The 72,089-nt window shown below is 38.2% G+C and overlaps 4 protein-coding genes and 2 pseudogenes across 4 annotated transcripts; 4 read left to right on the top strand and 2 right to left on the bottom strand.

Annotated features, from left to right (window-relative positions):
• The first annotated feature begins 5,206 nt into the window (after positions 1–5,206).
• Positions 5,207–6,363, top strand: LOC113562999 (histone-lysine N-methyltransferase SETMAR-like). Its single transcript, XM_026973965.1, has one exon. It carries the CDS (start codon positions 5,344–5,346, stop codon positions 6,361–6,363), a length of 1,020 nt encoding a protein of 339 aa, XP_026829766.1. The 5' UTR covers positions 5,207–5,343.
• Positions 6,364–7,357: 994 nt separating this feature from the next.
• Positions 7,358–8,771, bottom strand: LOC113562265. The gene is made up of 2 exons (XM_026971089.1): positions 7,881–8,771; positions 7,358–7,810 (listed from the first exon to the last, which is right to left on the bottom strand). The coding sequence occupies exons 1-2, from the start codon at positions 8,187–8,189 to the stop codon at positions 7,358–7,360; spliced, it is 762 nt and encodes a 253-aa protein (XP_026826890.1). The 5' UTR covers positions 8,190–8,771.
• A 44-nt stretch (positions 8,772–8,815) lies between these two features.
• LOC113562315 lies at positions 8,816–10,004 on the top strand. Its single transcript, XM_026971366.1, has 2 exons — positions 8,816–9,481; positions 9,552–10,004. The coding sequence occupies exons 1-2, from the start codon at positions 9,173–9,175 to the stop codon at positions 10,002–10,004; spliced, it is 762 nt and encodes a 253-aa protein (XP_026827167.1). The 5' UTR covers positions 8,816–9,172.
• Positions 10,005–28,302: 18,298 nt separating this feature from the next.
• On the top strand, positions 28,303–30,938 carry LOC113561897. Its single transcript, XM_026969465.1, has 3 exons — positions 28,303–28,362; positions 28,937–29,392; positions 30,687–30,938. The coding sequence occupies exons 1-3, from the start codon at positions 28,303–28,305 to the stop codon at positions 30,936–30,938; spliced, it is 768 nt and encodes a 255-aa protein (XP_026825266.1).
• A 6,830-nt stretch (positions 30,939–37,768) lies between these two features.
• On the top strand, positions 37,769–38,666 carry LOC109610967 (annotated as a pseudogene).
• A 3,814-nt stretch (positions 38,667–42,480) lies between these two features.
• On the bottom strand, positions 42,481–43,532 carry LOC113561898 (annotated as a pseudogene).
• Between the last annotated feature and the right edge of the window lie 28,557 nt (positions 43,533–72,089).

The following is a 72,089-nucleotide window of genomic DNA, read 5'->3' on the forward strand; positions in this document are numbered from 1 at the left end:
CTCGCTCATCTTCATTTAACATTTTAAGATGTCTAAATGGTGGCCACAGAAACGTTGCAATTTTGTGATACATGTGAATGAAATATTTTTTGTTTGTAAAATCTAATGCCCTGCATCGCAAATCTTTTATTTCGTCTTTTTCATTGGCTATCTCTGTTTCTAGATGTTCTAACAATTTTAATTTCCATGGCAAAACAAGATGTAGTGTTGGGACATCTTCAGCCTCCATTTCCTTGCTTGCTTCTTTGAATGGCTGAAATGAGAAGTAATGTAAAAAATATTTATTGAGCACAATTACAATTTGAAATAAAAATGTAACAAAATATACTATTCAGTTTTATAATGTAAACATTAAATAATGTAAACATTAAACATTAATCATTAAATAGTTTTTTAAAAATATTACAACACTTATTTTTCAATATTTTTATATGAAAATGATATATATTTTCTCTACTGAAATGATTATATTTAAATTTAGAGAATGTTTTAAGGTTTTCTACAGTAAAGTAAAAGAAATTTACAGAAATTACCCACCTGGAGAAATTCGATAAGTTGTTTGAGTAATGTAAAATCAATCATCTGCAGTCTCTCAAGTTCTATTTTCTTCTCAAGCAGATTATAAATTTCGTCGTATTGATTTATTATAGATTCAATCATAAGCAATCGAGTGTTCCATCGGGTATCGTTGCATTGCACTAATGTCTTAGATAGTCTGCTTACAAACCCATTCCTTTTCATAAATGTAACCAAAGATTTACATTCAGTAAGTACTATGTTGATTTCTGGACATTTGCTCTCAATGTAAGAAGATTCGAACGTGTTTCTTAATATAGTATTAAGAACATGGCATACACAATTTAGTCGTATGTTCTCTCTAAAAGCCGAAACTATGTTGGCTCCTTGATCAGTCACATAAATTAATTTCTTTTGATCATCCAGTGGGATATCAAATGTAGAGAGACGAAGAGATAACTCATTTTTTATATTAATACCTGTATGGGACGCAATAGTATGGAGGAATGAGTAGAATGTAAGAATGAGTGAGTTAAGGTATTACTGTAAACCAAGTCCCTTTCTTGACTAAAGCTGAAAGTAATAAATATTGTTATGTCCGGGTTGGCCACCCGGCATAACGAAGAGCCGGTCAGCTGTCGATCAGCTGAGCGTCGTCGGATCGGCCGTCGGAAGAAGACGCGAGCCTCCTGGCGACCCGTCGCCAGGAGAATAAACAAACAGTGACAGAAGAGAGAATCGGAAGTGACTTTGACATCGACGGACGCGTGCTGTATCCCGCTGCTCTAATTATAATAAATCGTTTCCTTTGTAAAAGAGTGATCTTCTTTGTGCGCGAGTGTGTGAGCGAGTGCGGTTCGCGAGCGTGTGCGTCGAGCGGAATCCGCCGCCCGGACGTAACAATATTATTATATTAATACCTGTATGTGGCTCCTTTGGAAATAATGCTGTAGAAAGCACTCTGCAAACTATTTTCCAATTTTGGAAATAACTAACTGTTAATGTCATGTAGTGATTTTTTTTTCATATCGTCTGTCCACATATCTGTAGTTGCACTACACTGTTCTCACTGAATAGCTTCAAGTACCTCTGGCAATATTTCGGTACATATTTCCTCGTGTTTATTACGCATATTTCGAGACACGGTCGAAGGATGAGGTAACAATTCTTTTGCAGACATTTTCCCTTGAATTGCAGCACAATTTATTAGAACTTGAGCGAGTGCTATAAAACCGTCTCCAGGTATGGTTTTAAAAGAACGCAAATCACGGCCACAAAACTCTACACACTTTTGTAGCACTAGTTCCTTAATTTTGTTTGGAATAATTGCATTTTGCAAATTTTCTTGCTCGTTCTTAGCGACGCAGTTGTGACGTGAAATGTGCGATGACCCTGATTTATAACTATTGTAGCAATAAACTTTACCACAATCATTGCACTGTACACAATCCATCTGTTTATCTTCATTATCAACAATTAAACGAAATTTTTTCCAAATTCCACTTGATAATGAACTGCATGGCGCGATAGTTTTATATTCTCGGTAAATATGCATAAAAGGTCAAACCTCTCCGATGACATTGACCTTGACATATGTTATAGAGGTCATCCTCCTGAGTGACCTTCTCAAGGTTATAGGTGGCGGTCATTGTTTATTAAAAAGTTATTAACCAAAGAAATTTGAATAATTATTCGCATAAGGGGACAGTGCCGATACCTTGATCATGACATATGTTATAGAGATCACTTCCCTCAGTAACGTTCTACAAGTTTTAGCCATCGCTCGTTGTTTATTAAACAGTTAAAGAGTATATTTGATGGAATTTTAGCTTTAGATCAGAAATAGGTTTAGGTTAGGTTATATTTTCCGAAACTGGAGCCCCGGACATATACGCTCGTTTTCAGCCCGCTTCGCGGGAGGGCGGAGAGGAGCGGCTTTGCCCCTCCCCCCGCCGAGGCCAGTGTAACAGATTTCACCGTACAGATTTTGATCACCTGGTACACGGCACGGATCCCGGCTGGGGGGAAGGGTGAAAACCCCTTTACAAATGTTATCAAGGTCATTACCATCACTGAAAATGTTATTAACAAAAAACTTTTGCTTCATCTTGTAAAATACATGCGTGGATACAGTGGGTTCCGCCCCCCCTGCGGAGGGGCACCACTTCCGAAAAAAATAACCTAACTCAAACCTATTTCTGCTTTCAAATGTTTTAGCTGTCGCTCACATTTTTGTTTTAAAGCAGAAATAGGTTTGGGTTAGGTTAGGTTATTTTTTCCGGAAGTGGAGCCCCCCCGCTTGTATATATAAGCCAAATACCACTTACTCACTCACTCACTCACTCACTCACTCATCAACGTGCAGCCCGAACCACTGCACCTATCGACTTGAAATTTTAAGGGTATATTCCTACTCTACTATCACGTAGGTGCTCACTAAGGGTGGGTTTTCCGAAATTCCACCCCTAACGGGTGAGAAGGGGTAAAATGTGTTTTTATTTAATTCTACACATAATATCGCGGGCGAAGCCGCGGACGGGGGATGCTAGTATATATATATATAGATTAGTTCTTGTAAAGTGTGATTTTTTTAAATTTTCGGGTAAGTGGAGCAATAATATATAATTTGTATAAATTTTCGTGTTTGTATAATTGCATACTTTACATCGTAAAGTAATGTTTAATTGGTGCTCAATTACACTCTTTATATTATCTATTTTATTAATAAGATGTATAATAAATTCACTAACATCCTGTTGAATTTTTTCGAGATATTAATGTCCTGCTAATTGCCGTATTGCCATTATATTAATAGTTTTATCGTTTGATACGTAACAATCAATAAATTTTCTTATAATATTCGTATGCTCAAGGCGAAACAAAAATTTTCTGAGAATAGTAGAATGAAGTATACATTGACTTGAAACATTAGCATAGCAAGATATATTATCAACATTTGGAAGTCCTCTTATATGCCATAAAGAATAATCATTAATATCCTTATCATCAATTTGACATTCCAAGACATTTTTTGATATTGCCCAAATTCTATCATGAACCTTCTGAACACGTTGTTTCAAAATATTAATATGAACAAGATCTGGCCTGTATTCGTAATCTGTTATATTCTATTATAGCTAACTCATTTGCTTTTATAGAAGAGGGATCAAAATTTATAAGGTGCAATCCACTCAACGTAGTCACTCGTGAAAGAGCGACATATATTTGTCCACAACTGAATATAGAATTTCCAGCTTCCACAATAGCATGCTTTAAACTCAATCCTTGACTTTTATGGATAGTCATACCATAACTTAGACATATAGGAAATTGTTTTCTTATAACAAATGCTCTATCCATTACTTAAAATTTGACACTTACACGTTCTATAATATGCTCTATTCCTGATGACATTCTTATCTTTATTTTTTCTACTTTATTGTCAATTGCGCTACGTATAATTGATGTAATTGTACCAATGGTACCATTCACAAGACCTAAACTAATATCGATATTTCTTCTAATCATTACACACGCTCCTACTTTGACAGTTATGATTCTTGCTAATCCAGCTGTTCGAGAACTATCTTCATCGTCTTTATTTAATATCTTCATAACTTTTTTCTTTAAATATGATGCACATTCTGCCAGATTTTGAGCAACGAGTTCTATCTTATCCGAAGAAATACTATCTAACATTGCAGTATTCAAAATATCACATAATGCACGAGTTGGAAGTAAACAAACTGTATCCATTGGTAAATTTTGTAAGTAATTACATAAATCTTGTAATCGGTCGTCATAATTAGTTTCTCTAAAATTAATTTTTCTCGTTTCTAAAATAGTTACATCCGAATCTGTTACTGTTCCAACTCGAATTCTCGTTAATATATCTCGATAAGAGTCATCACCTTGTTGTCGCACATTAATTTGTAATTCATCATAAGTGAATAAAGACGGATAGCTATTCTTCATACTACTCACTTTTGACACAAAGTGTCTAGAATGTTATTATAAATTACCATATTCTGTTAGGTTACAAAGGTGAAGAAAACTGATTCTACGAGATATCTTTAGGATACAGTTATCGAGAGGTGAAGATATTGGGCCTTAAACGATGAAAGAGAGAAAAGCATTTCTCGTATTACTCGGTCTAGCACCGCCAAGTTTTTTGCACTAACTAAATATTTTTTTTACATTTTGTACTGTAATCTCTTTTATTCTTTTCTATTACGTTTTCTATTCCTTCCATTAGAATTCAAACAAATTAAAATCCAAGTGATAAAGAAAGCTACTACCACTTGGATTGGAAGAGGAAGAGTGACAATAAAAAGATATGTATCACTTTTTATTTTTTAAAAGTAGTACAACAATAATTTTTCAAAACAATATATACATATATTCTCTTTCTAATTGATAAGAATACTACCACTTGAGTTTTTTAAATAGTACAATAATTAATTTTCGATACATTTTCTCTGCACTTGACGCAATTTGAAGATTTCATACATTTTTGTGAAAAAATACTATAATAATATTTAAAGAGAATTAAACAACGCTTGGATTGGAATAGGATGTTGTATACATAATAATAAAATAGTAGATTTTCTGATTTGCATAAATACCCATTTTTATATTGGGTCATTAAGTATGAAACTTTACAAATGTTAAAGCGCCATCTTTAACATTTGTTATCTCAAATTTGGCGCCAAATGTCAGTATCAGGTTAGGTTAGTGTGATAGATGTATGTTCGCTCTTAAAATGTCATTATGTGTTTGTTCAATTATCTTCATTAGTTTTATTGGTGGATTCTTTTTTATAGAACTATGGAAAAGTCCAAAATTCGTGTGATTTATGAATATGAGTTCCGCCGTGGAACCACAGTGTCGGAGACAGCTCGTAATATCAACGCTGTATTTGGTGAAGGTTCAACTACTAAAGCAACGGTGGGCAATTGGTTCAAAAACTTCAGAGATGGAGATTTCAGCCTCGCTAATGAGCCACGTGGAAGACCAAAGACGAAGGTGGATAATGATCACTTGAGAGCCGTAGTAGAGTCTGATCCATCTCAAAGTACACGTAAATTGGCATCGATATTCAATGTTTCCATATCCACCATATTGGTTCATTTAGCTGCAATTGGTAAGATAAAGAAGTTGGACAAATGGGTCCCGCACGAATTGACCGATGCGCAGCAGGCGCAACGTCTAGAGGCTTCCCTTTCTTTGCTTTCCCGTCACAAAAATGAATCTTTTTTTAATCGAATTGTGACCTGCGATGAAAAGTGGATACTCTACGACAATCGTAAACGCTCACATCAGTGGTTGAACGCTGATGAACCACCGAGACATCACGCGAAACCCAACATTACACGGAAGAAGCTTATGGTGACTGTTTGGTGGTCCAGGTCAGGTGTTATCTACTACAACTTTATGAAACCTCGTACATCGATAACGGCTGAAGTATATTGCAAGCAACTGAACGAAATGATGCAACAACTTGCTATTAAACAACCGAAATTGGTCAATCGGTCAATGCCAATCCTGTTGCATGATAATGCTCGACCGCACACTGCACGACTGACCGTGGCAAAGCTACAGGAGTTGGAATTGGAAACTCTCCGTCATCCACCATATTCACCAGATCTATCACCTACCGACTATCACTTTTTCCGGAATTTGGACAACTTGTTGGTGGGAAAATTCTTCAATTCTCAACAGGCAGTCGAAACAGCCTTCCGCGACTTCATCGATTCCCGTACTCCTGGCTTCTATAGTAGAAGCATAGACCAACTACCACTAAAATGGCAGAAGTGTGTAGATAACATGGGCGCATACTTCGATTGAAAATAAATCATGTCCATGTGCCAAAAAATGCAAAAGTTTATGTTCTATTTGTAAAGTTTCATACTTTATGACCCAATAGTTGGCGCAATGGTTTGATATCATTACTTTTGTAGAGTTCTTTTTTTCGTCGCGCGCGTATACTTGGCGCCTTTTTTGTACTTTTTTTAAAAAGGTAATTTTGTTGTGATATCATTACTTTTGTAGAGTTCTTTTTTTCTTCGTTTTATTAACGGCATTAATAACATTTATTATCAGCAAAATGATATTTTGCACTAAATTATTAGTTACTTACTTTATTACAGTATAATTTTGCAACTATGCAACACTTCTTTACTCTCACCAACCCTGTATGGGCGCAAAGCGACCTTGTATCCTTGTATATATACGGGCGCAAAGCGATCCTTGTATATACAGGGTGTTTCACACAAGGGTAAAAACCTTTCGCCCACAGGTAGATAACGTCAGATCGAATTAAAATGTCCTATACCATTTTGCGATCTGCGCAATAGTTAACGAGTTATTAAGTATTAAAAATCGCGGTATTAGTCCGGCCTACCGGCGAGTCAGTGCGCGCGAGCCAGAGCGGGGCGGGGTAGGCGGGAATAATAGGATGAGCCGCTCGCGCGAGTCGCGGCGCGACGCGATAGCGGGTATCGGATTACAGCAGCAAGCGAGACAACGCGTGGAAAATAATTCAATATGGTAAATATGGTTAATAACCATATTAATTAACATTATTAATATTAATAAATAAAACTTGCGTGTACATCACAAAAAGAAATATGTAACAACACTTTCTCGGCAACTCGCGCGCGTGAATGAGATGATAAGAAATTATTGTATGATTACTAATTATTTACCATATTGATTAATATTATTCACCATAGTATTATTTAATATTTTCGTGCTACCTTTTCCACACCACTTTGCAGTAGATAGCATGGTGCGTTTTTTTAAAGTGGTTTCCTCAATAGGCCTAATCCACTCTAACTAATTAATGTAAGAATTGTTCGAAGTGCCGTCCTCCTTCTCGTACACAGATTTCGGCTCTTCGAGTAATATTGCGCGTCGCACGGTGCGCCATGTCCGGCGTGATGGTATCGAAGGCCGCAATAATAGCTTCACGAACTTCTTGTTCCGTACCATCACGCCGGTCCTCTATCGCAGTTTTAATGTACCCCCATACAAAATAATCGAGTACATTTAAATCAGGCGACCGTGCCGGCCAGATGATTGGGCCACCTCGACCCATCCACCTGTCCGGAAAACGCGCGTCTAAAAGATTCCGTACTTGCCTGCTAAAATGTGCAGGAGCTCCATCGTGTTGAAAAATCAACTCCGCCCGTACGTCGAGAGGGACATCTTCAAGAAGAGCTGGAAGTTGATTTGCGAGGAACTCTGCGTATAATTGCCCGGTTAGCCTGGGCGGAAGGAAGTACGGACCAATCTGAGAATTATCAAGAAACGTTAGTAGATAAGTGCGGAAGAAAATTAGCTGAAATACAAGGTGCACTCACCACTTGATCTCCAATCATGCCGGCCCAAACATTTATGGCCCAACGGCGCTGAAATGCGCCTTGTCGAACAGCGTGCGGATTTTTTTCTTCCCAACGTACGAAGTTGTGAGAGTTAAACACCCCGTTCGGTGTGAAGGTGGCCTCGTCCGTCCACAGGATGCGGTCGGGGAAAGAAATATTCCACCGACACTGCGCGAGGAACCCTACATGCATTTTATTGAGAATTAACACGAATGCACAACAATTACTGTAAATGTTAAATAAGAGTAATGAAAATACCTTCACAGAAGAAGATGCGCGGTTGTGCATCTCCGGGAAGAAGTTGCTGCACACGTTGATAGTGGTAAGGTCTTAGACCACTACGCCGTAATGTACGATGCACCAAACTGTTGGAAATTCCAAGTGCACCAGCAACGCGACGCACGCTGTTTCTGGGATTTCGTTCGAATTCCCGTAAAATCCGTTCTTCTGTACGAACGTCGTGACGCATTACTGCACCGGGTCGTACGCGATTTGGAACGACGGATCCGGTTTCCCGTAATCGCTGGATACAGCGCGTAAGTGTTACGTACGACGGATGTACACGGTCAGGAAATCTTTCCGCGTAAAGACGTACCGCGGCATTTCCGTTTTCACCCGCCATCCCATACGTTATCACCATATCGGTGTATTCTCTCGCGGAGAACTGGGCCATCATGCAACAATAGCTCGATTTGTCTCGTACGGAATCAAATCGTGCACTGCAGTGTAAGCGTCGAAGACGAGAACGGCGACATAAACAATTGACGATCGCAAACAGTCGACAAAAGCCGCCAGTGCAGGAAGAAAGACATTCCGTACCTGCGGTTCAATTTTTTAACTACAACAAACTTTTCTATTGATACATCGAAAAATGTCTAACGATTATTGCAATAAGTTCTCCGCGAGAGAATACACCGATATGGTGATAACGTATGGGATGGCGGGTGAAAACGGAAATGCCGCGGTACGTCTTTACGCGGAAAGATTTCCTGACCGTGTACATCCGTCGTACGTAACACTTACGCGCTGTATCCAGCGATTACGGGAAACCGGATCCGTCGTTCCAAATCGCGTACGACCCGGTGCAGTAATGCGTCACGACGTTCGTACAGAAGAACGGATTTTACGGGAATTCGAACGAAATCCCAGAAACAGCGTGCGTCGCGTTGCTGGTGCACTTGGAATTTCCAACAGTTTGGTGCATCGTACATTACGGCGTAGTGGTCTAAGACCTTACCACTATCAACGTGTGCAGCAACTTCTTCCCGGAGATGCACAACCGCGCATCTTCTTCTGTGAAGGTATTTTCATTACTCTTATTTAACATTTACAGTAATTGTTGTGCATTCGTGTTAATTCTCAATAAAATGCATGTAGGGTTCCTCGCGCAGTGTCGGTGGAATATTTCTTTCCCCGACCGCATCCTGTGGACGGACGAGGCCACCTTCACACCGAACGGGGTGTTTAACTCTCACAACTTCGTACGTTGGGAAGAAAAAAATCCGCACGCTGTTCGACAAGGCGCATTTCAGCGCCGTTGGGCCATAAATGTTTGGGCCGGCATGATTGGAGATCAAGTGGTGAGTGCACCTTGTATTTCAGCTAATTTTCTTCCGCACTTATCTACTAACGTTTCTTGATAATTCTCAGATTGGTCCGTACTTCCTTCCGCCCAGGCTAACCGGGCAATTATACGCAGAGTTCCTCGCAAATCAACTTCCAGCTCTTCTTGAAGATGTCCCTCTCGACGTACGGGCGGAGTTGATTTTTCAACACGATGGAGCTCCTGCACATTTTAGCAGGCAAGTACGGAATCTTTTAGACGCGCGTTTTCCGGACAGGTGGATGGGTCGAGGTGGCCCAATCATCTGGCCGGCACGGTCGCCTGATTTAAATGTACTCGATTATTTTGTATGGGGGTACATTAAAACTGCGATAGAGGACCGGCGTGATGGTACGGAACAAGAAGTTCGTGAAGCTATTATTGCGGCCTTCGATACCATCACGCCGGACATGGCGCACCGTGCGACGCGCAATATTACTCGAAGAGCCGAAATCTGTGTACGAGAAGGAGGACGGCACTTCGAACAATTCTTACATTAATTAGTTAGAGTGGATTAGGCCTATTGAGGAAACCACTTTAAAAAAACGCACCATGCTATCTACTGCAAAGTGGTGTGGAAAAGGTAGCACGAAAATATTAAATAATACTATGGTGAATAATATTAATCAATATGGTAAATAATTAGTAATCATACAATAATTTCTTATCATCTCATTCACGCGCGCGAGTTGCCGAGAAAGTGTTGTTACATATTTCTTTTTGTGATGTACACGCAAGTTTTATTTATTAATATTAATAATGTTAATTAATATGGTTATTAACCATATTTACCATATTGAATTATTTTCCACGCGTTGTCTCGCTTGCTGCTGTAATCCGATACCCGCTATCGCGTCGCGCCGCGACTCGCGCGAGCGGCTCATCCTATTATTCCCGCCTACCCCGCCCCGCTCTGGCTCGCGCGCACTGACTCGCCGGTAGGCCGGACTAATACCGCGATTTTTAATACTTAATAACTCGTTAACTATTGCGCAGATCGCAAAATGGTATAGGACATTTTAATTCGATCTGACGTTATCTACCTGTGGGCGAAAGGTTTTTACCCTTGTGTGAAACACCCTGTATACGGGAGCTGATATATACTTTATTTACTATCAAGTTTTTGTAAGAATAATATATAAATATCTTTAGCACCTCTAGGCCATTGTCTTTTTGTAATTTGTGCATCATCAGCTTCAGTCCAATTACTAGACATTCCTTCTCTACATATACTCGGGTAATGACCATCCTCAATACATAAACCACTATGAAATATAGCATTCATAAGCTTATACGTTTGTCTAGCTATTAAAACTTTAGTTGTAGGAATAGTACATATATTAAATTTACGTATTGCTTTCACCATTTTATCATCTTGAGATGAAAATTATACTAAACGAATAATAACTATATCTATCGTTACTGTTAATTCGTTCTTCAACAAAATATCATTTCCTGTACACTGTTCGTATGACCCATCTGATTCACACCAATGTGAAAATGTAACATTTAATAAATCATTAAGAGTATAGCCTTTTTTCCCCAAATTGTTAATAGCAATTGAAATAACTACATCCTTACAAGTAAATTCCTTTGTATAATCACAAGATTTACATCGACTAGTAGAAGTTACTTGATGCTCTACCAGTTGTCTTATACAATCATATTTAGTGAACAGGATTGTAAGAAACTCGAACACATCACGTTTTACATTTATTGAAAACGGTTCTCCTAAATATTGCCGTACTGCATATGTATTCAAATTGCACATTCCATTTTCATATCGATGCATCAACATTCTTAAAACATCTGATTTATTACACTTCACCAATTGTTTTCTAATAGGACTTAAATGTATTAGACATTGTAATGCTGCATTTGCATAACACGAAACATTGTCTGTATTTTGTAAACCATGTAAAACCCAAGCAACATTTTGTCGTAAGTTTTGACATATTCTAAATATATATTTCTAAACGTATGGTTATAACATATAAACATATGTTTGGAATAGGGCAATCATGTTGAATCGTCTTGACTTTACTTCTCTCATAGTTTCCGAGATATTCGCAATTATCTTTGAAAAATAGTTTTTTCGCGATATCGCAAACGGAGCGTCCTAGAGGGTTCGTTCAGGGCCCATTCGACGGGGTTTTCGAGCCGCAATGAGTACCCTATATATTAAAAGACCGACTGCTGCTGCTGCCATCTAGGAATAGAAAAATGTACTGCACAAACAACGACGACGGTAATGATAACGACGTTTCTTAATCGAAAATTTTCCAATTTCAGACTTTGCATCGTAATATCTGCACTCGTAATGCACATAGAAAAAAAATAAAAAAACTTTTCTTATATAATTCGACCCCAAGCTATCCATTGAGGTTACTCTGAAAATGATCTTTTCAGAGGTTATTAAGATCTGATAATCTAAGCGTGTCTGAAAACGTCGCTTCGCGTAACAGTACACGGTCGGTCTCGCTGCGCGTATACTTGGCACGAGACACTACCGTGTCTCTTGATTTTCGTAGAAATTGGTTTAGCTTTTATAATATTATACCATTTTGCATAATCATACAAATTAGTAGATTCTAATTCTTTAGGTCAGCTCGGATAATATGTATCAATTAAAGAACAAAAAATATCGATAGATTCAGAATTTAACATTTCAATCTCTTTGCGAGACTTAACTTTTCTACTTCTAATCATATATTTACATCTAACCATCTTATAGTCGTTTCCTTGTCAGTACCGTATAATGATATTCGTAACAAAGTGTCAGCAGCTTTAAGAGCTCCACATTCCCTGTGATTCAACATGCGCACTCCAATATTCCAAAGACAACTTCTCAACGATTTTGTTGAATTTATTTTTTGAAATGTATCTTCTGCATTATTACTCTTTTCTGCTTTGGAAACATATTTTGTAGTATACCAAGTTAATAACGTAGATTTTTCACCTACAAATTGAATATCCATGTTTCTTTCCCAAGCAACAAGAATAGCTGGATTCTAATCATTAATATTGATTTCTTCTTTAGATCGTGGCAGATCATACAATCTGCTTTTTGTTTTTAACTGTCTTCTATCCGCTATTGAAACAGCAACCTCTCTAATTTTCAAAGTATTTGTTACGGATCTTGGAAACCCAAATCTACACACTTTAGAAAAACCTATTTTAGTTTTTTTAGTACGCAAGCAGTAATCATTATGTTTATGTCGTTGATGTGTATTTACACGTCGATGTAATTCAGGTGACAACTCTTTACTTGGCATTCTACAAGTGACATATTTTAAGATAAAAGATGCAATTTCTTCATTAGAAGATGTACCAATTATCGGAGCATCTTTTATCCAAATTAACAAATGAAAATGCTGCATACCTCTGCCTTGATATTCACGACGCCAAAAGTAATGAGTGACCTCTCCGATTGGATTATCAGGTGAACAAATAAAATCAAGCATAGCTTTAAATTTATTGTCTCTGAATCTCGAAGTTGATACAGGATCGAATGCAATAAGTTCGTTTGCAGATTTTCCATTGGCAATTGGTTCATTTATTTCTCGAAGATATTCTATCAAATCGGTCCATAACCATTCGCATGAACTAAGAGTAAGAAACCAAGTAGCGGGTCCGTAATTATTTATCATACAACGCAAATTGCCTCTAGGTATTCTCCAATATTGTTCTGTATTTCGTAACTTAGAAAATATAGTACTTAAGTTAGATTCAAGCTGCTGGTTAGATAATTGCTCCAAATAAGTAGCAGCTGTATACTTTTCACGAGGATCAGTAACATTCAGTTTATGAAATATACCAGCATTTAATTGTCGCATATTGTTATCATGTAATGAATAGAAAAGAAATTGTAGATCTGTCCGAAATTCTGAGTATTCCGACATAAGTCTTAATTTAATATATTCGAAATCAGTTATCCGGACACATCTATCTTCATGCTGTCCATTTACACCATATGGATATAAATCAGGAAAACATTTTGTATCCAAATCTTTATTACGATTATCCAATGGAATATCTTGAATTTTCTTCATTTGATAAAGTTTAGTTGCAGATTCATTTATTCTTTTTTCATACATAGGATATATTGTACATTGTTCATAATATTCATCTGTTTGCGACATTTGAGTCAATAATGCCTTGTCTGTTTTTTTAATGTTATTTTCTTCATTATCATAACATTGAGAATCATGTTCTTGAAACTCAACGTTTTGTAATTCGGAATGTAACAAACTTTCAGGAGATGTTGGTAGTGTAATGTCTGAATATTATTTCACAATATAATAGGATTATTTTGTTTTAACCATATTAAGTCTGTCCATACCTTTTACATCGACTAATTTTTCCCAGATTATATTTGCTTTAGTTGGAATACCACGAACTAATATATATAGTTCATGATTTAGATTAATAGGTTCATTAGAAGGACAAATCGTCTTTAAGGGGATGCTGGAGTGGCTAGGGACATTTTATATTAACCGATATTTTATATTACGAATATCTTTGAATTTGCTTTACAAAATTGCAAAATTCTTCCATACGATTAAAGTACGCAGAAAAATGACGAGGGCGACACTCAACTTTATAGGAAAAACGAAAAAAAGTAAAAATAGCATTTTGTCTTGGCATGTAGAGCTGTCACCTGACAAAAATATTAACTGAATACAAGAAAATCTACAAATATATATGCCAAATAAGACCGTCGCCCTCTAGGGACAACATTTAAGACAAATATTATGTAATTAGAACTAAGATTAAAAGCCTAGAAAAAAAGATATTAGTAATGTAAATTTTATAACCTCAAATACAGATGGAGATGATAAAAAAGAGCAGTAATTCGTACAAAAGTAGGTGCCGGATCTTATGAGAGATGGCGCCACAATCTGCTAGCACGGCAGCATTATCTTCGTCTGTTCATGTGTGTGAAAGTATTATACATACATGTCGCCACACATATGTGTCTACTTTCACTTGATCGCATGCTAGCTCGATTGCTCGTTTTGGTATCTTCGCGCATCGCCAGGGCCGAATTATGATTTTTAGGGGCCCAAATTATGAATTGTTGCAATTCATAAATCAATATCCGGTAAAAAATTGTTTATATGTCATCATATAAAACTGTACGTAATTATATAGCAACATATAAAATTATGTATCAAATATGTCCATACATACTTCCTTTCTCTTGTATAATTTCTCATATATGTAGAACAAATAATAAGAAAAATAATTGAAAAATGGGTAGAAAAGTAATTTGCGCATTGTCTTTTTGTAAAATTGTTATTTTGTATAATTGTGAGATAATATTTTATACATCGTCATATATAATCGTATACAACATATATTTATATATAGAAACATGTTATATACGATTATATATGATGATATATAAAATATTATCTATATACACTACTCACAAAAATTGGAGGAACACTAAACTTTTCTTAAAAAATAGGCAAATTTCAAGCAGCTGTAACTTTGTTAAAAATGAACGAAATTTAAATTTAAAAAAAGGATTTTAAAGCTTGAAACTTCTACTTTCGAACGGCTGCCATGAGTTTAAATTTCTGTGACGTTTGGTAATTTTTACATACAAAAAACTGCGAACTGGACAAAATAAGAAAGTTTCTTTTCACTTTGAAGGTCTGTCACGTATCAAAAATAATTCTGCGAAAATTTTCGACTTTTTATTGTAAAAGATTGAAGTATTCCCTACAAAACGCTTTTTTAAAAATTTTTCTACGAGTTTTTGTTACTGAGTTATCGCCGATTAAATAAAAATTGGCATTGTTTACTTTGATTGCTCATAACTCCGGTAAAAATCATCGCACAGCAATTTAAAAAACGGATTCTTAAAGCTAAAACTTTGCTCTATTGAACGGTACACTTGCCCAAATTTTTTCGAAACCATATAACCATGCTGAAAATGGATGAATATAACGTAAAAATGAATGATTTTTCACTTTGTCATTTTGACCTTAAACACAATCGTACAAAATGACAAAAAAATTTGTTCTTCACATTTTTTTATACTTTTCAATACCATGAATTTGACAAAAATTTGCCGAATAGCTATAAGATTGTTTTCATGGTGGTCACTGTGGTTTTATGGGACAAAACTAAGAAATTGCAAAATTTCAGTAAGATAAAATGGAAAATAATGTTAATTAATGTTAAAAATTGATTTCTAGCGCACTATATTAATCTTTATTAAGTCAGCAATAACAAAGTACACACTTTTCTACCAAAAGTTGAAAAAATATGTGAACCGCCGGCGTTAGTTTTATCCAAAGCGTACCACGCGGAGGTCGCACGGTCGGATTTACGCTTCGTTTTGTGTGTGCGTATGTATTATGTGGAGTGTATTAGTGATTAATGCAAGATGGAGTGATTAACGCTAAAAAGAATTTAATAACGTGTATTTCCGCCTCTATTCAAAATGACTGCTCGTAATCGATTTCGTATATTGATGCAACGACGTATTGCTCTTTGAGGGATTCGCTGCCAAGTTCGGCAAAGAACTGTGACAAGCGAAGCTAAATCGACGATGTTAGGTTGGGATAGTTTTCGTGTACTTGGCGCTCTAACATACCCCAACATGCTCGATTGGATTCAAATCGGGACTCATTGGCGGATGCAATAATGTATCGATTTAATGGTTTCTCAGTAACTGTTGCGTGTAACGAGCAGTGTGCGGTCGTGCGTTGTCATGCACTAGGCGAAATCGTTGACCAATTCGACTTCTAATTGGTAGAACATATGGCTCTAGTATTTCATGAACATATCGTCTAGAAGTTAATTCTGGTGAAGGGATAATTACAAGAGGTGTTCGTGAAAATCGAGATATTCTTGCCCATACCATTACAGAACCACCATGAAAAGCTCGAACCGGTCTGTTGCAGTTTTCGGAATAGCGTTCTCCTTGACGTCGCCAAACTCGGGCTCGTCTGTCATTGCCAAAAAGGCAAAATCTAGACTCATCCTTAAACAGTACAGAATTCCATTGCCTAGGTCGCCTACTGACTAAAGAATGAGCATAATGTAATCGTAGGCGACGATGACGATGGGTAAGGTATGGAACTTGCACTGGTTGACGAGCGTGCAATCCCGCTTCTCTCAAACGATTTCTTATTGTTGAAGCCGAGATCGGATGCTGTCGACCATAATTAATATCGCCGGCAATTCTACGTGCGCATACAAAGCGATTCTGTGTAACTCGCCGGACGATCATTCGATCTTCCCGAGCGCTTGTTTCACGAGAACGGCCCTGACCCGGCCGTCTGTGGTATGAGCCAGTCTCTCGAAACCGGGAATAAATCCGATTAATGCCAGACGGACTTACTCCAAACTGGTTGGCAACGTACCGTTGACTGTGATTCTCCTGTAGGAGAGTCACAATACGAGCACAATCTGTCTCAGATAAATGACGCATAGGCATCGTAAAAGAACAACGAGCAGAAAACGGAAAATGTAAAAATAAGTAAAGGAATAAGTAAAAACCTTAACTAGTGATATATCAGACAGTATCAAAAATCGCCAATAGAATAACTCCGAACAGCTCAGTATATGTATGCGTATGTAAGCATAAGCACATGTGAGTACGAATGCGCGATCTTAAGTAATGTAGCTGAACTCTTTCACTTACGAGAAACGTCTTACGTCTTGTTGCCGCCTAGCGGCAAGACGTTCCACTAGTTGCGTGCAATCTGTGAGCGCTCACACACGCACGCACACACAAAACGAAGCGTAAATCCGACCGTGCGACCTCCGCGTGGTACGCTTTGGATAAAACTAACGCCGGCGGTTCACATATTTTTTCAACTTTTGGTAGAAAAGTGTGTACTTTGTTATTGCTGACTTAATAAAGATTAATATAGTGCGCTAGAAATCAATTTTTAACATTAATTAACATTATTTTCCATTTTATCTTACTGAAATTTTGCAATTTCTTAGTTTTGTCCCATAAAACCACAGTGACCACCATGAAAACAATCTTATAGCTATTCGGCAAATTTTTGTCAAATTCATGGTATTGAAAAGTATAAAAAAATGTGAAGAACAAATTTTTTTGTCATTTTGTACGATTGTGTTTAAGGTCAAAATGACAAAGTGAAAAATCATTCATTTTTACGTTATATTCATCCATTTTCAGCATGGTTATATGGTTTCGAAAAAATTTGGGCAAGTGTACCGTTCAATAGAGCAAAGTTTTAGCTTTAAGAATCCGTTTTTTAAATTGCTGTGCGATGATTTTTACCGGAGTTATGAGCAATCAAAGTAAACAATGCCAATTTTTATTTAATCGGCGATAACTCAGTAACAAAAACTCGTAGAAAAATTTTTAAAAAAGCGTTTTGTAGGGAATACTTCAATCTTTTACAATAAAAAGTCGAAAATTTTCGCAGAATTATTTTTGATACGTGACAGACCTTCAAAGTGAAAAGAAACTTTCTTATTTTGTCCAGTTCGCAGTTTTTTGTATGTAAAAATTACCAAACGTCACAGAAATTTAAACTCATGGCAGCCGTTCGAAAGTAGAAGTTTCAAGCTTTAAAATCCTTTTTTTAAATTTAAATTTCGTTCATTTTTAACAAAGTTACAGCTGCTTGAAATTTGCCTATTTTTTAAGAAAAGTTTAGTGTTCCTCCAATTTTTGTGAGTAGTGTATAAAGGAAAACGAAATGAAGGAATGTAATGGCGGGGTGGAAGAGGAAAGAGAGAGTTTCTATAGACGGAATGGGTATAACGCGGAGGGAGTAAAGGTACTCAGAGAGCGAGAGGGGGAGGTAGTGCAGATAACAAAACAGAGAGAATGGTAGAGATTGGGGTAATGGTTAGATGGAAAAATTAGAGAAGCGAAATATAACGCTATATTAATATAAGGATATAATGGAGATAAGAAGGCCGAAGTATTTGAGGAAGAAAAGAGAAAAGTCGAGAAGAAAGATGATCACGAGATGGAGATGTGGAAACGAGGAGGAGAGAACAGATTCTGGAGAACGGATGACAAAAGGAAGATTCTTCCTTAGTATACAGGGTGATTCAGAACAACCACGCGTCCTTGCAAAGACGTATTCTAGAAGTAATTCTGAGACGATTTTTCCTCTACTAAAATTTTGTCCGAAGTTTACTTTTTGAATTATGAAAGGAAATAGTTAACGAGTAACGGGCCGAGTATAAGAGGCAGACAGGGGTGGCGCGCGACGCGACTTACCGCGGCGCTTACGCGGGGCGCTCAGCTGATCACTGCACACACGATACCTAAATACATACATGTGATACACACGCACACACACACACTCACCTGTGCAGATGTTCGATGTTCTCATACTTGACGAATTGTAGCTTGACGGATGAATAATTTCACCGTGGATAAGATCGCACTTCACGTTTCCATCCACAAATCCAGTTACAAATCCACACCGAAGTAATAAGCCAGAAGTCTTTTCTGTCATAAATTGTCATCACGTATCGATACGCACTCGGATTTACTGACGCACTTGAGTGATAAACGAATCTATCGATTTATTATTGCTAGTCGCTACCGATAAATCATTCGGCGACTGAAAATTATTCAAAGAAAGAAATACACATTACGCACAATCACAGTAATCAATCAGAAATTTTCTGGATACGTCTTTTATAACTTGTATCACGTATCAACACTTTCACGGAGTTATTCACACACTTGATCGATAGAATGAGGCATTTACGAATGCCTCTATCGGTTCATCACTGTTAATCACTACCAGTTAATTATTCGGCGATTAAAAATTATTCGAAGAAAGAAACGCGTTACATACACAACCCGACTAAACCCGACGCGAAGATAACTCGATAACAACAATCAGACAGGTTATGTTTTTACAGTGCCTTAATTCGTCAAGGCTGACTTATCGATCGAATGTAAATCAGATCGATAAATCAGATTGATACTATGATGACCGACAGTGGGACGCTTCGAAACATTCGTACTGCCAAGTACGAATCGTAGATAATGTCTGCCTGTAACGTGTCGATTTTTTAAAAATAATTTGCGAACTCGAAGAGAATGTTTCTCGAAAATAAAATATTTGGTTGCCCTGAAAAGGGCAGATTAATTATTTTAGAACATTTCTTTTTACAGCAAGTGTTCGAAGTGTCCGCCGTCCATTGTGATGCACGCTCTCATGCGTCTCAATAAATTTTCTTGCGTTTTCTCCAGAACTTCGTCCTCGATTGACAAAATGGAATGGTGAAGTTTGTCATTTAATTCTTCGATGGTCTCGGGAAGCTGCCTGTAAATGACTTCCTTGCAGTAGCCCCACAAGAAATAGTCCAGTGAATTGAGATCTGGAGATCTTGCAGGCCACCGTCTCGGGCCATACCGGCCCATCCAACGTCCGGGATATTGCTGATTTAAAAAATTTGTGACGATTCTGGCTTTATGTGGACCAGCACCGTTCCGCGGACGAATCGCAAACACCCGCGAGTCGCGCGTCGCGGAGCCGCGGGGCGCGGAGGGGGTATCAGCCCTCCGCGAAGATCGTATAAATAGGATGAAGCAATCGATACTGCAATCAATCATCCCTCGATTATTAGAAGCAACAAGCTTGATCAACAAGTGAGAATCGAGCGATGAGCGGGACGCATCGAGCGGGATGCATCGAGCGGCAAGCATTGAACATCTAGCATCAAACAACAAGCGTTGCTAGCGTCTTCGCATTCTTGTTACGGAAAGATATCGAGTAGCCTTACGAACGCCGTTAAGACATTCGGTTTCCTTGAACTTAAAAATGCCCAGACAAACAAAATCACTATTGGAGAAACGTGTAAGCATTATCGAGAAGTTAGGGAAAGATATATATTCCTTGACAGATAATGGTTTGCATTGTAAAATATGCGATCAAGAAATAAAAACAATGCGTCTGTTTGTAATACGACGTCATGAAAATTCTTTGACGCATAAAATTGCATTAAACAGATCGAAATCTAATACATCGTCGTCCGATGACGTTGTACAAAATAACAAAAAGCTCTCACCTTTTGCGAAAGATTTGTGTTCCGCACTAATTGCAGCTGACATACCATTTCATAAACTCGAAAATAAAAAGTTCCGCGAGTTCTTGGAGAAATATACGAACAAAAAATTCCAAACGAGAGCACGCTTCGCAAAAATTATTTACAACCATGCTATGACGATACTATAAACGCAATACGCAAAGAAATCGGTAACCATGCCATATGGGTTTCTATAGATGAAACGACTAATGTAAATGGAAGAGCTGTAGACAATGTAGTTGTAGGGACTTTAGAAAAAGATAATCCTGGGAAGAAATTTCTTCTTCATTATCAACAACTTACCGAAGTTAATAATGCGACAATTGCACAATTATTTACAAGTGCTTTAGAATTGTTATGACCCGAAGGTATAAAGTACGAAAAAGTTTTGCTTTTCGTAACAGACGGTGCAGCATATATGCTAAAAGCGGGAAAAAATCTGTTCGCTATGTATCCAAATATGATCCATGTGACATGCGTTATACATGGACTGCATAGAGTAGCAGAAGCAATCAGGGTGTATTATCCTAATATTGATATATTGATATCTTCTGTCAAAAAAGTATTTTTGAAAGTACCTACGCGTATTGAGTTGTTCAAAAAACTAGCACCGGATTTGGCATTACCTCCACAACCAATTTTAACTCGTTGGGGCACGCGGTTGAAAGCCGCTAAATATTACGCGGATAATTATCCAACAATGAAATTGATTATCGAAACGCTTCCACCTGATGCCGTTTCAATTCAAACTGCAAAACAATGTTTCGATCGCAATCTTCTCGGAGAAAATTTACATATGATTAAAAACAATTTTACTTGTATCATTTCGGCAATAAAACAATTAGAAAAATCTGGAATATCTTTGTCTGACTCTCTTCTTATCCTTGCAGAAGTGCGAACAAATATCGAGCAGCCTCACATTCCAGACAAGATAAAGAATAAAATGACCACAATATTAACCAAAAATAGTGGCTTACAAAAGTTAATCAAAATTTCCGAATGTAGAGATTCAGACGTGCAAGTAAATTCGGAACAATTGGCTCTTCTTAAGTACGCACCCATTGTCTCATCCGAGATAGAAAGTACTTTTTCACGCTATAAAGCTGTTTTAACAGATAGACGCCAAAATTTTAAATTCAACAATTTATCTCATTACTTCGTTACTCATTGTTTCAGATATGAAAAATAATTTATTTTAGATACCTATATATAATATTTAAAATATATAAACATATATATTTATATAATAATTTTTATATATTGTACATATTGTTTATATACAGGGTCCGCTAAAAGTCCCGGGACCCCTGAATATTTCGAAAAATATGCATTTTCGTGAAAAATGTTTCAAACAAAAGTTGTAGGGCTTTAAGTTACGCATTGCATAGTAATATTAGTATGACACTGAATAACACTGTCAAGGTCACATAAAAATCATTTTGAATTGTTTAAATGGAACCCTCTACTTTTCATTACATATTCTTGTAGCTCACCTCTACAGCTTTCCAAAACACTATAATAAAGTTTTTTTTTCATTAAGAACTTTCCGAGTTTTGAGGTTTGAAAGTTACAGTACCGCCGGCATTAGCATTACCCAAGATCCAGACAATTAAGGCAAGATCGGGCATAGTACAGCCAACTAAGGCAAGATCGAGGTAAGATTTGGCCAATAAAGGCAAGGTAAAGGTCTACCTGGGCAGTGAAGGCAAGGTAAAGGTCCACCAGGCCAGTGAAGGCAAGGTAGGAGTCCACCCGGCCAGTGAAGGCAAGGTAGCGGTTCACCCGGCCAGTAAAGGCAAGGTAGGGGTTCACCTAGATATCTGTTCAAGGAGGCCCCTTTTCAATAACACGATTCACATTAGATACTCGAACCGCGCACCATCTGTTGTTTGACAATGTGCTAAACGTACGTAAAAGTTCTCTACTGCACTTCTGATGACATCTGGAGGAATAAGTGCAGCTTCTCGCATAATCCGTTGTCGAAGATCCTCCAGGTCATTAGGTTCTGTAAAGTAAATTTTACTTTTGAGGTAGCCCCAGAGGAAATAATCGAGTGGTGTTAGATCTGGTGACCTCGCTGGCCACTCAATTGCTCCTCTTCTACCTATCCATCGGTTTGGAAATGTCTCATCTAGGTAATCACGTACAGCCCTTCCATAATGCGGTGGAGCTCCATCCTGTTGATACCACACTTCACCAAAATTATCACCTGCTTTCTCAGCTATTGATGGAATTATTTGGTCTCTCAGCATACGTTCATATCTAGCGGCATTCAAATTACCATCGATGAAAAATGGCCCAATCAAAAAGTATTATTATAAATACCGGCCCAAACATTCAACTTCTCAGGATTCTGAGTGTGTGCCTCGCGCATCCAGTGAGGATTTTCGTCAGTCCAAAAACGACAGTTATGGCGGTTAACATTACCATTGATCTCGAAGCTTGCTTCATCGGAAAAAGCAATATTAAACAGGAAATTGGGTAACTGATCAATTCTTGTCATCATGATGTCACAAAATTCATTTCGACGGTCGAAATCATCCTCATTTAATTTCTGAACAAGATGAATCTTGTAAGGATGAAAATTAATAAATTTCAGATTCCTACGAACAGAAGATTGACTCATCTCAAGTTCCTGCGATGCCTTACTCACAGAAAGTCTGGGATTCTCTACAAAAGCTTGTGCGACTTCGAATGCCCTCTCTTCTCTCGTTTCAGACCTTGACTTTCCAGATTTTGGACGATTCCTATTTATTCCAGTTTCTTCGAATCGCCTGATCGTACGTTCAACAGTTGATTTAGAAATACCATTGTTTTGATCACGAAAGGTTTCATTGAACAGTCTCCTCACTTCATTATAAGATCTCTGTCGGTCCCGCCATCCCCTCATCATCAAGAGAGATACCCTCTCGCGTTCAGAAAGTTGTGCCATGATCGCGCTCAAATGGGAAATACACACAGATTCTTCCTGACCAAATTCTAACGTAAATTCCTATTTTGAATCATTTAAAAAAATAAGTGATGGAGTAATATTTTCCGAATTTCTGTCAAAAACAATGGAGACTCTCAGTTCGTCTATTACGGAAAAGATGCAAAGTAACTGCTAGATTAGATGAAGTTAAATTCATTGATTTAGGCCACACTCGTGGATTCGTAAATTGTTTGAAACGAATGAAATTAAAACATGAGGAGCATGATAACCTCAAAATTAGAATTGTTCTCGTAAATTCTTCCATACTTGTCTTACTGATAAAGTACATAAATCCGAAACCATTAAGTTCTACGAACCCACGAGAATTTAGTTTCATCTAAGCTAAGCAGTTATTTTGCATCTTTTCCGTAATAGACGAACTGAGAGTCTCCATTGTTTTTGACAGAAATTCGGAAAATATTACTCCATCACTTATTTTTTTAAATGATTCAAAATAGGAATTTACGTTAGAATTTGGTCAGGAAGAATCTGTGTGTATTTCCCATTTGAGCGCGATCATGGCACAACTTTCTGAACGCGAGAGGGTATCTCTCTTGATGATGAGGGGATGGCGGGACCGACAGAGATCTTATAATGAAGTGAGGAGACTGTTCAATGAAACCTTTCGTGATCAAGACAATGGTATTTCTAAATCAACTGTTGAACGTACGATCAGGCGATTCGAAGAAACTGGAATAAATAGGAATCGTCCAAAATCTGGAAAGTCAAGGTCTGAAACGAGAGAAGAGAGGGCATTCGAAGTCGCACAAGCTTTTGTAGAGAATCCCAGACTTTCTGTGAGTAAGGCATCGCAGGAACTTGAGATGAGTCAATCTTCTGTTCGTAGGAATCTGAAATTTATTAATTTTCATCCTTACAAGATTCATCTTGTTCAGAAATTAAATGAGGATGATTTCGACCGTCGAAATGAATTTTGTGACATCATGATGACAAGAATTGATCAGTTACCCAATTTCCTGTTTAATATTGCTTTTTCCGATGAAGCAAGCTTCGAGATCAATGGTAATGTTAACCGCCATAACTGTCGTTTTTGGACTGACGAAAATCCTCACTGGATGCGCGAGGCACACACTCAGAATCCTGAGAAGTTGAATGTTTGGGCCGGTATTTATAATAATACTTTTTGATTGGGCCATTTTTCATCGATGGTAATTTGAATGCCGCTAGATATGAACGTATGCTGAGAGACCAAATAATTCCATCAATAGCTGAGAAAGCAGGTGATAATTTTGGTGAAGTGTGGTATCAACAGGATGGAGCTCCACCGCATTATGGAAGGGCTGTACGTGATTACCTAGATGAGACATTTCCAAACCGATGGATAGGTAGAAGAGGAGCAATTGAGTGGCCAGCGAGGTCACCAGATCTAACACCACTCGATTATTTCCTCTGGGGCTACCTCAAAAGTAAAATTTACTTTACAGAACCTAATGACCTGGAGGATCTTCGACAACGGATTATGCGAGAAGCTGCACTTATTCCTCCAGATGTCATCAGAAGTGCAGTAGAGAACTTTTACGTACGTTTAGCACATTGTCAAACAACAGATGGTGCGCGGTTCGAGCATCTAATGTGAATCGTGTTATTGAAAAGGGGCCTCCTTGAACAGATATCTAGGTGAACCCCTACCTTGCCTTTACTGGCCGGGTGAACCGCTACCTTGCCTTCACTGGCCGGGTGGACTCCTACCTTGCCTTCACTGGCCTGGTGGACCTTTACCTTGCCTTCACTGCCCAGGTAGACCTTTACCTTGCCTTTATTGGCCAAATCTTACCTCGATCTTGCCTTAGTTGGCTGTACTATGCCCGATCTTGCCTTAATTGTCTGGATCTTGGGTAATGCTAATGCCGGCGGTACTGTAACTTTCAAACCTCAAAACTCGGAAAGTTCTTAATGAAAAAAAAACTTTATTATAGTGTTTTGGAAAGCTGTAGAGGTGAGCTACAAGAATATGTAATGAAAAGTAGAGGGTTCCATTTAAACAATTCAAAATGATTTTTATGTGACCTTGACAGTGTTATTCAGTGTCATACTAATATTACTATGCAATGCGTAACTTAAAGCCCTACAACTTTTGTTTGAAACATTTTTCACGAAAATGCATATTTTTCGAAATATTCAGGGGTCCCGGGACTTTTGGCGGACCCTGTATATGTATGTATATGTATATATTTATTATATAGATATTTTTAGTACATAGATATTTTTGTATTCTACGCGATGATGCCCCCTTAGACTGGCGCAGTGACGGTACTGCTTCTCGCGGCGCTCGGCCGCTAGCACGCGCTTGGAGTGGGGAAAAAGGCACCGTAATCCGGTCTCTGGTGATGACCTTGATGACATATTAAAATATTATTGAAATCGGAGAATATCCAAAACTGCACCGTTTAAAGAGGCAATTATGATTATAGAAATTTCTTCTCAAGATTATTTTTTTAGAAATTTCAAAGTAGAAATTATTTTTTTAATGAAAACATATATTTCTATTTGTATGCTATCTTATAATTAATCTTGGGAGGATTTTAATGTTTTATGATAATATGACAACCATAATCTTCAAAATGAAAGATTACATACATTTGAATAAATAAAAATAACAATTTATATTTTTCAACACAAAAATGTATTTTACAATGTTCAAAATAATACCCAATGACTTCAATAGATGTTTGAATGCGATAAATGACGTGTTTGTTCTTTCAATCATCTATGTGTTTATACATAGATGCATCTATGCATGCGTTCTTTCATTTTCCTATATAGTTAATATACTCTAATTGTAAGTTAATAACTTGAGTTTGACTATAACAGGGCGCAAACAAAAATATGTTGTTCCATGTAAGAACATGATTTTAGCTTTAAATCTCTAACAAAATGACCTTTCGAAACACTTCTGTTATCATAAAAATCCCTAGAACAGTGCATAATACTGTTTACTACACATTTTTTCGTATCATTAAAACTAAGAAAGATATTTAAGACACCCAAGTTAAGTAAATCGTCCTATATACAGGGTGTTAAAAAAGGGTCACATATTTTGATAGCAGATAGTATTGATCAAAATAAGAAAAAAAGTCTAATTAACATGGGTCCTACAATTATCTCTAAAGATACAAGCTATTTTTCTATTTAAGCTCTTTGTTCTTTTCTTATTAATCGCGTCATCTCTACAATGTAATACACAAAAGAATATTTACTAGTTCAGTAGTCAGCATTAGAGGAGGTGCTCTATGTGGTTCCAATTCACTCGCACGCATGTGTCAGCCCTACGTCTCAGAGAATCACGCATTCTTTCAAATATACTTGGCTGGTCTGAAACTTGCTGATACGCATTGAAAATGCGATCCTGCAATGTTTGTATGTCATTAACGGATGTTGAATACACTAAGGTCTTTAAGTGTCTCCATAACCAAAAATCTAAACGGTTCAGATCCGGGGATCGAGCAGGCCAAACTACTGGACCTCCCCGACCAATCCATTGCTCATTAAATACCTGGATTAAGTGTTGCCGAACGATGTGAAGAAAATGAGATGATGCATCATGCATGAAGCACATTCGTTGCCTTTGAAGGAGAGGTATTTCCTCCAGCATGGTAGGCAGTTCGTTCGACAAAAAATGGTGATAGGTAGCACTTGTTAATCTATTTGGTAGAACGTAAGATCCTATGTTTCTATCGCCAACAATTTCTGCCCAGACGTTAATATGAAACCGATGCTAATGTCTCAATTCTTCAGTCGCATGCGGATTTTTATCTGACCAGACATGCGTATTATAGAAATTGACTATACCATTTTTTGTGATGCCCGCCTCATCGGTAAATAAAATGCTCGCTATGAAATGTGGATCTTCAACACATTTTCGTAAAAGCATTGACAGAATACTAATCTAGCGTAGTAATTTGGTAACTTTTGAGATAGTGTAAGAGCTTGCACTCGTTGAATATGATAGGGTATAGTAACTGCTCGTGAAGAATGGACAAGAGGATGACTGATGCCTTCAGCTGCTATTCTTCTTACACTTGTTATAGGATTTTCTTCAACTTTTCTCAATACTCGTTCCTCCATATCAGGCATGGGAACTGAGCGAGACTTGCCACGATCTGTTACTCATGGTGTAAAAGGTCCAGTTTTTGAAAGTCACTGGAAAAATTTGTTGGATAACTTTTGAGATGGTATCCTACGTGTTGGATATTTTTGAACGTAAAGGGCACGCACTTCCCGGTTGCTTCCATTAGCTAAACCGTAACAAACTATCATATCTGCCATTTCCCGTGTGGAATAATAGGCTTCCATTATATTTGTTCACTGATTAAACTGCACACTAACTTTATTGCTCTTTCCTTAACCCTTTGCTGTACGAGTATCTTTGGCATAGTTTGTTATAATTCAATGTTACTACAGCAACACTAGTAAACACTTTTATTTCCTAGTGCCCAGTATCCAAAGATATCAACCGCACAATCCAGAGGTTGAGAAACAGAACTTCAGAAGTTGGCAACAGTAGGACGCCAGATACAGTAGGACGCTTAGGCCACCATATTACCATGCCAGATTACACCACCCCTTAGATTTTTGATTATTTGATTATTTATTTTGATTTAGGGACACTTAAAGACCTTGATGTATTCAACACACGTCGATGACGTACGAACACTGCAGGATTGCATTTTCAATGCGTGTCAGCAAATCTCAGACGAGTCAAGTATATTTGAAAGAATGCGTGATTCTCTGAGACGTAGGACTGAAACATGCGTGCGAGTGAATTGGAACCACATAGAGCACCTCCTCTAATGCTGACTACTGAACTAGTAAATATTCTTTTGTGTATTACATTGTAGAGATGACGCGATTAATAAGAAAAGAACAAAGAGCTTAAATAGAAAAATAGCTTGTATCTTTAGAGATAATTGTAGGACCCATGTTAATTAGACTTTTTTTCTTATTTTGATCAATACTATCTGCTATCAAAATATGTGACCCTTTTTTTAACATTCTGTACAAGAAATGAAGAGATATATAAAAGATAAAAAAGTGATAATAGAAAAAATTTTATTATCGTCATTTATTTCAATACAAAATGTTATAATCATAGGACATAGTAAGAATAGATCGAGCGTGTTCTCTACTTAATAATGAATATCAGATAGAGAGGAATAGAAAGCAAGTGTAGCGTAGCTTTCTCTCTCTAATAAAAGAAGAGTGCTCACGCGCCACTTTTTTTACACTTCACTCTTTTTTCATTAAGAGTGAGGACTGGGGAGTGAGCACTCTTCTTTTAGAGAAAGAAAGCTACACTACACCTGCTTTCTATTCTTTTTATTTGATAGTCCTTGCCAAGTAGAGAACACACTATTCTTACTACGTTTATGGTTGTAATTCATTACAAAATGTTTCAGCAAAAACAAAAACTGCAAGGGCCAAATAACTCCCATGGACTGGAATAATGTGATATCAAAGACATTAATGAGGCACAATGAGGAGTTGAAAAACGCGTCAAAAAATTTTAATTTATCCATGAAGATTCAAACAAATGTTATGCAGCATATCGGCGACGTGATTGTTCGTGAAAACAAAGTAAAAGTTTATTGGGACGAGAATAAATTGGATATAAAGGAAAAGAAACAACAAGATGATACAGAAGAAATCGAAAATAATCATGTTATGCTAGAGGACAATAACAAAAACTTACCATACGCGTTAAGAGAACTCATGAATCGAGACAGCGAATTGCAAACAAGATGCGCCGCAAGTGTTAAAGAAATCAGAATGATATACGAAGATAACAAAACGGCAGAGATTCTGCTTCCAAGGATGGACAATAGTGAATGGTGGACAATGGTAAATGCTTTTAGCGGATAGTCTTATAGTATTTTTGGGTTGTAATACAAAAGTAACAAGATTGATCTTTTTAAACTGTCGTTTAACAAGTCGTCTATCTCATTTATGATTGACATAAAAAAAATTTTGAGGTTTTCGAAATATTTCTCTATATAGCTATTTGTGCCTGATGCTATATTCAAAATCATATTTTTGAAAAGCCAAAGTTTTGACAAATCTATTCTTCTCAATGTTACAAAAAATTTCTTAGAGTTACAGGAAATTTCTTGAAAATCTAAAAACTCCCTCAAGCTTCGCGTATTATTGTTGCTATAGTTGGAAATTGTTCTAGAAAATATATATAAAAGTATATATATACTTTCTAGAATAGAAATATAGAATAGAATAGAAAGTATATACAGGGTGTTTCTAAAAGGTCTCGTCAAACTGTAACCATAGATGCTACGTATCAAAACAAAGTAAACTGTCCATATAAACATGGGTCTGGAAATGCCTCCCTTCTGAGATAACACAAGATGAAGTCACGTACCTTCATAGACCTCTTTGGCTCAATCATTGTAGTAATGTTTTTTTTTGTTTTTTAGTTTGACGCGGGGAAAACCTGCATCAGGTTCGACCTCCGCCTTGGGGGGAGGGGCCAGGGGATATGGGGATTTTTACCATCCTAAAAACCCCGCGGTGGCCTGCCTTGAGCGAGTGGCGGAGGGACACCGGTGTCCTCGCGCTGCTAAGCTGCCGGAGCCGCGGCGGGTCCCAAGTGGGGACTTGGGCCTGCAAGCGACATGGTCCTCGGCCAGGCGGTGGTGTTGCTGTGACCCCACACCGTCGCGACAGAATACGTTAGAGGATACGTTAGTGGGTCGTCAAAATTGCCCACCCCCGAAAGACTGGCCCGTAGGCGAGGGCGAACTTCACGGCGTTTTCGTGAGAGATTCCGGTGTCCCTCCACCACTCGTCCGAGGCAGGCGACGGCGAGATTTTTAGAATGGTAAAAATCCCTATATTCCCCGGCCCCTCCCCCCAAGGCGGGAGTCGAACCTGATGTAGGTTTTCCTCGCGTTAAAACAAAAAAACAAAAAAAACATTACTACAGTGATTGAGCCAAAGAGATCTATGAAGTGACTTTATCTTGTGTTATCTCAGAAGGGGAGCATTTCCGGACCCATGTTTATATGGACATTTTGCTTTGTTTTGATACGTAGCATCTGTGGTTACAGTTTGACGAGACCTTTTAGAAACACCCTGTATATAAAGGATTTCAGAATTGTAACACAGAAACTAATTTTCATTACAGGTATGCATGGTAAGCGGCGTGGGAATCGTTATGTTCCTAATAGGGATTCTTGCTGTTTATGTTGTCTATACAAACATAAGGGGCCCGAGATCTCCCAATAGTAAAGATCATTTGCACCGAGATACAAGTCTAAGAAGAATGAGTAGCGAGAGAAAATTGTCCACAACTGTAATGAATCGCAACCAGCGGGTATCGCGCGCTCCACAAAGGACCGACAGCGAAAGGAGTACTATATCTGAAAAAAGTGTTTGAATCAAGAGCAATAATGAATCGTATTAATAATAAATACAAAATAAATAAGTGCTCGATCGAAGTAAAACATAAAATTGAGAAATTTAATGTATTTTTTTAAAGTAAAAGAGCAAAAACCAAACGTGTTAGTTTTGTAGTCATTACAAATATCTAATTATTCATAATATCTCTTTGTAATATGATATACGCGCGCGCGTACTGACAAATTTTATCTTACAAGGGATATTAATATGTATATAAGTAGTATGTATAAATTAAATAGTACCATCTGTACTATTATATTTACATTAAAAAATATATATACAAATGGTTTATCCAAGTTTTGTTGCTACTAATACGAAAGTACGAAAGTGGTACGAAAAAAATATAAGACATCAATTATTTTGTTTTTATTTAACATGTTTTCGGACCAGTCACTATACTTCGCTTTTGGAATCGCCTCCAAAATCACGGTCAAAGTCTGTTGAATGTCCTGGATGATATCATAACGCTTTCAACGCCAACTTGAGTTTTAGGAGTAGTCAGAACTCACAAGGAACCAAGTCAGACAATTGTTGTGGGGTGTGTTCGAACACTGTAATACCTTTTCTGGCTAAGAAAACGCATACAATCTTATATTCGTGCGCTGATGCATTATCGTACAGAAGCGATCAAGACCCTTGCTCTTGGTATTCAAATCGAACTTAAAGAATCCTGTTCCACAAACAATTGAGTACCCAAATAATAATCAGCGTTCACTGTTTATTTGCGGTATCAATTCCTTGTGGACGATTTCTTTCGAATCGAAGAAACCGATTGAATAAATGTCTTGATTTGGATCATGCGCGCTTTTTTCGATTTCTACTCTTCTGAGCTCTGCCATACCATATTCTGCCATTTTATAAGTAGTTCAGTATAAGTATATTGAAAACACCATGTTTCGTCATCAGTTGCAATGTTTTTCATGAAATCCAGATCAATATCGGCCACTCTTAACATGTCTTTACATCCTTCTCTACTCTGGTATCTTTTTGATACTTTGTTAGTGTGTGCAGTACGAAACAGATATATATCTTTTGTTTGCCAGAATATTATGTACAGTGCTTCTAAGCAAAATAATTAATTCTTGATGAATCTTGCAGACATACAGCAGTCCGATCGAAGGATTTCTAGCATGCTTTTTTGCATGTTTTCATAGATACGATTTGTTTTTCGTAGCAGTGCTCATGTAGTGTATGCGATTTCTTCTTTGCTATTACGAAATGGAGCATATTGTTAGAACAATTCAAATAATTACTACTATACACATTTTTCATCATTCCATATATTTGGCTAGCTATTTGCCTAACTTAAAACAAAATTGAATTGGTCCATTGTTCCATAGTGTTTTTCGACGAGCATTGATATTATCAAATTTAACATAAAAACTAATAATGCAGACATTCTAACATGTTGAAAGTTTATGTTGTTACTTTAGCTAAATTATCAAGCTTCATATCGCAACACGTTGTCAAGAGATAATGTTGCAGGAAAAGATTTTAAAACATTAGTCGCATCACAGCGTGGATACACCGTGTTTAGATTAATATACTCGACCTTCCTGATGTAATATATTAACGCAAGGAATAAAGGTTCTACGTCATTGATATAAAGCTGCATAATGTGCTATTAATTAATAGGATCTTGCAGGAAAATAGCTTCTGACTAGACAAATCCCACTAAAAAACCTTACAAAGGTAAAAAATACACCAAGTACATAAAACATCCTTGTACACAACAAAAAAAACTAAATATGAAATAAATATTTAACTAGCCAAGTACTTATAATAGAAGTAATTCAATTTGAGAATTTGTAATTTGAAATTGTATTTAGACACTTGGTGTGCCCGGGTCGCATTACAACATACTAAAAAGGTAAGACAGTAGTCTTACCTTTAATCTGTACTGTACGTGTAAATTATTTGCACTAACAAGTAATGAAAAGAGATTTATAATCACTTTGCTAGTCTGCAAAACTACTAAACGTGTTTGTTTTAATATTTTCAAATAAAAAGATTTATTGGAAAAATCATGTGAAAACAGTATAAATTTACATGAATATACAGGGTGTCCCAGAATTGTGTATGAAGCGCTCGTGAGCGGGTAGAACGCATCGAACTAAGAAGAAAAGTCCTTTACCGTTTTGAAATTTTCGCAATAGTTAAAAATTATTAATTATTAAAAATCGCTATATTAGTCCTGCCTACCGCCGAATGCAAGCGCGCGGCAAGATGCGAACGCCTAGTGATCGACGTTGCTAGGCGCGCGGGGAGCTGTTTATTACAAGTGACCTGCCTAGCCATTGCCACTGCGATCGCTATGCACTCGATTGCTAGGCGGTATATACATATCCAATGCGACCCGAGCACGTCAATTGTTCAAATACTATTTCAAATTACAAATCCTCAAATTGAATTGCTCCTAAATACTTGGCTAACTATTTTTTCATAGTTAATCTATTTGTTGTGTACAAGTTGGGATTGTTTATGTACTTGGTACATTTTTTACCTTTATAAGGTTTTTTAGTGGGATCGAAATGTCCTAAATCATTCAAAAATCCACTGGCCAAAACACCCCTGATTTCATACAAAGAGTCAATAAAACCTCCTGTTCGGAACTGAACACACCCAAATTTTATAAAATTACGCGCTTCTTCCGAATCGTCGTCTACTCGCCAGTCACGTTGTTGGTCGTGATTAGGTGTATTTCGGGAATATTCGTAACTGGCAAACAAGGTCAATCGCTCGTGTGAACCAAGGAAACGGTCGAATAACAAGATTGTTTTCAAGCAAGCCTAGCCTTTGTCTGTGACGATCGACCCGGCCTCGTTCCCTTACGGCGTCAGTCTCAGATAGTCATTCGAGAGATACACTAGCTGAAAGTAACCGAAGTGACTGGTCTCGAGACCACCGCACAAGTATTCGGTCGCGGTTTCGCCAGTTACGAATCCTCCTATCTTGAGCTATTGGCGGCGACTGACTCCGTCATTGCGCACTCACTCTCGTCTAAGTTCTACACCCGTCGCGCTGTGTCACTTATTGTTAATTGGTAATCTGAGTCCATCTCAGTAACGATAGACGAAGGATCCAGGACACCACTCTGTAAACTTGAGTGTTCTTTCTCGCTTTTACAGCTGCTCGCGGCAAGATCTCCTTTCCTCGCGAACGCCGGCACCCGCCGTTGTCTAGTCGGCGAGCTACAAGATCTCCGCTCAAAATAAATAGGCAGCTAAGACGTAAACGAAGATCTCCACGGTGAACGAAACCCGCCTGCGCCTGCAACTGAATCACGATTAAGTGTAACTCGTTATTAGCATTAAACTCAACAGAAATCTAAAGACAGCTGTGTTTAATCGCTCCTGGACAAGTCCGCTCCCTCTCAGAGATTCCTTGGAATCTCGCCACGCACGTAGCTAGCTCCAGTCGGAGCTTGTCTATTCGCGGGAAACAGTTTCTATCGAGCTCGGTCCCGCACACCTCCAATCTGATGATATCGTAACAAGATTTGATGTTTTTATTCACCCAAGTACCAATCTCCAACACCATAGACGTAATTAAGTTCTCAAAACAAATCTCAACTAACCCGATTTCTCTATCGAACATTGCTAATCAAGAGGCAAGGTAGTGTCTCGCGCCAAGTGTACGCGCAGCGTGAGAAGCAGAGTGCCTCTTTACGCTAGACGACGTTTCGAGAGAGCCTTCGATTATCAGATCTCAATAACGGCTGATCCGATCAACTTCTAAGTAGGCTGAATGGATAGCTTGGGTTCGATTTGCATAAGAAAAGTGTTTTCATTTTTCTTTTACGTGTCCTACGAGAGGAGATATTGCGATGCAAAGTTCGAAATGTAACGATTTTACGATTAAGATACTCCGTTTTCTCCTTGTCCATCAAATGAGAGCAAGGGGGCTCGCGAAAGACGAATGAAAAAAATGTGAAGTAAATGTAGAGTCGATAATGCTAACTTCACTATCGATCAAAATCGTCACATTTCGAACTTTGCATAACTCTATAAATAAATATTTCTTTAATTTTAATCAACTCTTAATACATTTTATATGGCACGGTAGTTAAGATTAAAATCAAAGAATTATTTATAAAGTTATGCTGTTTCTAATGGTAATATCTTTTACGTTATTTGTCACGAATTTGCACTTATTGGTCCTCCTTTTTCGGTCAACGCACTTAAGCGTTTTACTCGGAGTTTGGAGGAAGGCTTGCTAGTAACTCTGTTGTATCGCGGCCGGCAACGTTGGCTACAACTTCGGAATGTTTGTCCCCGTCAAAACCGAAAATCTTACGTATTTTGTATGCCGCGCGTCGCGGATTGCCCTTTTTCTAATCTGGCAATAGTCAGGATATGAATCCGCGATTTCTAATTGTACTAGCCGGTAAAGACAGGTCGGAGGTGAGGTCGAGGAAGTTGATCCCTTTTCAAGGTGTTCTAACTGTTGGATATAGAGGAAAGGATCCCGGTTATTCAATAGAGCAACCCTGATATTATACCGAAGTTTCTTTTCTCTGACTCTGCGTCCTCCTTTAGTGGGCATTTAAAAGACAGAAAGATTCTGATTACTTGAAAAGGATGCCTAGAAACTAGCTGGTGCCACACTCTTTGGCAGCGACAGCGTAGCAGACTGGAGCCACGCTCTTCGGCAGTGACAGTCTTATTAGCAACCTTTAGAAGGCTTCAAGTACAACTATAATATATTAAAAGAAGGAAAGAGACTTCGTTAAATACCCTGTGATTTTGAAAATACTAAAAGGTTTATTGAGGTTTATTACTTACACTGTTTTACCGTTTAACAAAACCACGTCACGGAAACTGCCTTGAAACTGACTAAGAACTGTCCTAGAGTGTGCTAACTGTGCTAAGAACTGACTTGAAACTACTGACGCTGCATGGGACCTCGCTGCCCTTTTTATACTCTGGATGAAGAGCCGTAGGGCCATTTCTAGCCGAGGTGCCCCGCAGGGGCGGCCGATGGCTATCGACGCGTCTTTAAAAGTAATCGTACAATCGAATTAAAAAAGAAAAAATTTTCGAACGATAAAAATAATCAAAATTGAGAAAAAGATCACAAATTTGCATGACTGATGACTTCTATGATGTACGTCGGACTGCGCCAATCCCATTAATTCTGATTAAATTGATTATTTCTTATTAAAATTAACCCTACCAACTCTGATTAATGCCAAACAAACCATCCACACGAAATTCAACGTAACGTAAATTAATCTAAACAAACCACATAATATCTGACCCAATGGGTTAATTCCCAGTTTATTCGTTAGAAAAATATTTATTTTAATGTATGTTCAATTGATGTGAAAAATAATATTTATTTAATATTTATTTAATATTTTTTTCAAATAGTTGTAAGAAAACAAAAGCGACGCAAGGTGTAAGTGCTTATTAATCTATATTCACGTAGAATTCACCCGAACAACATAGAATTCACATCGAAATTGTAATTACAGACGTTTGGGTCTAAACGTTAGACCATCTTCAGTGTATAAATTTTCATTCGTAGTTAATAGTCAGCATCTCGTTATCCTGTATGAGGTTATCGTCTTAAGCATAAGGTGATTTATCTCATTTAACAACTATAAACAACATCAGACTCAATTGTACATTAACAAATTATCATTGTAGTCAAAATCGCAAACATATTCGCATACCGCACATGAAGAGCCCAAAAACGGTCTCATAAGTTATCGATGTTAGACCAACTTGTTTATTATATATTAGAAGTTCTACAGCTCATTGTTGTCCATGCATTAAAATCCATTTCTATGGAGCAAAATAAACAAACACCAAAATAAACACCATAAATGTGAATTTGTCAAAATAATAAAATAAAATAAACTTTAAAATTCAATGCACACTCCAAAATTAAACTTTAAAGATGTACTTATAATATGTCAAATTAAAATAACTTCAGGTAAACATTAAAATTAAAACTATCAATGTTAATACGCACTCCAAAAAATAGATCTCAAAAACCATGGACAGGAATAAGCAGCCAGATGTTGTACATTGTCACTCGAGTCACAACAAAAGACTGAACACGGAGAAAATAGTCAAAGCAACCGTCACGCAAACAGACAAACAAGTCTACAGATCAAAAGGTCAACATAGGGAGCTTTCCAGCAAGGAGACACAGAGAGACACTGTGTCACACAATTGAACACAGTATAGGGGTGCTTGCTGGAACAACGTACTTTCGATAATAGTCACTAGTTCGCGCTGATGTAAATATATTTTTCTAGATCTTAACCTTACACATTTTCACATTTTATAGTTGCTGGCGAAGTACTCATACGGATAATAATACGTAATACGGATAATATATAAACAAACAAGGTATTTTGTTTAGGAAGTAGATGTTTTTAGAGATAGAATTTTAATAATTCATTTTATTTTTTAATATAATTTACACATTTTTTATAGCTGCTGTCTTGGATAGAAGTGCTACAGTTAAATTTTGAAAATCATTTATTTATGAAAATAAACAACGTAAGTAGAAAGAATAGAACTTTAATAATCAACTTTATATTGTTTAATATGAATGTGAATCAAAGTTAATATCAGTAAAGTTTCCTACTTTTCTTAGTTCATAATTGTAAGATATTAGATATTGTCAAATTAATCATTTATTGTAATATATTTTATAAAATAAATTTTATTTGTAAATTATAACCTCTCTCTCTCTCGTAATTTTAACACGTAATGTAACGTAATTTTACACTTTTATAAAACTTTTATAATTGTTTTACAGATGGATATTAATAAAATAATAATTAAAATAATGGAAACAAATAATGAGAGTTCATCGAGTGATGAATCAAGTATCAATAGATCAAGCAGTTCAAATAGCATAACATCAAGTAACGAAGAAGAAAATGATATCTTATTATTTCCTTTAATGCATTATTTAATGAGCGCTCGAAAAAGACATCGCATTGAAGATTATCTTCAGGTTGTTGATTCTTGGACAGACCAAGAATTTAAAGAGCATATACGATTAAATCGACATACAGCATTAATATTAATTGAAGAATTAAGAGTATCAGGTTATATTCCATTACATTCTTTTGGTGTAAAAGTAATATCAGCAAAGCTTAGCTTTTTACTTTTTTTGTGGTACATTGCGAACACAGAACCACTGCGAACTATGTCAGATAGATTTAATGTTTCAATTTCTTCCGTGTTTAGAGTTCTTCGACGAGTTATAGCTTGGCTTTTAACAAAAACAGATACAGTTATTAAATGGCCGCAAGGAAATGAGATTATGATGATATGTGACAAATTTTACACAAAACAAGGAATTCGTAATGTTTTAGGGGCGATAGATTCGACTCATATTCAAATTCTAAAACCTAGTAATAATGCGCGTAATTATTGTAATAGAAAAAAATTTTTTTCTATAAATTTACAAGCTGTTGTAGATGCAGATATGCATTTTACTCATATCTATTGCGGTGAACCCGGTTCTCTTCATGACGCACGTGTATTCAGAAGGTCATCTTTATATGAAACAGCTAGTATGAATAAAGAAATGTTATTTCCTGATGAAACATTTCTATTAGGTGTACGGCTTATCCGTGCTTGCAATGGCTTGTTCCACCTTTTCGAGACAATGGACACTTGACACCTCAACAGAGGGAATTCAATTTTATGCTTTCATCTACACGAATAATTGTTGAAAAAGCGTTTGGGCAATTAAAAGGGCGATTTCGTCGCATAAAATTCTTCACTGAATATCGTGACATAACTGTTATTACTAATACAGTAGTTGCAGCTTGTATACTACACAATTATTGCATTGATAAGGATGATGCTTATGATTTTCCTGAATATATCGACAATAATTGTGTAAACATTGGAAATAATAATGAAGAACTTAATAATTTTAATTATCAAGTAGATCGCAGAATGCAGTTGTTTAACGAAATATTTGCCGTAGAATAAAAGTACAATAAATATAAATAAATAATATAAATAATAAAAACACACAAATTAATGTTTTTAATATAATTTATTATTTGTTTACACAATAACTTATAATAACATTTATGCGCTATTATCACAATTATCTCTCACTTTAAATGTAAAGATTACTTATATGTCAAATACTTTATATGTGCTTTATATGTAATAAAACAATATATAATTATTTTGTGAGCTTTATAATTATTCAGTACTCAACTTTAGGCCCATTTAAATACTAAAGTTTTATGAAATTAAAAAATTACGATTTCCAATTCTTTACACCAAAAATAAAATTGTATTTATTATCCTCTCATTTTTAAATGTGCAAAAGTAATATTACTGTTTAACATAAATGAATAAATACACATTAAGGTATTAGCATTAGTTAAATACTATTTAACTAAGCTAATACTAATACTATTCCTATTATTAAATAATATTAGTAGTAACAATTTTAATAGTATTAGTAAGAACTAATACTAACACTACTAAATTTATATATACAGGGTGTCCCGGGTTTTAACCGACAAACTGCGGGAGCATATTCTACTAGTGGAAATAAGAAAAAATTCTTATATCGAGTTTGCTTAGAAATGCTTTATTACAAAGTTATAAACCAATATTGAAAAGAAATATGAGATAAGTAACAACGGAATATAGTGTAGAATTTGGAAGGTCGAAGATGTTTATGTTATGTGCCCATTTGCAATTACGTAATTTGGGTTCATTTCGACCTATGAATGAATATGATGATGTTCGTTCAGCTCTAAGACACCGACGACGCTCGGAAAGAATCTTAAATCTTTTTGATAATACTCCTACACAAAGTGTTCGACATGCTTCAGCTCAACTGCAGATATCACGAAACACTATTTGGAGAACATTGCGTGCTGATGACAGATTCGCATATCATTACACACCTGTACAAGAATTACTTCCAATCGATTATCAGAAACGAGTCGAATTTTGTAACTGGTATGTGAATGCAGTAGAAAGGGACAATCTTTTCTCATCAATGATATTATGGACAGATGAAGCAACCTTTACAAGACGAGGCATATTCAATTCTCATAATAGCCATGTATGGGCTCATAATAATCCACATACTACCAGACAAAGAAACTTTCAACACGAATTTCGATGTAATGTTTGGATGGGTATGCTTCATGACCGGCTTATTGGTCCGTTCTTTTTACCTGACCGATTGAACGGAGAATCTTTTCGAAGATTCCTATCAAACGATTTGCCAATTTTGATGGAAAATGTGCCACTGCAGTTTCGTCAAAACAGCTGGATACAGTTAGACGGTTGTCTATCGCACTATGCTAGACAAGTTAGAAACTGGTTAGATGAACATTACGCTCATAGGTGGATTGGTCGAGGAGGACCGGTTTTCTGGCCTCTAAGATCGCCCGATTTAACGCCTCTTAATTATTTATGGGGAACTTTAAAAAATAAAGTTTACAGTACAGAAGTAATCTCGCTTGAAGATTTAAAGCAACGAATTACTAATTCAGTTACTGAGATGCAACAAAATTTTCAGGAATGTCGTACTGTAACAAATTCTGTACTACGTCGATGTCTAGCTTGTATCGATGTGCAAGGACAACATTTTGAAATGCGTCACTAAATCATTGCGTAGATAATTTTTATTTTTGTGAAAAAATCCGTTGTTACTTATCTCATATTTCTTTTCAATATTGGTTTATAACTTTGTAATAAAGCATTTCTAAGCAAACTCGATATAAGAATTTTTTCTTATTTCCACTAGTAGAATATGCTCCCGCAGTTTGTCGGTTAAAACCCGGGACACCCTGTATATATATAAGTCTTATTAGTATTTAACTGATATTTTACACACACACACACACACACACACACACACACACACACACACACACACACACACACACACACACACATATATATATATACAGGGTACGCCGTTAGAATCCGGACAAAATTGAATTTGAAGTTCCCGCTATATTAGAATTCAGGAGTAGGCGCTAGTTGGTACTAAAGTTAGTTAGATATGTCAGTAAGACTTTCATAATTTCAAAATGGCCGAGCTCGTCAAGCCAAGCATGGGGTACGATAGAAGAGCGGCGATTATAGAAAGCCGTCGCGCCGGGAGAACGCCGGCCGAAATTATAAAATTCTTTGGATATCCAAGATCAACGGTATACGATGTTGCGAAGAGATACGCAGTCTCAGAGGAGTCCGAGGAAGGCTCTTACACTCCAGCGAGGAAGAGACAGGTTAGGGAAAAATCAACAAGGACTCCCGAGATCATCCGAAGAGCCCAAGACATGATTTTGGAAGACCCGGGGACCTCGCTCCGGAAATTGGCCTCCGTCTTGGGGGTGAGCGAAACGATCGTCCGTCGGATCAGTAAAGAGGATCTCAGATATACCTCCTACGTCCTCAAGATCCGCCAGATGCTCTCTGAGGCCGCCAAGCTCAAAAGATTTGCCCGCTGCAATTTGCTTCTGTGCTCGTTAAAACACGAAGCTGCTGACCGCATTAGGTTTTTCTCTGATGAGAAAATTTTCACCGTGGATGTCAAAGTGAACCGGAGGAACGACCGTTGGCTCGCCCACAACCCCAAGGACGTCCCTGTGGTGGGCAAGACCAAGTTTCCGGCCAATATCCACGTCCTGAGCGTCGTTTCAAGTGAGGGCGATGTCATGCCGCTGTACTTCTTCCAAAAGGGGGAAACGGTCACGAAGGAGGTGTATTTGGAGGTCCTGAGGACAGTGGTAAAGCCGTGGATGGAGACTGTGGCCTCTGGGAGGCCATACATATTTCAACAAGATGGCGCACTCGCTCACACGAGCCATTTAATCCAAAACTGGCTCTCAGATAACGTCGACATGTTTTGGTCGAAGGACTTCTGGCCTCCTAACAGTCCCGACTTAAATCCTCTGGACTACTACGTGTGGGGCGTAGTCGAGAGACACACCAATAAGTCCAAGCACCCCAACGTTACCTCCCTCCGGACCGCTATCGAGACAAAGTTCACGGCTATGAACCGTGATCATTTGAAGGCAGCGTGCTCGCGCTTTAGGGCGAGGATCGAACAAGTGATAGAGGCGCAGGGCGCCTATATAGAATAAAAGTTCTCAGCAAGGATCCGTTAAATGAGATGTAACAGTATTTTTTTGTATCTTTGTATATTGGCTTAAAGAAACAATTTTTTGCATAAAACTTTTTTTGTCCGGATTCTAACGGCGCACCCTGTATATAAAATATTAGTTCAATACTAATAAGACTTTTTCAAGTCTTGTTTAAAATAACTTTTTAACTTTGGCATTACATATTTTAAAATAATACGTAAAATAATACTTTTTAAAATAAAAAATAAATTAATATTTTTTTATCCATACAGCAAAAGAAATTCCATATGTAAACGTATATTACATTAAAAAAACAAAGTGTATACAAAAGAATAATATAAGATAAGATAATATAAGATTAACATCTCAACTATCTTTTACTGTATGAATACTTATATATATTGCATAAAAACTATGTGTTAATCTCTAAAAAGTACTCAGAATCTGAACTTTTTTCTCTAAGTAACTTTTTCAAAAGTTTACATTTTTCTTTTTCTATTGCTATTTGTTCTGCATGTCTATTTTCTTTTTCTCTTAATTTTACTGCAAAATATTCTTTTCGTTGTTCAATTTCTTTTTCTTTCACACCAATTTGTTTTTTTTTAATTTAAATGCTTCTTTTTTTTGCTCTAAAGCAGCTGCCTGTTTCTCATCATTAATTTTATCACGTTCAACTTTCGTCTTCATGTATTCCAACCATTGATTTTCTAGTGCAACTTTTGCTTTTGCTATATTAGATCCAATTCCATGCAATGGACATTTTCTTTTAGTTGATGGCCCTTGTATTTCACATTCACTAGATGCAGTGATTTGTACATGTTGATTAACAAACCTTTCTGATAAAATGTCAGCATCGTTTGAAGCAATTGTTGAAATAGACTTTGCAGATTTTGAAGAAGACGTTGAAGAAGAATCAAAATTTTGTGCTGATGAAGACGAAACTTTTTTCAAATGAGCAAAATTAGATGCAACAGTATGTTTCGCAGTAGCGAGACTTTCTTGACCAAAAATCTCGTCCAGTTGGTCAAACCATTCAAACTTCATTGGGTTTCTCCCTGATTTGGAGTTATGATCAACACATTCTTTGTATTTTTTTATTAGAGCATTAATTTTCCAACGCACTTGATCTGCAGTCATCTGAAACACAAAGCTATAATTAATAGGTCTGTTTTTTATTGCTGAACTGGCTGCACTAATTCAGAGTTTATCTTTTTCCTTCCAATGTGCAGTAAAAAAGATAGACGCCGAACTATTACAGCCCAGTCAGCCAGTTCAGCAATAAAGAACAGACCTATTATGTACAACTTTACAACTATATTAATAACTTATATCTAACCTGTATTCCAAAATTTTGTTGTAAATCAACAGAAATAGCTTGCCATATTTTACTTTTTTTTGGATGATCGAGCATGTCCATCTTCATCTCATAAAGACTGAGAAGTGCTAATGTAGCACTTCTATCCCAAACGGCAGCTATAAAAAAGTGTACAAATTATAGACAATAAAATTGATTATTAAAGTTCTATATCTCTGAACAATTTCTACTTACGTTGTTTGTTTAGATGTTCCGTAGATAAACTATTTTCTACTTCTAAAGTAGCACTTTTATCCAAAACAGCAGCTATAAAAAATGTGCAAATTATAATGAATAATGAAATTACTTATTAAAGTTCTATATTTCTAAAAAATGTATAGGTTACGTTTATCTTCATATTCCATGAATAAATTATTTTCATCGTCCATAAAAATAACTTTTCCGATGAAACACGGATGATCTGCAGCATTATTGAGTGACACATTTTCTTGCCAAAGTTTGCACTTCATTATTTTATTTATTTCAATATTATGTAATTAGTTATAATAGGTATGCCACTTTCCAGCAAGAGCGGGAGAACTGCGGATAAGAAAGCGTATTTATTTCTCAAGGCAATTGCAAACATAAAAATTTTAAAAGTTACTAGAATTGGTAATCCTGATTTACGACACAACTATCTCGACTTTGCTTCTCAGCTGTGTTGCGTTGTGCCGTCTTGTGTCATTGTAGGAAAGCACCTTTGTCGACTCTGTGTCGCACCGTGTCGCTTGTGTTGCTTGCTGGAAAGCTCCCATAGGCAGATATTCGGCTGGCAACGATTCGGTATCACTTTGTAAATTTAAGGAATTTACTTGTTTTTTAATGTTGATCATTTCGGAGATTAATCTTTTCCTATATGATATCTCAGTGTTAACCACTTTGACATCCTCCCAATCAAAATCATGTCCGAACTCAAATCTGTGAGTTGAGGTGACCGAAGGGGTGCCAGATCTCTTGTTGATATCTTTCCTGTGCTCAGTTACTCTGGTATTAAGTTGACGTTTCGTCTGACCAATATATGAAGCATCACAGTCGCTGTAAAAAATCTTGTAAACTACATTACATTGTGAGGACTTTGCAATAGGGTCTTTTCCAGTTTTTATAAACCGCCTCAACGTTCGCTGAACCCGTGCTCACGAAAGCCGGACGGAAACCCAGTTTTTTAATTTTATGAGCAAAAGACTCCGAAAACGATTTGACAAACGGGATTTATAATTGCTGTAAGATTTATGTTTGGTTCTACATATTTTTCGTTCAACGGTTGCGTATACAGACAGATATTTGGGACTCCTATGGGTTCCCCAATCTCCCCTACTATTGCGGATATGGTTGTGCAAGATTTAGAGGATAGGGTATTTGACAAACTCAATGGTGTTTATATACCAGTGTATTTGCGATACGTGGATGATGTATTATTTGCCTCAGACCCTATACATTTTGATTGCATTTTGAATACTTTCAACTCATATCATGAAAGATTAAAGTTTACTATCGAACATAACGAAAATGATCTCATTAATTTTCTTGACGTTTCCATAACTCTTGATCAAGGAAAGTTAAGTTTAGACTGGTACCATAAACCCACATATTCTGACAGATATTTAAATTTTCATTCACATTATCCATTGTCGCAGAAACGGGGAGTGATATTCGGTTTGATTGATAAAATACTAAATATTTCGGATCCACAATCCCATGAAAGGAATATAAAATTAGTTATTGAGATTTTGTTACAGAATTGCTATCCTATCCAATTAATTTTTTCCGCTATAAATTACAGATTAAACAAATTTTGTCATGGAATCGATATTAAGGACAATGGTGACAATAGAGATAATAAGTTCTTCACCATCCCGTTTGTCAAATCGTTTTCGGAGTCTTTTGCTCATAAAATTAAAAAACTGGGTTTCCGTACGGCTTTCGTGAGCACGGGTTTGCTGAGGCGGTTTATAAAAACTGGAAAAGACCCTATTGCAAAGTCCTCACAATGTAATGTAGTTTGCAAAATTTTTTGCAGCGACTGTGCTGCTTCATATATTGGTCAGACGAAACGTCAACTTAATACCAGAGTAACTGAGCACAGAAAAGATATCAACAAGAGATCTGGCACCCCTTCGGTCACCTCAGCTCACAGATTTGAGTTCGGGCATGATTTTGATTAGGAGGATGTCAAAGTGGTTGGACACTGAGATTTCATATAGGAAAAGATTAATCTCCGAAATGATCAACATTAAAAAACAAGTAAATCCCTTAAATTTACAAAGTGATACCGAATCGTTGCCAGCCGAATATCTGCCTATGTTGATCTTTTGATCTGTAGACTTGTTTGTCTGTTTGCGTGACGGTTGCTTTGACTATTTTCTCCGTGTTCAGTCTTTCGTTGTGACTCGAGTGACAATGTACAACATCTGGCTGCTTATTCCTGTCCATGGTTTTTGAGGTCTATTGTTTGGAGTGCGTATTAACATTGATAGTTTTAATTTTAATGTTTACCTGAACTTATTTTAATTTGACATATTATAAGTACATCTTTAAAGTTTAGTTTTGGAGTGTGCATTGAATTTTAAAGTTTATTTTATTTTATTATTTTGACAAATTCACATTTATGATGTTTATTTTGCTCCATAAAAATGGATTTTAATGCATGAACGACAATGAGCTATAGGACTTCTAATATACAGGGTGAGCCATTTAAGTAACGTATTGATTTTTCTCGAAAACCAAATCTTGTATCAAAAAATGTTTCAGACAAAAGTCGTTTGGTTCGAAGGGGGCAAGATGATAGCATTATCAATTTAATTGTAGATGGCGCCGCTTTAGAGATTTTATCATGGCGGCCATTTTTTTAAATGGAAGTTGATTTTTCTCTCTAAATGAAAGTTGTAGCTGATAATGAGACGAATACAACGGTTTTTTGTTTCTTGCAATTGGACCATTTTTCAGTGAGTTACAGCGTTCCAAAGTATACTGTTTTATACTTTAAGTATACACATAAACCAAATCTTGTATCGAAAAATATTTCTTACAAAAGTTTTATGACTTCAAGGGGGACATAAGATGTTGCCACTGGATTTGACCTTGGGTGCACCTGTCAAGGTTATGTGAAGGTTAACTTTTTTTAATGGATCTCTTCATTTCTCATTATACAGTCTTGTAGCTTACCTCGAGAGCTTTTCAAAACGCTATAATAAAGTATTCTTTCGTTAAATATTATTCGAGTTATGAGAACTAAAAGCGTTTCTCGAAAGTAAAATTCCACAAAGATTGTATATAAGTCGCTAAGCCAAACCGCGAATTAATTCTGTCGTATTGCGGCATACTGAGAGGAAGCTCTGCTACTTTATGGCGTGATAAGTCAGATATACGTTAAAGTTTCTTCTCTGTTCATATTTTCATTTCTTAACTATAGAGGAAAGTCCCCGATTATGAGATACCATATCGATTTTGCCGAATGTAAGGAAATCTATAGGCAGAATTTACAAATGTAATACGTTCTCTTGAAGAGAATTTAATAAGCTTTAGGTTGGTGAAATGAAAAATCTAATTTAAATATTATTTTTTCTGAAAATTAAAAAAATTTGAAAAAAAGCTTTACGCAAGATCGTGAAAGTGTGCTCCTAATATAAGATACCTTGAGAAATCGGTGTTAAAAGTGCAAAATACATCAGTATTACAAGTAAAAAACTTTATTAGATATTTTTATAAAAATACTGCTGCCACAGCCTTCGCCAAATCTTCACGATTCCACTGTCAACGCTTCCTCGTTTCTCTAACCTCCATAGTCAGATTCTATAAAAATTAAATATACAAAAATTTGTAACATAAATTCGTATTAACTTTTCTTTAACCTTAACGTAGTATTTTCTTTCTTTTTATTACACTACATACTCTTCATATTCGAGCAATAATTATCTCATATTAAAAGTACCCTGAATATCTCATTATACGAGCCACGCGCCTAGCGGTTCCGCGATCATGAAATCTAACCTCTACAATTAAGCAATTCAACAAATCGCGTATTTTCCTGTTACTACGATTCTACTCTATCATTGCATACTGAATTTATTGCCAACCATTTCTTTATTATGTAATAAACAAGGTTTAAAGACTTACCTTAAGTTCCTTTGACATGTTCACAATTTCACAAACTTTTTCTTGCAAAGGCTAAACGCAATAACGAACAATGAATTTTTCACTAAATACATTTTACACCAAGAGTAATAAGTTCATAGTGGAATTAACAGATGGTGCTCACTAGTTTAGCAGAAACTCCATTATCTCATATTAGGACCATATCTCATAATAGGGGATTCTCCTCTAATATTATCAGTAACATATTTTGTAAGATAGTAGACATGGGTGATTATACTCCTAAAGAAATCGTCGATATGTTAGTAGTTTTCGGAGAATGTTTTGGCAATTACTGTGAAGCTGCAAGACTTTACCGAAATAGGTATCCAAACAGACGACATCCAAATAATACCGTCATTCGGAGACTTAAGATAAGAGCCAAACAGGGTCAGTTGACTCGTCGTCACGGTAAACGTGATTATAATTTTGATGATGTACACTGACCGGCAATGAATCGTTTCGCAAATGGCGGAGCATGTCCTACGTTGCCCGGCACTCTAGCGTATAACGCAGCGGCGGTAGATGGCGGCCGATCGCCGAATTTATTGACGATGGTAACTGATCGCCTCGTATGATCATGAGCAGCGAAAGAAATATCATTCCGTTGATAACGACATGTGTGTATCAGAAGGCGGAAAAATATATGAATTGAATCATTTCCAATGATATATTGGTTTTAAATACTTTTATTGATCAAAGTTATGCGAATGAAAGTGTTCTTTCGTCAAATATATTGGTGGTCCTGAAAAGGACCGTTTGTAATTAGATGTGATGCAGCAAAAAAAGAGATCGCACGTCGTATTCCTTGTTCCGTGCAAACGGTGCGCAAATGGATTAAACGTTAACAAGAACAAGAGAAGAAGGGTGTAATGGATAAACGGAAAAATAATAGAAGAGGACGAGTGTCAAATGCTGAACAAGATCTTTTATTGCTCTACCAGGTAGATAACAACCCTTTTCTTTCGGTATCAGAAACTGTAACTCGGTTAAATTTACCATGTTCGGAACGGACTGCGCGACGCCGATTACAAGAAGCAAATGTACATTGCTATAGGCCTGCCCGAAAGTTTTGTTTAACTGATGTGCATCGCGAAAACCGTATTGCGTTTGCATTGCAGCAAATAAATACAGCTTTACTGGAGGATTGGGAGCGTACTATTTGGACAGACGAAAAAGTATTTGGTCGACAGTTGATCAACGTTTACATGTGTGGAGACCCGTTGACTCTAATCGTCTAGATCCAAAATATGTTGTTCCTCGCGATCGGAGTGGGCGTATCACTTGTGGTATGTGGGGCTGGATTAGTGCACACGGTCCAGGTGAACTAGTCGAAGTTTCGCCGCGTATGAATGCTCTGGAATATGTAGATATTCTGGAAAACGTGTTGCTCCCGAGTGTTCGCTCTATCTACCCAGAAGAGGATATGCCGACATTTCGACTTGTTCAGGATAACAGTGCTGTCCATACTTCTAGGATAATGCAGGAGTGGTTCGCACAACATCCGCAGATTGAAGTTCTCGAGTGGCCACCGAAATCCCCGGATCTTAATTTAATAAAAAATGTATGGGCAGAAATTGTAAATTCGTGGAATCCTGCTCATGAGAGAACTAAAGCAGCTCTGATTGCACACTCAAAGGACGCATGGGAGAATCTTCGACGTAAACCTCAATTTTTCCAAAATCTTCACGATTTCATTAATACCCGTTTGCAACAAGTTGTTGCACGAAATGGATACTGGACGGACTATTGAGATAATCTAGTTGATTACAAACAGTCCTTTTCAGACCCATCAATAGTCCGTGCAATGCAAAAAAAACCGTTGTATTCGTCTCATTATCAGCTACAACTTTCATTTAGAGAGAAAAATCAACTTCCATTTAAAAAATGGCCGCCATGATGAAATCTCTAAAGTGGTGCCATCTACAATTAAATTGATAATGCTATCATCTTGCCCCCTTCGAACCAAACGACTTTTGTCTGAAACATTTTTCGATACAAGATTTGGTTTTCGAGAAAAATCAATGCGTTACTTAAAATGGCTCACCCTGTATAATAAACAAGTTGGTCTAACATCGATAACTTATGAGACCGTTTTTGGGCTCTTCATGTGCGGTATGCGAATATGTTTGCGATTTTGACTACAATGATAATTTGTTAATGTACAATTGAGTCTGATGTTGTTTATAGTTGTTAAATGAGATAAATCACCTTATGCTTGAGACGATAACCTCAAACAGGATAACGAGATGTTGACTATTAACTACGAATGAAAATTTATACACTGAAGATGGTCTAACGTTTAGACCGAAACGTCTGTAATTACAATTTCGATGTGAATTCTATGTTGTTCGGGTGAATTCTACGTGAATATAGATTAATAAGTACTTACACCTTGCGTCGCTTTTGTTTTCTTACAACTATTTGAATAATTCTTGGAGCTTCGTTTGACACTATAAATATTTTTTTATATGAACGTTAAAATAAGTGTTTCTTTAATTAATAAAAGAGAACTTAACTTATTATATTATTTGATATTTTAAAAATATCTACTATGAAAATAACTATGAAAAATTATAAAAATAGTTTTCAAAAATTTTTTAACCTTTTTTAAAACTTTGCTTATTGATTGGGATCGAATAGGTCGTGCTTCCTTTTTAAGTTCAGTCAAATGAGAAATCTGAACGCCAAATCACAGTGGCACTGTCATCGTGGTATAAACATATACATAATTGTTGAGATGTAATTATTTTATGTCGATAAGTTAGATATGCATCAATGTTGAGATGTAACTATTTTATGTCGATAAGTTAGATATTTATTGAGCGCAAATCGTTTGATTAAAGCTGTGGGTTGGCAACCCTCGTTTTCATTTGAGAAAAAGACTATCGCGCATAACGTTTAAGAAAGGAAGCGCAATATAATAATATTCGTTTTGTTGTATTTATTATTAGACAGAGTCCAAGAATATTGTAATTCGAAAGGTATTTATCCAAATGTAAAATAATTGATGTTTTTTGTTTCGTGTATTGTATTGTATCGTTTTTTTTTGGTTATGTATTTAGCCAGCAACACATATATTTTAGTAAAAATGGTTTGTTCCGCCAGAATAACAAATGAGATGAAATCCTTTTCTTCGACCGAACTGGCTACTTTATTAATATCAGTTACAACGTTTCAACCTTCATTTTAGGTCCTTCTCAAGTAAACACAGTTATTTTCTACAATAAAGAAAAAGCAACAAAAAATATTACGCAATTACAATAAAGTTAAGTCATACAAAAATATTACACAATTACACTAAAGTTAAGTCATACACATCAATAAACCGAAAGTAAGAAATGTACAAAAATGATACAAAAATGATACAAATGATACAATTTAAAGAACGAAACAAACCGCAATAATAAAATAATACCACTCACTGGCAAAAAATAACCAGGTTAAAGCTTTAGAAACACACGCCCAACCATTACAAAGGTCTATCGGCGACTGCCAGCCAACCAAAACAACTACATGTTTCCCAAAATCGTGTCATAAACAGGCGGTAAATCATCCGTATCTTTCTGCAGATTTATCGCATTACATTGTCGCATAATGAACATTTCCGCAATCTCACGCTTCCTTCTATGATTCTCTCGATGCAAAACTTTACAATTATTCCAGTCAAAATTGTGATCGTTTTCAAGTCTATGTTTGCTCACTACCGACAAACAACTGTCTTTTTTACAAATGTTCGATTTATGTTCCTTAACTCGTGTTTCAAGGTGTCTCTTAGTCTGACCAATGTAGACCGACTCGCATTCAACGCAACTCAACTCATACACCACGCCCATTTGTTGATTATTGGCCACCACGTCTTTGCCAAGTTTAATGACATTATTCAATCTCTTAGGTACCGTGTACACACAATCCACGTTGCAACGGTTCAAAATTCGCTTAACATTTTCACTTAATCCCATACATTTTAGTTAGACATATATTTTAGTTAGATGTTATATTCATGTTGCAGGCGCCTTTCGAAATACTTTCATTAAATACATTATATCAAATATAATCAAGAAAGTAATTTTTTGTTGACCTCGCAATTTAAATCCATACGAAGACTGAAAATAACAGGTTATGGGCCCAGGCTTGCTTTGTCATTTCGAGATTATATGAGAGATCTACCGTCAATAATAGGAGTCAACGTCAGTGAATGTCAGTCAACGTTTATCATCATCAGTTGTCATCAGTCAAGTTAGTCAACGTCAGTTTACGTCAGCCTCACCTCAGTCAGTCAACATCAATAACGTCAGTTAACGTATAGATAGATAAGTCAGAGTTGTATAGCATGTTGTTAGGTAAGTTTGCGTTTGCAAATTTGAAATAGTCAGATAAGTTAGTATAATATTTGTTTAACCTAAAATTTGAAAGTCATGGATTCGATTAAGTCACATATGGAGACATTGTCTGAGGATGCTCAAGGAAATATAAATTATGTCTCTTGGAGATTTAAATTAAATTTGACCTTAAAATCAAAAGGTTTATTTTTGGTAGCAACTGGGGTAGAAGTAAAGCCTCATGGATGTTATACCGATGAAGTAGTTAAAACTTGAATTAAACAAGATCTTGAAGCTCAAACATTTATAGGTTTGAATGTAAGTAGTAATATTGCAAAAAAGATAGCAAATTGCACGTCAGCATATCAAATGCTTGACAAATTACACACATTGTATGGCAAAAGATCTGAATTTACAATCGAAGGTTTACAAAGACAGTTTTTTAGTTTTAAGTATGATGCTAGCAAGTCAGTTATTGAAAATTGCATGAGTATTCAACAATATGCTGAGGATTTAACTGCTGAAGGTGAAGAAATCAAAGCGAGTGGGTTATGACCAGAATATTAGGAATGTTACCACCTGAGCTTCATCACTTTCGTACTGCCTGGGACAATGTGAGTGGTTCGGACAAAAATCTGGATACTCTGTTTGAACGTTTACGATTGGAAGAAGACAGACTGAGAGCAAACGATCAAACAAATCTACATCACAAAATGCTCTTATTTTTAAACGAAAAACTAATTTTGGAAAATCTTTTCAAGGAAATTCACTCGTCGAATGCTTTAAATGTGGTAAAAAGGGACATGTGAAGAAAGCTTGTAAATACAAGCCATGAGCCAAGTATTTAGCATATTGTAAAAAGAATTATGCTTGCAATACGTGTAATCAAAAAGGTCATTTTGCTAAAAATTGTCCGAAAGCAAATTCAAATCAAAATAGTAAGCAGCCAAGTGATAATTTGGAAAAGAATGATTCAAAGGAGTCAAATCGTCGTGCATTTATAACAGTTGGCTTGTCAACTACAAATGTAAATTTTATAAGTTCAAAACATGATTGTAACAGTTTGTGGTATCAGAATTGTGCTGCAACACAGCATATGACTTCTCAAAAGCAGTGGCTGATAAATTATGTTAAATTCGAAGAGTCTACGATGATTATGATTGGTGATGCTACTAAGTTAAAAGGAATTGGAATGGGCGATGTAAAATTGGAAGCATTTAATGGCAAAGAATGGTATCAAATTATTTTGATAAATGTTTTGTATGTACCAAAAATGACTTTTAATCTTTTTTCGGTTACTCAAATGTTGGATAAAGGTTATGTCCAGATTGCAAATGCAAATCAATCCATTTTCAAAACTCTTAACGAAAAAGAAATTGTAGCAATTGCTAAACGAGATGGAAATTTATATAAAATGATGTTTCGCCGAGAAAAGTTTGAAAATTGTTTGTTAGTTACCTCCATTACAGTTTGGCACGAAAGACTTGCCCACCAAAATGTCAGGGATATTTTAAATAGTAGGGGCATTAAATTTGTTGATGATTGGAATGACTATGTCTGCACAGGATGTGTTTATGGAAAACAGCACAAAAATTCTCATCCAACAAATTTGAAAGTTGCTGAAAAATCTTTAGATTTGATTCATGTCGATTTGTGTGAAATGAATATTAGATCTTTAGGAGGAACCAAGTATTTTTTTTATTATTTAAAGATGAGTTTTTACATTTTCGAACAGTATATTTTTTGAAATCCAAAGACGAAGCTGTTTTAAAGCTTGATATTTTTATGAAAATGGTAGAAAATCAATTTGGTAGAAAAGTTAAATGTTTAAGGTCTGATAATGGTACAGAAATTACAAATACCAATATTAAAAAACTTTTGGAGGAACTTGGAGTTTTTCATAGCACATCAAATGCTTATACACTCAACAGAGTGGACGAATTGAAAGAGAAATGAGAACTGTTGTCGAGTCAACTAGATCTGCGATACATGCTCAAGATTTAAATGAAAATTTGTGGGCTGAAGCTGTAAACTATGCAGTTTTCACATTAAATCAGACAGAAACTAGCTCAGTGAAAGGTAAAAGTCCCGCTGAATCCTGGTTTGGACGAAGAATAGATATTAAGAAATTGAGAAGCTTTGGATGTGAATGTTATGTTTTAGTTCAAGATCACAAACGAGCAAAGACTGAAAAGAAATCGAAAAAGGGGGTCTTTGTCGGTTATGACTTGGATTCACCTTGCTATAGAATTTATTTATTTAACGAACACGATGTTGTTAGTTCTGACAACGTAATTTTTGACGAGAAAATTGGAATCGAAAAGAGCTATACTGAGATTGAAGTTCCTCTGACAAAAGGTCAAAATGAAAGTTTAGAAGAAGAGTTTAAATCCAGAAGCTTTGAATTTGAAGATACTTCTTTTGAAGATGCAAATGATAACCCACCGTCTGACAATCAAGATCATCATGTTTCTCATGGATCAACCGTTTCATTAAATTTGCGTAATCGTCAAACTTTAAAGCCACCTGCCCGTTTCAAAGATTTTGAAATGAATCATCGTCGCGGAGGAAACCAAGCAAATGTAGCCATAGAAGAAGTTGGAGACATTTCAGTCTCGGAAGCCTTAAAGGATGAACAGTGGTACAAAGCAATGTCTGAAGAATTTAGTGCTTTAATTAAAATGAAAACCTGGGATTTAGTGGAACCTCCAGAACATATACAGCCTTTAACTTGTCGATGGATATTACGTCAGAAGAAGTGATGCGTGGCCTTGATATAAAAACGTAAGGTTCGCGCGATGCACAGACCCGGCTTTTCATCGAAGAAGGGAAGTTTTAAAATTGGACGCTGGGCCGATGTCCCCGAAGACTTTATACGGTCGGGAATCTTGATCTCCAGGCCTTTATCTGAGGGAGTTATGTATGAAATTTTTATTAACACCAAGGTTTGTAATCGATGGGCCGTACCAAGGGCTAACAAAAGGGCTAATTTCTGTGAGAGTTGTTTTAAAGTTAAAGATTCTAGTGGGAACCACTCTTGCAGTCCTCTTAAAACCGGATCCACATCCCACGTGGAGTCGTATCGAGGTTTATGGGGTCTTGTCTTCAAGGAGCCCTTAAAGAATTTCTTAACCTCATTCGCTCCGATGTCCTCTGTAGATATGATGGTTAGTGTCGATCGGGACGAATTCAACGTTCCGTAATTAGCTCCCTCCTGATATCTTAAGGTCAGAAATTGAGAACTTTCGCTATCGACACGTCAAAAGGATCGGCATTGATCTTGTTGTTCCATTCCCACCATAGTTTCAGTGCACTGTTATACTATTTAAGTGTTGAATCTTCCCACGCTTGCAACATTACCGTCGTATCCTCCGAGGAGCCTTTGCGTCGGAGAGCTTCGCTGATAACCTGGCAGCAACCAGAGAAAGTTTGGAAGCTAACGGATGATGTCTCTTTCTGCAAGGTGAGAATAAAAGGTTAGTATGTGCATGAAATTGCAGATACGATCCTTTGATTAATTTCATAAATACTGGGAACCGTATCAGACTAGTCCAGAGGGGCACCACTACAACACCGGAGGCGTTATCATTTTTTATTTTTGTACTTTGGCAATTAGGCTAAACGGAGGAAATGCGTAGAAATTGAGATTAGACCATGAGATTGTGAAGGCGTTAACGGCAAACGCGTCAGGGTCTCTCTTCCAGGAGCAGTAACGCTCACATTTTTTGTTAATATTTGAGGCGAATAGATCAATTTCGGGGTCTCCGAAAAAGTCTAGAATCTCAATAAAGGCGTAATCTGCTAGCTCCCATTCGGTGTCCTTATTATCCATTCGAGACAAAGTGTCAGCCTTGGCGTTTTCTTGCAAGGAGATATACTCGGCGAATACGCACAGTTTCCGTTTTTCGCACCAATCCCAGAGTTCTTCCGCACCTCGTGCAGGTAATCCACTTTTACGCCGCCCATATTATTTATATATGCCATGGCCGTCGTGTTATCTATTCGGAGAAGAATGTCACAATCCGAAAGGTCGGCAGCAAAACATTTGAGTGCCAATAAGGCCGCTTTTAGTTCTAACTAATTTATATGAAGCTCCAATTGCTGAGAGTTCCAGTGACCATATGCTCGTTCGCCGTAGCAGAAGGCTCCCCAGCCTGTTTTACTAGCGTCGGAGAAGATCTCCCTCTCGAATCTCATAGATTTTATCCGTTTATAGGAGGATCCTAAATTTGATTTCCATCAGCGTAAATCCTTGTGAACCGACAACGGGATCTGCATCCTCGCATTATAGTTTCCGTTGTTTGCCTCTAAGGCCTGAAGTTTTGCTACTTCGAACGATTTAGAGTGGATCATACCGTATTCGACGCCCGGACAACTCGCTACTAGCGAACCTATGAAATGAGCAAATTCGCGGATCGAACACGACCTTCTCGTAGTAACTCTACGGATCTGGGAAAGTAACTCTAGTCGCTTGTCCCGAGGTAATTCTATTGTCATTAGAGCAGAATTTAAAATGAAACCCATGTATTGACATGTTAGTTTCGGTTCCAATTTAGATTTTTTCTCGTTTATAATAAAGCCCAAGGAGTCCAAGAAGGAACAGGTGGTCCGAACATTAGTCTGACAAACTACTTTAGTATCCCCTAAACATAAAATATCATCGAAGTAAATAACTGATAAAAATCGCATACGCAAAAAATTCATTACTGGCTTCATTAATTTCGTGAATACCAGAGGGCTTGAATTAAGACCGAAAGGTAAACAAGTAAATTCATAAATATGAGTGTCAACCATAAACCGAAGGAACTTTCTATGGTTTTTATGTATGGGGACAAGAAAGTAGGCGTCCTTTAAGTCTATTGTGGCCATAAACATATGAGGCTCTAATAATCTGCACGTAGCCCTTAAATCTTCTAACTTAAAGTGCTCGGTTTCGATGAATAGGTTCAGTTGTTTAAGATTAAGAATAAATCGATTACTGCCATCAGGTTTCTTGGCAAGGAAATAACTTGAAAGAAACTGGCCGTCCGTTGCTTTACAACGAACTATCGCTCTAATTGACAGGAGACGATCTATTTTATTGAGTAATTCTAAATGTTCAGAATGAGCCCATGTTCGCATGGGAGGAATCTGAGACTGGCAAGGCAAAGATATAAAAGGTATTTTATAGCCCTTAACACATTGCAAAACGAAAGGGTCAGACGTAATACGTCTCCAAGTATTTATGAAGTATGAAAGCCTGCCAGCTAATACAGAAACCTGATGTGGCGCAGGCTCTAGCGATGGCGAGATCTCTCCCGATCCCGAGTGTGATCGCGATGACGAGCGTGATCTCGATGATCTCGATAGTGGCTCAATCTCGGGTAGAACGATTTCCTGGGAGGATCCTGGAATACCGGCTGCCTCGACTGCTGAGGACGTTGTTTGTAACCTAACTGCGTTGCCGACTTCTGGGATACCAGTGGGCCTTTCAAGTTTGACGAGTTTTGTAAACGGGGAATAGTTTTTGCTGGTTGTAGTTTTATTTCTTGACCCAGTTTAATGATAATTTTTATTTCTTTAATTCGGTCACCCAATCACCAAACAGATATTTATCGACTCTCCGCTTCGCTAGTTGGTCAGCCATTTGTTTCGAGACGCTCGGTAGAATGCATGCCCGTCGAGCGATAGTTTGTGAGTGATGGATTTCTGCTAACAATTTTGCCGCGTCCCATAAGTTTTCCAACATTTTCCGTGACTCTGCCGTCTTGGAGGATACTATCTCGGTTATAACGGGGGCAAGAGCTGAGAGAGCCAAACCAGCGAGGTTCTGAGTAAATGTAAAGTCTTTTTATCTGTCTTTCTTTAAGGTGTTCGGATTCAGTGTACTTAGTTCCTGGTTGAGTATTGGTGGCTCTAGAGAGCAAGAACCGACTCTAGGGTATTTCTTAAGCAATTAGTCCCTGACTTCTTTCTTTAGTCCTTGTTGTAACCAAGGATTCCAGCGATTTGCCAAGCTGACGTGGATTTTCAGCTCGCTTTGGTTCAGCAAGGGTTCTTCACCGATGATCTTGAGAATTTCGTCGTCAAGATCAAGAATCTCCTCCGTATCGGGCTGCGACGACAATTCCTGGCCACTTAGAGGTCTATTGTCAATGTGCTCAACCGAATGAGAATGGTGTAGGACGGATGCCTCGTGAATTTGAGGCGTATCCAAAAGGATCGCTAGCGACACTTGCATTTCAGAAGTATCTGTTCTCATTTCATTAAGGTTCGAATCCTCGACAAATCCTGAAATTGAGGAGGAAAAAGAACCGTGAAAAAACGGGTAGAATAGCCGGGCCTGCCTCGTCTGGCGAGCCGACCGAGAAACTTGGCGCCATTATGGTCGCAGAGGTTATGTCTCGGCTCGCGTCCGAGCTCAACCGCAAATCCATAAATCCCGAAATTGCGCAAATGATAACGAAGAATTTATTTAGGCGATGTCTCAGTTCCCGCCCGAGCTCGGCCTATTAGCTCGGAACATGCCTTATCTCTCGTATAAGATCGTCCGGCGTTTTGTAGGTTATGTCTCGGCTCTCGTTCGAGCTCAACCTCAACGAAGTTCACGGTTCCGTTCTGAGACGGATTCTTACCTGGATTTTCCGCAAACGGGACATGAGAAATATGTGACGACGATTTCGTCAAGTCCGGGTTTGTGCTATGGTCATCAACGAGCTCTCGTAGAGGTTGTCTTACTGGTAAACGGGATTCCACTAGACTCTCGAGAATCTTCAAGCGTTTCCATAACTCCTTGTTTTCCTTTTCCCTGCTGTGTGATCTCTTCTTACGCTTACCCATTTCTATACACAATAAAGCGATGTGTAGATACGCTCTAGATGTGGCTTGTCTGGCACAAAAAAAACGAAATGACAAAGGCGCGCAACCGCAGCACCGTCGAAGCGCCGCGTAGTGTAAGCGGCGGTAAATTAAAAAAAATGTAGCTCTAAAATTGTGGCTTGAAAGGCATGAAGTAGCGGTACTACCTTCGTAATCTCGAAAGGCGAGACACGAAGTATAATTAATATATAGATTCGGGTTAGCAGCGCTAAGCATTTTGAAAAAATTTATAAAATACTTATTTGTATTGCAATAATTCTTCCGCATTCGTAATCAATATTATGTATGTATATATGCATGTGTCTGTATGTAGTATAAATAATAATAAAATAATAGATTTTCTGATTTCCATAAATACCCATTTTCATAATTGGCACAATTTTTTAGATATCATTACTTTTGTACAGTTCTTTTTTGAACGAAAAACGTAGAGTTCTTTTTTTCTTCGCCCGCGTATACTTGGCGCTTTTTTTGTACCTTTTTTTAAAAAGATAATTTGTTATGATACTGAATTTTTCTGTGATCCTTGATTGTACGCTAGACGTAAGTCATATAGAACAAATTACAGTGATAATTCGTTTCATAGTTGTAAACGCGGACACAAGAACGTACGAGATTAACGAACACTTCCTTGGATTTCATCCCATCAACGATTCCACTGGAGAAGGTTTAACAACATTTCTTCTTAAAATTCTTGAAGATCATAACTTGAACATTCAAGATCTATGGCCAGAGTTACGATAACGGCGCGAATATGCGTGGAAAATATCGTGGCGTACAAAAAAGAATACTGGATATCACCTCCCGAGCGTTTTTTATTCCTTGTGCTTCTCATAGCTTAAATTTAGTAGTCAATGATGAGCCAAAGTAAACTTCGAAACCGTGGATTTCTTCAGTACAGTTCAAAAGCTTTACAATTTTTTCTCAAAATCAACTAAAAGGTGGGGGGTTCTAAAATAACATGTTACAAAATTGACGCTGAAGTCAGTCTCAGAGACAAGATGGGAGAGTAGAATCGAAGCCATTACGATACGGGTTAGGCGAAATATATGACTTTAATGGAACTGACGAGTATCAGTGAAATGGATATCCAAACTCGCCATGAAACACAGTGTCTAGCACAAAAACTTTGCAATTTTAAATTCGTATGCTCAACCGTCATTTGGTACGAGATTCTTTCGAAAATAAATGTTGTTAGTAAAATGCTTCAAAACCCCGAAATGAATATTTCTTTATCAGCAGAAGTTCTGAAAGATCTCGTAACTAGTTTAACAAATAAACGATCTGACGAAGGGTTTGAAGACTTTGTCATGCGTGCTAAGGAATTGGCTAAAAGTACACTGTCCGACAAAATTTGACTTTTTGTTTGTAACACGAGTTTAAATAATCATTTCCTATATTTTTGTCTGTCGAACACGAATCCGTTGTCCAAATTTGGCTATCACGTCAAAATTTTGAAAAAAATGACGTCAAAGATGCCAAAAACGACTATTTTCAGGGTTTTTATGACGTTGTAACACTGGCAACAAATTTTTTTTCTAAATTTCGTTTACGCCATGTGAAAGTGTGAACTTTTAGCATTAAAATGCGCGTGTTTCGTTTTAGTGTGATTTTTCGTTTTTGAGATATAGCAAATTATAGCAATTGAAAATTGCTCTTTTGCGAATGGAAAAGTCATTCCTTCATAATGCTGCGTTATATGGAAATTAAGTGCTTTTATACTTATATATGTGTGTGTAAAGGCAGATATGCGTGTATATCTTTCCATTTAATATGATCATTTGCGTTTATAGGATGTCACAGACGTATCTCGAACTACATTCCAGCAGTAATCTGCAAGCATGTGTGGCATTATTTTTCCTTTATATTAGGTACTAACATCCCCCGTTCCGGCTTCACCCGCGATATTTATGTGTAGAATTAAATAAAAACACATTTTACACCTTCTCCCCCGTTAGGGGTGGAATTTCGGAAAACCCTCCCTTAATGAACACCTACGTGATAGTAGGAATATACCCTTAAAATTTCAAGTCGGTAGGTGCAGTTCGGGTTGCACGTTGATAAGTGAGTGAGTGGTATTTGGCTTATATATATTGTATATAGATTCCGGTTAGTTCTGATCAATTTTTTTGCTCAAAAAGGCCTTTATTTAACATAGAAAATGAATAGATACCTCAATCAAAGTATTTTCCATCATTAGTTATGAGCTTTTCCCATCTTTCGAGCAGCATGCCAATGCCGCGCCGAAAAAACGAACGGTCTTTTGAGGCAATCCATTCGTCAACCCATTTTTGCACTTTTCTAATACGTTATTGCGTATTGAATTTCAATTACTCTATATCTTGGTTTAATTTTTTTCGCCTTTTCGAATATTCCACCGTTTAATGACTTGACCATCACGCAACTAATGCACGAATTCGTATTCGCTAATGATAATACGCGCAACATGGTCGGCGTGTGGCACCACTGCAGCTTGCAAGTTCGCTACTCATGTATAGTAAAAATATATTTTCGAGTTTTTCTAACATGTAGGAACACAAATGCATTATTACACGTTTTCTTATAAATGAAACCTCTCCACTAGAAAAAATTTCATGTTTATTAGTGGAAAAATAAAACAGTTGAGTTCTAGAATTCGTATTTTTTATGTAAAAAGTTTTTTATGCAAAAAAATTAAGTTTTATGTCGGTAGATAGTTTTCGAAATTCTGTACATTTTGTATATTTACAAAATTGCGCTATCATGCTTCGTTCAGAAGTTATAGCCGAAAAAAGAAAATTTCATCGATTTTCGAGGGTCGATTTCACCCTTTAAACATGTTTCGTTGCCAATAAAAAACACGGATCGAATATTTTGACCTTCTCTACAAACCCACCAAGTTTCATTAAAATCTAAAAAACGTACAAAAAAGCGCCAAGTATACGCGCCCGAAGAACGCGTTCAAAGATAAACTCCATAAAACTAATGGGTAATTATTTACATTAGGGGACACTTCACCGATGATCTTGACCTTGACATATGTTGTCAAGATCAACGTCCTGAGTAACCTTCAGAAGGGTTTAATCAGGGAAAGTTGTTTAATAAAAAGTTATTAACAAAATTGTTTAATAAATAGAGCATAATTGTACTATACCATATACGTTTACGAAAGAGTATATTTGATGGAATTTTAACTTTAAATCAGAAATAGGTTTGGGTTAGGTTAGGTTATATTTTCTGAATCTGGAGCCCCGGACACATACGCTCGTTTTCAGCCCGCTTTGCGGGAGGGCGGAATTCGTGCCGTGTACCAGGTGATCAAAATCTGTATGATGAAATCTGTTACACTCCGGCAAAGGGGTGGGGGGGGGCAAAGCCCCTCCCTCCCCGCCCTCTCGCGAAGCGGACTGAAAACGAGCGTGTGTCCGGGGCTTTTTTTCGCAGGGAAGTCAAAAAATGCATTTACGTACACCAAGGGGGCCGAACCCCTTGGTAGTGTGGGACTCGCCCATAGGACCGGAGGTCCAATCGGGCCATACCCACTAAAAACACACTTCCCCCCAAACCCACCACTGGACAACACCGGACGGCACAGAACAGCACACTAGAGGGACCCCTCCCGCAACGTCGTGAAACATTAAACTTGAGAGGGCCCCCTCAGGCACATGCGAGCCAAGGCCCCACCCACACGGCACCCTACTGCCCGAGTCTGCCCCACGCACACACACATTCACTCACACACACACACATACATTCAATGGGCAGAACCAGGTTAAACGTACAACCTGTGCACGAATCGCCAAGTGAAGTCAATAGAGACTTCGATAAAATAATTAAAAGAATAAATAAATAAATAAGAAATAAATAAATAAAACAACAACTCGCCTCCACCGATGCGTCCTGTAAATGGGGGCCCAGCGGTGGAGCAAGCCCTCATAAAAGAATATTCCTACCTTTATCCGACACATGCACAGGTAGGTAACATCACAATGTCTTAGGGGGCCGAACATTCTGCCGGGCCCGCTCACTCTCCTCTTTGGTCCGCATCACACGCACACAAAACAAATAAAATGCGGAGCATGCACGTCTTTTATTTACAATACCCGCCACCACATTCCGGATAGACGCGAGAGGCCCGAGCACCGCCACCAATTCCGCACGCTCCGCACTCCACGCCACGCAGGTCAGCAAGGTATACTCAGAGGAGTCCACACCAGATCCACAGTGCTCGCAGAGGTCAATCGGGACTTTACCAATACGTGCCAAATAGGTGCCAAAGCACCCATGACCCGTCAAAATCTGCGTCATGTGGTATACCACCCCATGAACGCGCCATCCACTCATCAAGAACCGGCAGCACTGCAGCGACTCGGTGTGGACGCCCGCCACCGAGTCGCCTCCTAAATAAAGCGCCCATTGACGCTGGGTCAACACGCGCTTCTCCGCGTAAATATCAGCGGCCTCATCATCGACGACGTCGCCATGTCGTCTGATGTTACAAAGGCGAGAATAGATGCGGTGCCGCTCGGCGGCCAACAACTCCCACGGCAAAGTACGCGCAAGAAATGTCGCAGCATCGAAGGACACTGTGCGATACGCAGCACAGACCCGAAGCGCTATCACGCGCTAAAGTCACCGATAAATAGCGCGGGCCGCACGGGAGCCCGCGAACGTCTCGTACCATATCGGAGCTCCATACAACGCTACGGAGCTCAACACATTATTATAAAGACGACACTTATGCTCAGATGGGCCTCGCAAATTAGGCATAAGTCGGCACAACGCACGAGCCACTCTACTGACTTTCTCATCAATGTAGCGAAAATGGTGCATGAAGTTCAAGCGAGAATCCAACATCCCTCCAAGATACTTGATAGCAGGCGACATTCTAATGAATGAGCCCTTGACACGTACTACTGGGTCAAGCAAAGGGCGCCGCCGACCATAGAATAACGCCGCTTCCGTCTTATGCACGGAGAGTATAAGGCCGAGTGCCTCAATTCTGGGTATAACATACACCAGTTGATCGTTAACTCGGTCGCGCGCAATCTCAACGGTGGGACCGTAACCCAGAACGAAAGTGTCGTCCGCGTATCCAATAATAAGACACCCCGGCAGTGGGCTTGCACCCCGGTTGCAGGCTAATAACATGGTCGTATGTATCGTTCCAGAGATCCGGACCAACGACCGAGCCCTGGGGGACCCCGGACGTGACCGGCCACCGGTGAAACGTGCCATCACTATCGACGAATTCGATGAAACGCTCGTGCAAGTAGGAATCCAAGATTCGCCGCAAATATTCCGGAAAACCCTTACGTCGTAAAGCCCAGCGAATCGCACCCCACGGAACCGAGTTAAACGCATTTTTGATGTCCAAACTCACTGCGATAGCGAAGTGACCGCGGTCGCGAACACGTCGAATCGTGTCGGTCACTAAACGCAATGCGTCCGTCGTCGAAACTCCTGGACGGAAACCAAATTGTCGTGCCGCCAATCGCGCGGAACGGTTTGCCGCCCGGAATGCCGCCATGCGACGAACCAGAATACGTTCAAAGATTTTTCCAACCTCATTTAAGAGGCATATTGGTCGCGCACTCACTACACCCGCCACTCTCTGCTTAGGTATCAGTACCAACTTGGCAATCTTCCAACACGCGGGGAAAACACCATCGCGGAGGCACGCGTTAAAAACGTCCGCAAGCAGAGAAGAGACAGACCCCGCTGCAGTCCTCCAAATTGTCAATGACAAACCATCCAGACTTGGAACCGGACAGCCATTCCTTCCACCACTAGCAATGGCCTCCACTACCTCCGAAGGGAGTACTTTGTTCTCCTCCTGGAAGCCTGTCCAGTAAGTCCACTCGACGGCAGGATCGTGTGTATCACCGGCAGAAAAGAGGTCTGTAATTAGCGTAGTTCTTCCGCAGGTAACGTCTCTGCAAAAGATGGGGTAGCGCGACGAAGACGTCCAAGAACAAGTTTATATGGGAGGCCCCATGGATCGTCATCAAGGGTATGCAGCAATTCCCTCCACGTCTTGGCTTTGCTATTTCGCACTAACTTGCGTAGGTTCCTCTTAGCCGACCGATACTCATCGTGCATCCGCTCCCTAAATTCCACATCAGCGGAGTAACGGAACTTCATCCATTTGCGGCGAGCCGCAATACTCAATTTTCGCGCCGCAGCAACCTCATCGTTCCACCAATATGCTGCTCGCCTCCCGGGTCTACTCCGGACACGACGAGCAGCCAAGTCATGCATCGGTCAGTATATTCCCAGTGGTGGCAGTCAAAGTCGTCGCAGATAGGTCCGGTCGCACAAAAGTGCTCTGAAAGCTAATCACTTCTACGAATAATTCCTTGTCCATATCTTTCAGGAACCAACGCGGATAGAGCCTCCCACGCGGGTGATCCAGAGAGCAGGAACCACCAACCAGGCCATCCAGGAAGAACATGATATACAGGTGGTCGGATAATGACTACTCCAGTCAGAACATGCCAGGAACGAAGCCTGGAGGAACACGACGGCGAAGTAAGCGTGAGATCCACCACCGAGGACCCTCGCGCACGCACACACGTGAAAGAACCGTCCACATTACACAGTCGTAGATCTAGTTCTGAGATCAGCTCCTTCAGCAGCTCGCCGTGACGATTAGCGGACCAGCACCCCCAGGATAAAGAGCTCGCATTAAAGTCACTATAAATCAACAATTCACCACGAGTGGTAAGTACAAGATCTCGTAAGTCGTCTAAAAAGTTTAAGTAAACAGCCACACTCACACTAGGCGAAATATATACGGATGCCATTGTAACAGGGCCAAAACGCACCGCTACGAAGTTATTCGTGACCCAAACGAGAACACCGGAGCATCTAAGGCGAGTAGGCACCCAGTAGAGAGCAGCAAGGCCATTACTACTACTGTACCAGCTCGGATCGCCGGCTGGCACAAAATGAAGCTCGGAAATACAGCAAATGTCGATAGAAAACTCGAGAACATGATGCCGTATCAAATCCTGGGCTCCCCAGGAGTGGTTCAGATTGATCTGAAGGACCTTAGCCGCCATTGGTTACACCAGCGTTACTCGGTCGGCGGTCTCCTCCGGGCCGCCTGGAAATACCCGCACACCGTTCGGAACCAATCCTATGGTCCGTGTTTTCACCAAACTCCGCACAAATAACACAATGGTATTTCTTGTTACAGGTCTCCGCCAGGTGACCCGAGCCTCCACAGCGAAAGCACGACCCTCCCCGATCAACGGACGACGCACAATTCGCCCGCACGTGTCCAAAGTGCCAGCACCGGAAGCACTGTACAGGGCGAGCGCGCATTAAGGTCACTTGGGCTGAAGACCAACCGAGACGAAGGCTTCCGCCCGCTGCGATCTTATTTGCAAACGTCAAAGGGCACTGCACAAACATGAAGAAGCCCGTTCGGTTGTTGGCGCAATAGGCTGATTCGAACATCAGCCTCCCGGCCTCCGCCATTAACGATCGCCGCCATAACTTCGTTTCGTGAAACAGACTCATCGAAGCCAGCAATTCGTAGCTGGCCATGCATCACGGGTCGAGAGACCGAGGCGACACCCCGCAGCGCCTCACCGAGTTTTCCCGCCAGCTCATCCGCTTTCTGATGGCCCTCAGGACCGGCGACCTCGATTAGAAAGCCTCCATTCGCAGCGCGGCGAATCCGAGTATTGTTAATATCGATGCCTCCCAAATTAGCAGCAGTACGAGCGTTCTTTAGTATCTCCCCGTATGAAACATCCGAACAAGATTTAATTGCCACCGCCGCCGTACGCGGGGCCTGTCGACGAACACCACCAGAGCCTCCAGTCGCAGCACCACGACCAACAGGGCCGCCGGACGCAGCACCAGGACCGACCGCACCTCCACGGCGCCTCCGCGCCACCGTAGAGCAGGGATCGGCAAGTGGGCACGGCCCGCGGGCAAAGCTGAACGGGTCAGATGCCCGCGACAAAAAAAAAAGAGAGATTGAAACAGGGGCGGAGATACGCACTCGCAGCGCCTAGAGTCCTAAATAATCAGAGAAGCGCAATCGGCGTCTCACTTGCTGATTGGCTGACCGCCATGTTGAGCCCGTAATACATTCTGTTGGGAAACTAACCGCAACCGGCGTACCGTAAGTGAACAAAAATTATAGTTATAATGTTTTTTTTCCAACAAAATACATTTTAGATATCCTTAATATGTGCAATTGTTTTTGACAAGACTAATATATATATATTATGTATTTATATTATGATAAGAATAAATATTTATGTTGTAACAAGACTGATATAAATAAAATAGTACTAAACAAATTATGTACGATTGTCATTTATTTTAAAGAAAATATTACAACTATGATATAAAATATATTATTATAAAAGTTATCCTAAATATATCTAAACAGTGACACAATAATTAGATTTGCCAACATTTTCTTTGTTACTTATTGGAATTCCTTTTAGTGACAGTAGGCTGTAATCTTCGCAATGCCTTCTCCATTTGGATAATCTTACTGAACATCTTACGCAACTGCTGCAAGCCTAAATTACGCTCAACTGTTAAGTCTTGAATAACTTGTGATGCTTTGTTACACTGTAATATCAGTTCATCAATTGTACAACATTTTACTTTGGGAACCAATATAGAAGGGATTGAATGTCTTTCTTGAATAGAATAAATGTACAATATAATTTATAACAAACGACGTGAAACCATTATAATTAAATTAAATTATTATTATATTATTAAGTTGACTTTTTATAATTGTGAATACATTATATTAATACTGACCTTTGTAGAATTTGATTCGTGAATAGATATATTATGAGCCTTATTATATTGTTGTTCCCCTTTATTAAAAAGAGCCAGCTCCTAGACAATGAATAACTATCATATTATGATAACTTTATTTTCTTTAACATTTTAACGAAATATCGATGTTACTTACCAAATTGATCTCCATTTTTCAATTTAATGTGATATTCCGAAACTTTAACTTCTCTTTTACGTTGCTACAAGTTCAGAATTAAAATTACAACGTTTCTGCATAACCTACTTACACGAAATAGACAAGCTGCGTTTGTGTACATATGGACAGCTGCGGGCCCAACATGGCGACCATGGGAAGCATGGAGGGGGTAACGATTGCGCTTCTCTGATTATTTAGGACTCTAGCAGCGCCCACAAATATATCGCACTAAATTAAACAACAACATATAACATAGTAACACAATTTTTAATACATTTAATTAATATAATTTAAAAAGTAACACATTAATTAAAATTTTAAATGTAATACATAACAAATACTTAATTTATATTTGATTCACAATTAGGTACTATTTAATATTATTTGTGATATATCGGGTGTTAGTGCTCTAGCATAACTTAAAGAAGAATTGCGTTTAAATGTGAATCTGTTAAATGTCGCGTAACCGCGATTTATTTAATTTCATTACGGAAAATAATTGTTCGCATGAATATGTAGAACCGAATATACTCATTATTTTTGCGGCGCGAGCATGTATTCGAGGAAAACGTTCTTGTGATACATATGAATAAAATTGTACAATATCAGTCGTTGTGTGGAAACGATTTTTAAGGGTAGTGTCACATTTTAAATCAATTAATTCTAATTGTATATCTGCGGGAACGATATTAATATCAACGGTAAAGGGCGTCATAAAGATAAGCAAATCTAATTCTAAAAGATGTATTTCTCTGAAACGATAGTCGAATTCATCGTGTAGTAACTGAAGTGAATTTATATATTTGTCGTATTGCTTATCTGCAATGTGCATGGCAACAGATAATAAATTTGGAAAGTGCAACAACTGTCGGGATTGAAACTGATTAACCCATAAATTAAGTTTCATTTTAAAAGACTGAATTTGATCGAACATATGAACAATTAATTTATCCTTGCCTTGTAAAGAATAATTTAATGTATTTAAATGACCAGTAATATCCGTGAGAAAAGCAAGATCGGCGATCAAAGAAGGTTGTGATAGTTCGGATATACATTTATCTTTCATTTCTAAAAATATAATTATTTCTTCGCGTAAACGAAAGAAACGCTCAAGAGTTTTACCTCGACTAAGCCATCGCGTTTCACAAAAATAGGGGATATCAGTATAATCCGATTCTAAAGAAGATAAAAACTCGCGAAATTGACGATGGTTCAATCCTGTAGTTCTAATAAAATTTACAACCTTAATTACAATTTTCATTACTTCATCGTATTTTAAAGATTTTGCGCACAGTGCCTCTTGATGGATGATACAATGGATGGAATAAATTTTTTGTTTCGATTGTGCTATTAATTTGGATTTTAAACATCCTACGAAACCTGTATAACATCCAACCATTACTGCAGCATCATCAGTAGCAACTGAAGCTAATTTATCCCAAGATAAGTTTATGTTTGCAACTGCTTCTTCAACACTGTGCAATATGTCTTCTCCAGTTGTGGTGTGTTTCAAAGGCATTATATTTAATAATTCTTCAGTAATAGAGAGGTTGCTATCCACACCACGAATAAAAATTGCTAATTGTACAGTATCAACGATATCAGTACTTTCATCGAGAGCTAACGAAAAAGCAATAAAATTCTTTGCTTTTAATGACAATTGTTGTTCCAGATCTTCACTTAATTTTTCAATGCGGCGTATCACAGTTCGAGGAGACAAACTAATTGATTTAAATTTATTAACATTATCAGGATCTATCGCCTCTGCCGCAATTTCGAGACATTGTTTCACAAATGGACCAATAGTAAATGGACGTGATTCACGTGCAATAAGATGAGCAATTTTATAGCTAGCATACAATGCAGGCTTATTTAATTCTGATTCTTTTTCCTATATTAGAAAAAATTAAAACTAAATGTAATAAAAGTCACATATTTTACATACACGACAATGTAATATATAATGTAGTATAAATTAAAAATTTTACTTTATTATTGATGACAGCTGATTTTAAATCTTGCAAAAGTTTCACTCTTTCCGATCCTATTATCTTGTCATAAGTGGTTCCATGTTTTGTATTATAATGTCTTTCGATATTATATTTTTTTGGAATCATACATGTTCCACAGATCAAACATTGTGCTTGATTATTAAGTTTTATTATAAACCATCTTTCTTCCCAACTTTCAGAACTTTCAGAATTTTAAGTTCTTTTCGTACTTTAATTATCCATGTGCAGGAGTGAATATTAAAAGCGGGAAAGATTCGATAGAAATCTGTTTTACTATACTTCTAACGACTGGCATCGAAAACGCGAACCTCTGATTGTTTATTAGTTACCATCCATATATTTCTATCGCAGTCTCATTATTCATTTGTCGATATGCCCAGCAGCTAGGCACTCGCGGGCGCCCGTGCCCAATTTCAGACTTTTGCCGATCTCTGCTGTAGACCACGACTCCTGAGTCATCACGGGCAAGGGCTCCTCCTCAGGTAAGTCAACCCCCGCAACAGTCGTAGCCACGCCCTCCACAACCGGAGGAGGCCACGGGTCATTGCTAGTAATTCGCGGTTTGGCTCGCGCAGGTTGACCAGCCACTCGCCCAGTTGCCGGCTCAAAAACACCAGCATCCCCCAACAATTCGTCACGCATCTTCCGCAGGGCGTCCATCTGCTGCGAGATTCGCTCATCATATTGTTGGACCAGGCGACGGCGCTCAGCATCCCCCATAGATGACGGAGGAGGATCGGCAGGTGACATCTCCGCTTCCGGAACAGGCCGCTCATCCACTCGACGTCCCGAACACTCCCGTTGCTGAGGCAGAGGCGCCTCCACCTTATCAATCGGATCAATCGCTGGACGCTCCTCAGGTCGCGGAGGATCCATCTCCACCGAGGTAGACCTAGACCCGATCCGCAACCTCAACGCATTCAGGGACGATCTGAGAGCAGTCACCCGCGTCTCAGACTCCCGAAGAGCAAACCGCGCCTCCTCCAACGCCTTCCGCTCCACTCGCAGGTCAGCCGCTAAAGACTCGTTCCAAGCCCGCAGGAAAGCAAAGTCCTCGCTCTCCTCCGCCCGCTCAGTCAGGATCGCCACATCATAAAAGCACTGTATTCGTTCTTTAATTTGACCGGACAATTTACCCTGCATACGCGAACTCTTTACCCGGCCAATATCAATATTATTGAGCCACCGAAAGCCGCACACCTTGATTTGTTCTGCCGACAGGGGCCCCAGCTCCGACGCACGCTTCAGCTCATTACAGGAGCGCAAAGACGCCTCCGCCAAACGGGCACCCGGCACGACTCTCCTCTTCTTCGGGGTACGACCACGACCACGAGCCGGCCGATCCGGTCGAGCCGAGGACGACTCAGAGACATCCATCACGTCGTCATCAGTGAGGGCAGGACTCTCCCGAGCCGACGCCGTGGGCGAGACCGGACCCCCATCAGAATGCACCGCCCGTGTAAACCGTCTGCCACTAATACAGACATCGGAATCCGATCCAACCCGTTCATGCGGGGGAGTCGGAGTCACCGAGTCCCTCTCCCGCTTGGCCCCTCACTTACTGCCATCGCTCGTCGACTTCACAGGACGTGAAGGTTTCGCAAAAACCGGGGCAAGATCCTCCAAATCTTGCAAAATGCGATCTATTTCCGGATCAGAGTTTGTCGCAGGAAGCTCAACAAGAGGACCAACATCCTCAGAAGGAGGAGCCACTCCACTGTCCACTGGCTCACTCGCCATAGCGCCAATTTAGTACAAAAACCGTATCAATAAGGGGGGAAAGCCGTGAAATAAGTCAGTATAAGTAGCCTCTAATCGAATTTCCTCTGTTCTAGGTACGCAAAGACATCCACAGACGGGCGCCCTCCCCTCGCACAGAGCACGAATGGCCTGACGATCGGCCCGTAACGCGACGCGGAGACGATGGTTCAAAATAACAAAGTAATTAATATATATATGTATGTGAATCGTATATTGTGAGGACCGACACTACACATATATTTTTTTGAGTACATAGGTATACATCAACGTGTAGATGAGTATATTAACGGAATTGTTTATATGTACATATATATTAATTTTCCGAAGTTATTCAGCATTTTCGTCTGTATACAGTAATCGTATATACTGAGGACCAATATTTTAGAAATTATTTAGACTCTTTCTTTGCTCATTCTGAAATATATGTTGTTTTATTTCCCATCGCTTTCTGGCATGCAATAACTGTTCTACAGAAATAAACTGTCACTTAAACCAAATTTGCAAAATTTTGGAATTTGCTGTACAATTTGTATTTCAACTCAGTACAAAACTAGATACATTTTGTTGGAAAGGAATAATGATTACGAAACACTGATGTAAAAACCGATTTGACTTCTGGTAGAGCAGCGC

The sequence above is a fragment of the Ooceraea biroi genome, chromosome 1, assembly GCF_003672135.1.
Source record: "Ooceraea biroi isolate clonal line C1 chromosome 1, Obir_v5.4, whole genome shotgun sequence".
Taxonomy (NCBI): Eukaryota; Metazoa; Arthropoda; class Insecta; order Hymenoptera; family Formicidae; genus Ooceraea; species Ooceraea biroi.

What these genes read in the sequence shown, in the direction of transcription:
- LOC113562315 (XM_026971366.1), top strand. Translation starts at nt 9,173, where the DNA reads ATGCACAACCGCGCATCTTCTTCTGTGAAGGTATTTTCATTACTCTTA. An exon ending in GCATGATTGGAGATCAAGTG is followed by an intron (nt 9,482 to 9,551) that starts GTGAGTGCACCT and finishes GATAATTCTCAG; the next exon opens with ATTGGTCCGTACTTCCTTCC.
- LOC113561897 (XM_026969465.1), top strand. Translation starts at nt 28,303, where the DNA reads ATGCGTGCGAGTGAATTGGAACCACATAGAGCACCTCCTCTAATGCTG. An exon ending in TAATGCTGACTACTGAACTA is followed by an intron (nt 28,363 to 28,936) that starts GTAAATATTCTT and finishes TTGTAATTCATT; the next exon opens with ACAAAATGTTTCAGCAAAAA. An exon ending in ATAGTGAATGGTGGACAATG is followed by an intron (nt 29,393 to 30,686) that starts GTAAATGCTTTT and finishes TTTTCATTACAG; the next exon opens with GTATGCATGGTAAGCGGCGT.
- LOC113562265 (XM_026971089.1), bottom strand. Translation starts at nt 8,189, where the DNA reads ATGCACAACCGCGCATCTTCTTCTGTGAAGGTATTTTCATTACTCTTA. An exon ending in GCATGATTGGAGATCAAGTG is followed by an intron (nt 7,811 to 7,880) that starts GTGAGTGCACCT and finishes GATAATTCTCAG; the next exon opens with ATTGGTCCGTACTTCCTTCC.
- LOC113562999 (XM_026973965.1), top strand. Translation starts at nt 5,344, where the DNA reads ATGGAAAAGTCCAAAATTCGTGTGATTTATGAATATGAGTTCCGCCGT.